At 44.5% G+C, this 60,948-nt stretch overlaps 2 protein-coding genes across 2 annotated transcripts; one reads left to right on the top strand and one right to left on the bottom strand.

Annotated features, from left to right (window-relative positions):
* Positions 1-27,830: 27,830 nt before the first annotated feature.
* Positions 27,831-38,176, top strand: RAB5IF (RAB5 interacting factor). The gene is made up of 4 exons (XM_044299831.1): positions 27,831-28,074; positions 29,132-29,235; positions 32,893-33,022; positions 37,475-38,176. Exons 1-4 carry the CDS (start codon positions 27,964-27,966, stop codon positions 37,514-37,516), a joined length of 387 nt encoding a protein of 128 aa, XP_044155766.1. The 5' UTR covers positions 27,831-27,963; the 3' UTR covers positions 37,517-38,176.
* Positions 38,177-43,167: 4,991 nt separating this feature from the next.
* On the bottom strand, positions 43,168-60,562 carry LOC122940943 (ubiquitin carboxyl-terminal hydrolase CYLD-like). Its single transcript, XM_044297880.1, has 12 exons — positions 60,555-60,562; positions 59,704-60,136; positions 54,732-54,858; positions 50,313-50,451; positions 50,126-50,233; positions 48,851-48,930; positions 48,702-48,768; positions 48,472-48,604; positions 48,140-48,248; positions 47,687-47,805; positions 46,537-46,729; positions 43,168-44,861 (listed from the first exon to the last, which is right to left on the bottom strand). Exons 2-12 carry the CDS (start codon positions 60,124-60,126, stop codon positions 44,674-44,676), a joined length of 1,686 nt encoding a protein of 561 aa, XP_044153815.1. The 5' UTR covers positions 60,127-60,136; positions 60,555-60,562; the 3' UTR covers positions 43,168-44,673.
* Positions 60,563-60,948: the final 386 nt, after the last annotated feature.

Here is a 60,948-nt window from a genome sequence, read left to right on the forward strand (position 1 = left end):
GCAACTCCCCCTCCTCCACAGTCTTCTCACCTTTTATTTAGTCACAGTAACAATAGAAAGGGGTTGGCCCATCACCTGACCACTTACTTCATGTAACAAGGATACAGGAAGTGATGACACAGGAAGAATGGAAAGTACAGGTACATGTCAAAGGACAGGGGAGGGCATCAACGTGGCTGGACAGTGCAATGCACACACCCCATCCCTGTATAAGGAAGGATGAGTCATGTCCATCGTCTGATCAGCCAGGTGGCCGCCCATCCCCCATTACTGTCAGCATAGATCCCATTCAATACTGCTCAAAGTGACCAGTATCTAGTGAAGATCATTCTACTGGTTCTTCTAGGTTTGAGATTATCTGCGAGACATTGCTACGGCTATTGTCAGTATACGGTACGAGTATACCGACAAGGCAGATATGCATGTCTTAAAAGCAGATATGTATCCAGAAAGGGATAGCGAAGCCGCAGCAGAGGTATAATATGTATCTTTCGTTATGCAGACTTCACTTCTCTAATGTGTATAGACATTTAAAGGGAAGAAGCCCAGTGCTTGCACTTAGTGCTCACAAACCGTCAATTGCCCCCCTACACACTGAGAACATGTCTCCAAGCCCATGAGGTTTTCATACTGACCCCGATTCAACCCAAGTACCCTCTGCTAGAGCGTTCTTTGGCCAAATCCGACACAGGGAGACAGATGACAATCTAGAAAAACACACACACATCCTAAGATAAAATGTCCCCATAATAAAATTTCCACAACAGAATGTAGCAGAACAAGTGAGGCTACGTTCATATCTCCATTAGGGCTCATGCACACAAATGTGTGCAAACCGCAAACTTGAATGGGTCAGCTCTCCGCAAGATACGGTGTGGAGCGGAAGCATTGCAAAGCATTTCTGTGAGATCTTGTCAGATGGATAGTGTGTTGTGTGTGTAGTGATCTGTGTATGTGACCAATCTGCTCAGTGCTTGAAATCACAATCCAAATAGCATATGTGAGCGAGCAGAGTGTACAATCAGTGCGCATGTAACAGCACACTTAGCAGTAGCATTATACTGTGAGTCTCCCACCCCCATAGCACAACGTGTCATACATTGCAAGTCTAAACAGGCTGCAAATGTCAATACATTAAAAGGCTACATGTGGGGTGCTGATATCACATAATAATAACAACACACTGGCTGCTACCTGAGCGGCAAACAATTATCTTCAGCAATTAGGCCTCATGCACACGACCGTTGTTTTATTCTGTGTCCGTTGTGCCGTTTTTCATGATTTTCTGCGGACCCATTGACTTTCAATGGGTCAGTTGAAAACTCGGCTAATGCACCGTTTGTCATCCGCGTCCGTGATCCGTGGTTCGAGTCCGTCCAAAAAATATAACCTGTCCTATAATTTTTTTGCGGAAAACGGTTTGCGGACCCATTCAAGTCAATGGGACCACAAAAAAACACGCTCACAAGATTGTCATCCGCGTCCGCGCGTCCGTGTCTGTTTTTTTCCTATCATTTGCATGGCAAACCTGTCTTATTTTTTCTTTTACTTTTCTTCCTGTCTGGTTATCCTCCAAAAAAAAAAAAGGAAGACACACGGAAACAAAAACGGATCACGGAACAACGGAACCCCATTTTGCGGAACGGAACACAACAACGGTCGTGTGCATGAGGCCTTAAGCAGATAGAATGCGGTCCACAGGTACACCTCTTACCTCAAAGTGCTATATGCACCATTTCACTAGGTGTGAACAACTTTTCTATCCTGGCTACCGACTGCGGCATAGGGAAGTCTTGCAATGGGGATCATGGCCTGCATATGAGGTTTTAATATACAAACAGGGACAACAGCACACATCATACTCAAATTGGTAGTCACCTCTATTTGGATTACTCCACCACATTTGTTAACTATGTTGATACTAAGGCCTCATGCACACGACCGTTGTGTGCATCCGTGGCCGTTGTGCCGTTTTCCGTTTTTTTTTGCGGGCCCATTGACTTTCAATGGGTCCGTGGAAAAATCGGAAACTGCACCGTTTGGCAGCCGCATCCGTGATCCGTTTTTCCTGGCCGTGAAAAAAATAAGACCTGTCCTATTTTTTTCACGGCCAACGGTTCACGGACCCATTCAAGTCAATGGGTCCGTGAAAATCACGGATGCACACAAGATTGTCATCCGTGTCCGTGATCCGTGTCCGTTTTTTCCTATCATTTCAATGGCAAACTTGACTTAGATTTTTTTTTCATTTTTCATGTCCGTGGATCCTCCAAAAAACAAGGAAGACCCATGGACGAAAAAACGGTCACGGATCACGGACCTACGGAACCCCGTTTTGCGGACAGTGAAAAAATACTGTCATGTGCATGAGGCCTAAGGCGTACTGTTTGCCTCTGGGGTTTTAAGTACAAATTATGAGTGGGGAAGTGTCCTCTTCCTTAATGTTTTTTTCCATCATATATGGATTCAGCTATCACCATTATGGCAGGTCAGAATACCCTGAGAATAGATGGGACGACTATCGGACAGTCAATATAGTCATGGTACTTGTACCATTCGGTCAACACCTGGGCAGATTGTGCTTTATACTCTACTTGCCTTATACTGTATAACTGAATGCTCTGTATCCTATATCATGCACTCAGCATTTTATTGGAATCATGTACTATATATTCAGTGTTTTTTCCATATATCATGTATTGCGCATCAAAATCTGTAATTGTGCCAGGTCATTTCCATGTGTGTCTTCCTTTTTTTTATCTGATGGATACTATATTAATTTGTGATATTGATTATTACCCACCAACGAATATGTGATCATTCTACAAGCTTGTTGATATGTGATTGTTGACGAGATTGATAATACCTACTCCGAAATAGATGGCCATATTTTTTAATATTGCATCAGTCTTGTATACGATGTATCAATTATTTCCTTTTCATTGTTCTATATTTTGATGAATTTTGTTCTATTATAATCGCAGTGTCTGACGAAGGCCTACACGAACTGCCACATGTCCATCTAAGGGCTCTTTCACACTTGCGTTATTTTCTTCCGGCATAGAGTTCCGTCGTCGGGGCTCTATGCCGGAAGAATCCTGATCAGGATTATCCTAATGCATTCTGAATGGAGTGAAATCCGTTCAGGATGCATCAGGATGTCTTCAGTTCCGGAACAGAAAGTTTTTTGGCCGGAGAAAATACCGCAGCATGCTGCGCTTTTTGCTCCGGCCAAAAATCCTGAACACTTGCCGCAAGGCCGGATCTGGAATTAATGCCCATTGAAAGGCATTGATCCGGATCCGGCCTTAAGCTAAACGTCGTTTCGGCGCATTGCCGGATCCGACATTTAGCTTTTTTAGAGTGGTTACCATGGCTGCCGGGACGCTAAAGTCCTGGCAGCCATGGTAAAGTGTAGCGGGGAGCGGGGGAGCAGTATACTTACCGTCCGTGCGGCTCCCGGGGCGCTTCAGAGTGACGTCAGGGCGCCCCAAGCGCATGGATGATGTGATCGCATGGCACATCATCCATGCGCATGGGGCGCTCTGACGTCATTCTGGAGCGCCCCGGGAGCCGCACGGACTGTAAGTATACTGCTCCCCCGCTCCCCACTACTACTATGGCAACCAGGACTTTAATAGCGTCCTGGCTGCCATAGTAACACTGAACGCATTTTGAAGACGGATCCGTCTTCAAATGCTTTCAGTACACTTGCGTTTTTCCAGATCCGGCGTGTAATTCCGGCAAGTGGAGTGCACGCCGGATCCGGACAACGCAAGTGTGAAAGAGGCCTTATGTACTCAAGCAAATAAAAGCATTCCAACTGAAGTTTTTAATTTTAATTTATTAACACACTGTTCGTCCCATGAAAACAGTGTTTATTAACAAAATAGTGCTATAAAATAAAGCACTGAACGGACTACTGTTATACTAACATAGCAGTGGATTATAAATGTGTAGGTGATAGTGCATCAAACAATCAATATCGCAGTTGAATTACACTGCTAATAACCACCCCCATAATAACCACCCCTAGAACATATTGTTGCTGTTACCAGCAGCACATTACACTATACACCACAATCCCATATAGGGTGCAAAAGTGAATATACAAAACGTTTATTTATGGAGGTGCTGATATTATAATAATTAAAAAAAACACACACCGCTCCATATTCAACAACAAGCAGCATTAATTATCAAACACAGTGTTACAACAAAAAGCACATATCATAGTACTGCCATATACCGGTGTTACAACTGATACCCTCTGCTTAGTCCTGATAGTTTTAAATCATACACATTTTTTATTTTCTATAATAGCAGGTTTAAGTGAATATAATAAAAGATGTAGTTTTAGATACATTTATAGTTAGGACCCCTAAAGGGATTTTTGGGTCAGAGGACCGTTTTGTTTGTTGTTGTCATAAATTAGGCGCACCTATGACAGTCTGTGCTCCAGCCCCTGACTGGAGTCGTTTTTGTTACCAACATTTCCACCTGTTTCCAGGAGTAAATATTAGTACATTTATTTGGGCCCCAGTCACGCCCCTATCACTCCAATGTGACCCAGATGGCATAAAAACGCCTGTGCCACAAAATATTATTGAATGGGTGTTTAAAAAGTCGCAAAAAAAAGCTTTTTCTACTTTTTTACTCCCAAAAAAAAAAAAGGGTTAGTAAATGACCCCCCCTATGGTGTTATTATTTAGATAAAAAAAAACCATAGGGATTCCAGCTTCCAAAAAAGTGTTGTACTTCCAAAAATATATTGAAATCCAACATGGCAACCTGGTCTACGCGTTTCGGATCTGCTAATATCGATCCTTCCTCATGACAGGCTGCAAACACAAAAGCTAGGGCTTATATAGCTGAAGTTACTAATCACAGACAATTGGGATCAGCAAACAGAACAGCCCCCCATTGACATCACATTAAAAAGTTGGAGATACCACGTTGGTGTAGAGACATACCTTTAAAAAGTATACATATATATAGTTCATCAAAACAAATACAGATATGATAAGAAAAATCCATAGTGCAGAATCCAATCATGTTTACGGTTGAGACCTTGCGGGACACATGAGCCCATGCAAAAGATCCAGTAAGTTTCCCTGTTCAGAAGCTTGCGCTTGTGGTCTCCACCCCTGACAGGTGGATTAACTCTTTCCAAACCCTGGACCTGAAAACCTGCAGTGTTAGAAAACACGGAGGCACACAAGATTGTCATCCGCGTCCGTGATCCGTGTCTGGTTTTTTCCTATTATTTTCAAGGCAAACTTGACTTAGATATTTTTTTCAGTTTTCTGGTCTGGTGATCCTCCAAAAATCAAGGAAGACACACGGAAGAAAAAACGGACACGGATCACAGAACCCCGTTTTGCGGACCGTGAAAAAATACTGTCGTGTGCATGAGGCCTTACCTTGATGGAGAACCGCATAGTGAAGACTGACGGCTGAAACATTCCTCGTCCCAGCATGCGGAATGTCCGACAGATGTGTTTTAAGTTCGGTGTCTAAAGTTCGGTCCATTATGGTCCGTGGTAGAGGAATCCATAACACGATTTTTCAATAACTCAAACTTTAGACGCCGGACTTAAAACACATCTGTCGGACATTCCGCAACACTAATCCTGACCTTTAAACTATTTGTAGTGCAACCCACATATTGAAGGCAGCGAATAGAGCAGGTGATGGAGTAGACAACAAAACTGGTGTTACAGTTGATGTATTGTTTTGATTCAAAGTTGCGATGTGTCGCTGTGGAATAAATAAGGCTACTTTCACACTTGCGGCAGAGAAATCTGGCAAGCAGTTCCGTCACTGGAACTGCCTGCCGGATCAGGCAAAACGTACGCCAACTGATGGCATTTGTAAGACTGATCAGGATCTGTCTTTGCCGGATCTGTCTTTCCGGTGTCATCCGGCAAAACGGATCCGGCATTTATTTTTTTCACCATTTTTTCAGTCTGCACATGCACAGACCGGAAGGACGGATCCGGCACTAATACATACGTATGGGAAAAAATACCGGATCCGGCATTCAGGCAAGTTCAGTTTTTTTCACCGGAGATAAAACCGTATCATGCTGCGGTTTTCTCTTTTGCCTGATCAGTCAAAACGACTGAACTGAAGACATCCTGATGCAAACTGAACGGATTACTCTTCATTTAGAATGCATGGGGATATGCCTGATCAGTTCTTTTCTGGTATAGAGCCCCTAGCACGGAACTCAGCGCCGGAAAGGAAAAATGCAAGTGTGAAAGTACCCTAAGGGAACCTGGTGTAACAAAATTACAAAAGGTGCAGATGCGATGTCCGCACCTGTAAATACCATGTTGTCCTAACCAAATGGCTTTTTTTGGGTCATTACGATCAGAAAACAGGCTGGGACGGCGAGCAATGCATCTGACGCCATCGCCTACAGCGTCTGACCACTGCTCATCGCATCTCAAAACTGGAAGATGTTTATTATTTAGTTAAATGTCATAAGTTTAACCCACTTTTAGGCCTCATTCACTTTTCCGTGTCATGGTCAAGTCCGTGAAAAAGTCCATGTTTAATCCATGAAGATGTCCGTGAAGGATCCGTGTTTGGCCCACGTTTTTATCTTCATTGTGTCATCCGTAATCCAGTGCATCTCCTATTAGTCTTCTGTAAAAAAAAAAAAAAAAAAGGACGCAACACGGATGTTATCTGCCCTGTGTCCGTGATTTTCATAGACCCATAGACTTCAATGGGTGTGTTTGGTCTGCATCACGGATAAAAGTACGTGTGCTGTCTGCAGAAAATGTGACATCACAACTGCTTCAGTCACAACTGTGTTTCCATCAGATAACTCTTATGACATCACAAATGTGTCCGGTAATCCGCTGTGACATCACAAGTGCGTTTCACTCAGGAAAGCTGTTGTGACATTACAAGTGGGTTCCCGTGAGATTTTGTGACATCACAGCTGTGTTACTGCAACTGCTGTGACATCATAAATGTGATTGTAAGCCTTTGCGAACAGGATGCTCATTCTGATTCATTGGGGCACATTTACTAATGGATTGGTGACACTTTTAGACGTAAAAAGTGTTGCAAGTACCTTTTTCTGTCCGACATAATTTTGGCGCACGGCTGGTTTTGGACCTTGTACGCCAATTGGGCTTGACAGTGGTGGGAAGGTGTCGGGGGCTGTTCTGATTTTCAGAGACAGTCCCGGTAAATTTGCGCTGTCCCGGACCAAAAAATGGAGCAGGGCTAATGCAACCCCTGCCCACAATTGTTTGTTTCTGGGCGGTTCTGGGGTGTGGGCTTATATGCCCCGATTTTATCAACTCAAATATTGGTAAGTATGCATATGGGCATGACAACTGTGTAAGGGGCACAGTGTAAGCATTACTACTGTGTGCTGGCACAAAGGGGGAATAATTACTATGTGAGAACTTTTAGGGGACTGTGTGTACAGTTTGGGCGGAGTTAGAGGCGTGGCCTAGTATGAAAAAAATAAAAAATTGTCCCTCTTTACAATTTTCTAAAGATTCCACCTGCAACTTAGACCTCATGCACACAAACGCAGGCCATCCGCGCCCATATTGTGGACTGCAAGCGGCCGGTCCACAATTTACAGGCACTGGCCACGTGCACTCCGTATCACAGATACGGACCCATTAACTGGAATGGGTCTGCCATCTGCAAGATACGGTTGGCAAGGCAAAAAAAATCGGACATGTTCTATGCACTACATCCACCATGAACCGCTTCTGTGGGATTTCGGTCTGTGCCTTCGCACCGCAAAAAAAGTCCTATTTTTTTGTGGTGAGGACCATATCTTGCAGATCATGGACCCATTTAAGTCAATGGGTCCGCATCCGCAAACAGCGTGCACACGGACGGTGCCTGTGCACTGCAAAATGCTATACGGGCAGAGACGGCCTGCGTTCGTGTGCATGAGGCCTAAGCCAGTTTTCCTTTACACCTATCAAATGAGCAGCTGGAAATCAAGCAGCCCATATAGTGTACTTACCTCTGCTGTGGGTGGCCTCCTGTTTCGGTACCTTATATGTTTAGTGTTTATTTGTACACGGCAACGGAAGAAACAGCAGAGGGCGCCATATAAAGGCAGTTTTCACCATTTGGAGAAGTGTTGTTATCGGCAAAACCAGGATAATAAAAACACATTGGGGGTCATTTACAAAGTATGTCTTTTTATTCCAGTCTTTGTTTCCCCTCTGCCCTGCCAGAGCATTCTTCTGATTTAGGCCGCATGCACTCGGCCATTGTGCGGCTGTTCCGTGCATTTGGGACCGCAATTGCAACATCCATGCAGCAGGCCGGACCCATTCAACTTGAATGTCATATTTATTTGCGCTGCGGAACAACGGAAAGAAACACCGTTTCGTATCTCTGGAATTGCGCACACTTTCAAGTGAATGGGTCTGCATCGGTGATGCGTGGATCACACGGCCCAACGGCCATGTGCGTGAGGCCTTATGACAAGCACCCTTACTATAGCGTCTGCGCCTGTTTTCATTAGTAAAAAGCCTGTTTACGACTGTCTTATTTTTTAAGTCTCATTTACCAACAGGTTTTTTTCGCCTATTTTGAAGACATTTGCGCCTGTGTGTTTATTTTGAGTCTTAAGACAAATTCTGAAGTTTTATAACTTTTGCGCCTAATTTCCATCCTATTTATGTAGGTGTGCCTTATGTCGTGCCAGATTTTGTCTTAAAAACAGTCTAATTTCTACGCCGCCCCAGAGCTGGTGTACTTTTCTGTCTCTGTTTTGAGTGGTGAGTTGCGGCACATTTTGCCTACGTTCATGGAGAGGTTCAGCTCACTGGCGCCACATTTTCATGTGCATACTAATTAGACCAGTTTTAGACCTCTTGCACATGGCCGTTGTGCTCCCGTGGCCGTATTGCGGGCCGCATACGGCGGTTCTGCAGTACACGGTGCACCAGCCGTGTGCATTCCGCATCACGGATGCGGACCCATTCACTTGAAAGGGTCCGCAAATCTGGAGATGTGGTGCGGAACAGAAGCACGGAACCCCATGGAATCACTACGGAGTGCTTCCATTCCGCAAAAAAATAGAACTTGTTCTATCTTTTTGCGGAACGAATAGATCACGGACCTATTCAAGTTGAATGAATCTGGATCCGTCCAGGCCGCCGCACGGACGTTGCCCGTTCCTTTGGGACCACAAATTGCGGTCCCCAATGCACGGAACGGAACCACAAAGGCCGTGTGCAAGAGGCCTTAGTGATTATGAACCTGTCTTACAAGAAAACGACCACAAGATGTCACACTTAAGTCAAAAAAGAAAAACCTGATTTAGGCCTCATGCACACGACCGTTTTTCAGGTCCGCATCCGAGCCTCAGTTTTCGCGGCTTGGGTGCAGACCCATTCACTTCAATGGGGCCGCAAAAGATGCAGGCAGCACTCCGTGTGCTGTCCGCATCCGTTGCTCCGTTCCGAGGCCCCGCAAAAAAAATATAGCATGTCCTATTCTTGTCCGTTTTGCAGACAAGAATAGGCATGTCTACAATGGGCCACCAGTTCCGCAAATTGCGGAAGGCACAAGGGCGGCTTCCGGTTTTTGTGGATCCGCAGTTTGCGGACCGCAAAAAACGGAACGGTCGTGTGCATGAGGCCTAATGCTACTTTCACACTTGCGGGAGAGTGATCTGGCAAGCAGGTCCGTCGCCGGAACTGCCTGCCAGATCCGGCAATCTGCATGCAAACGGACAGCATTTGTAGACGGATCCGGATCTGTCTTACAAATGCATTGCAAGAACGGATCCGTCTCTCCGGATGTCATCCGGAGAAACGGATCCTTTAAATATTTTTTCACATTTTTACCGGTGTGCGCATGCGCAGACCGGAAGGACGGATCCGGCATTGCGGTATTACATTTCACTAATACATGCACTAATAAATTTCAATGTAAATTAATGCCGGATCCGGCATTCTGGCAACTGATCCGGAATTTTGCATGCTGCAGTATTTCCTCCGTCCAAAACGCCGTTCAGTGACTGAACTGAAGACGTCCTGATGCATCCTGAACGGATTTCTCTCCATTCAGAATGCATGGGGATAAAACTGATCAGTTATTTTCCGGTATTGAGCCCATAGGATGGAACGCTATGCCGGAAAAGAAAAACGCTAGTGTGAAAGTACCCTTAGGGCTCATGCACACGACAGTATGTATTTTGTGGTCTTCAAAACACGGATCCATTCTGCTTTTTTGCAGATCTATTGTAACAATGCCGGTCCTTGTCTGCAAAACGGACAGGAATAGGACGTTCTATTTATTTTTGCCGAACGGACTTGTGGACATATGGATAGTCAATGCACACTCATTTCCATTTTTTTGCGGCCCCATTGAAACGAATGGTTCTGAATACGGCTGCAAAAAAACAGAAATGGACACGGACAAAAAATGCTTTCGTGTGCATGAGCCCTTATTAAAGGGGTTCTGCACTTTCATTTAACTGATGATCTATCCTCTGGATAGATCAACAGCTTCTGATCTGCAGGGGTTCGACACCCGGGACCCCCGCCGGTCAGCTGTTTGAGAAGGCAGCGGCGCTCCAGAGGATAGATCATCAGTTAAATGAAAGTGCAAAACCCCTTTAAGGGATAATAAATGAGTTACAAATTAAAGAAAAGTATTGCCAATACATATGTTTTTTTTACTCCCCAAAAAAAGGGGAGCTTGATAAATGAGTAAAAATTAGTAAATGTGTCTGACCCGATGTCCTAGCCCCTGCCGTTCCCCCATCACTCCCTTGCAACTCCCAAGTTGTGAGAACAGCGTAAAAACTCCCATGCTTTTAAAGTCGCAAAAGGGACCTTTTTTTTAACGCCCAAAACAGGCATAGCGCTCATCATAAATGACCCCGATTATATCCAAGTGATGTCTAAACAGACATTTGTGGAAACTGGATTAAGGGGCATTCACATGACCGTATGTATTTTATGTATGTATGTTGTGTGAATGCACCCTAAGGTCTCATGCACACAAACGTATTTTGGTCCATATCTGTTTTTTTTGCAGGTCTGATGCGAACCAATTCACTTCAATGGGGCCGCAAAAGATGCAGACAGTACACCGTGTGCTGTCCGCATCTGTATGTCCGTTCTGCGGCCCCGCAAAAAACAGAACATGTTCTATTCTAGTCTGTTTTACGGACAAGGATAGGACTGTCCTATTAGAGGCCTGCCATTCCGTCCCCCAAATTGCACAATGCACACTGTCGGTATCCATGTTTTGCGAATTCGCAATTTTCCGTATTCTAACAGTCAAAGGAAGTATATCCAATTTCAGTCAATTACATCACTACACCAACTGGATATATGTTTCTACTCATAACCCTATGAAGAACTTGATAGGGCACATTTACTAAGGCCATTTTGCACTGCCGATAGATACGTCTAATTTAGGCGAAGCATGCTCCTCGTCATAAATTAGGCGCATCTATGGCAGTCTGTGCGCCTGGAGTAAACACTACACCAGACCCTGGCTGACGTACTTTTTAGCATACATTTGGCATTTGACATGCCCCTGCCCCTTCCTTGTCATAATGGAAACCGGACGGATCCGTTTTGCGGGCCATAGACTTTTTTTATGACGGAATGAATAACGGAATGCTTCCAAAGGCATTCCGTTATGGTCCATGGTAACGGAATCCATAATGCCATTCAGCTTATATTACACCACAACACGAAGTTCAAAATATGAAATTCGCTAATCCCTACTTGTCACACCCAACTGGCGTACAAGGCCCAAAATTGTGTCACATAAGTCCATTGATAAATGTGCCCCAATATATTTTATACTTCGGGAGTGTGATATACAGTCGTGGCCAAAAGTTTTGAGAATGACACAAATATTAGTTTTCACAAAGTTTGCTGCTAAACTGCTTTTAGATCTTTGTTTCAGTTGTTTCTGTGATGTAGTGAAATATAATTACATGCACTTCATACGTTTCAAAGGCTTTTACCGACAATTACATGACATTTATGCAAAGAGTCAGTATTTGCAGTGTTGGCCCTTCTTTTTCAGGACCTCTGCAATTCGACTGGGCATGCTCTCAATCAACTTCTGGGCCAATTCCTGACTGATAGCAACCCATTCTTTCATAATCACTTCTTGGAGTTTGTCAGAATTAGTGGGTTTTTGTTTGTCCACCCGCCTCTTGATGATTGACCACAAGTTCTCAAGGGGATTAAGATCTGGGGAGTTTCCAGGCCATGGACCCAAAATGTCAACGTTTTGGTCCCCGAGCCACTTAGCTATCACTTTTGCCTTATGGCACGGTGCTCCATCGTGCTGGAAAATGCATTGCCCTTCTTGACACCAGGCCATCTTCCAAAAGTCTTCGCCTCACTGTGCATGCGGATGCGCTCACACCTGCCTGCTGCCATTCCTGAGCAAGCTCTGCACTGGTGGCACTGCGATCCCGCAGCTGAATCCTCTTTAGGAGACGATCCTGGCGCTTGCTGGACTTTCTTGGACGCCCTGAAGCCTTCCTAACAAGAATTGAACCTCTTTCCTTGAAGTTCTTGATGATCCTATAAATTGTTGATTGAGGTGCAATCTTTTTTTATTTTATTTTTTTTTTTACATCCATAAAAAACACATTGCACCAACAACAAGCAAAAATCAAATGTTAACAATTAGTAGTTTCTATTCATTTCTGTTTTCTTTCTCCCCTTTACCTTCCCTCCCCCCCATTCCCCCCTCCCTTTACCATACCCTCCCACCCCTAAAGGGAATGAAGGAGGGGGGGCGTGGAAAAAAAAAAAAAAAAAACACATGGCAGATGTCAACCCTGAAGTAACCAATTTTCCCTACGCTTGGTCGAGATTTAATGACCCTTTAGAATGATTATTCATTACACGTTCTTCTTTAATTAAATTATCTATTACTTTTCTCCACTGTCCCACCGTCGGTGGGTCCGCCTTTATCCATTTTCTGAGAATAAGGAGTCTGGCCTGAAATAGTACTTTATTCAAGACCAATCGTATTTTTTTGTTCAAATTCAAGTGTTCAGTTGCCCCTAGAATACAAATTACTGGATCATTGGGCAACCGAACCTTCAGGAGCAAATACACGGTTTCCATTATTTCTGTCCAGTATCTATAAAGCTTGGGACATCTCCAAAAACAATGTATCAAATCTGCTCTCTCCTCCCCGCATCTTGAACACTTATCTGTTTCTCTCACTCCCATTCTTTTCAATATCCATGGAGATCGATGAAGTCTATGCACTATGTAACATTGTGAGATCTTATGTGAACCCCTGTCCGAGATTGTCGCATAATTCCTAAGGGCATCTCTCCATTTTTCTTCCGTAAAGGAATCTAGATCTTTCTCCCATTTTTTCTCAGCAAGCATTGTAATCCTTTTTCTCTTTGCCTCCATCAAAAACCTATATCTCCTTGCAGTTATTCCTCCTCCTTCTGCTTCTGCTGTAAACTTATCCAACCTATCTGATTTTTCCCTTCTATACTTGTCTTCCTGTACCACTGTCCGCAGTGCATTCCTAAGCTGGAAATATTTATACATATGACTGTGGGGGATCCCAAATTCCAACACCATTTTGTTGAAGTCCTTCAGCTTATCCTCTTCAAAAATCTGATCTAAATATTTCACCCCTTTTTTCCCCCAATCTATATAATCCCTTATTGTTTCTAATTCCTTTAAATTAAGATTTTTCCATATCAGTGTATATTTCAAAAACCCTTTAATCTCCAATATCTTCTTAATTTCCCCCCATACGTATTCTATTAAATTTAATATCCTATTATCAGTATTTTTTTCCCCAAAAAACCTGATTCCAACACCTCTAAGTGATTACATTCCTTTTTCCATCCCCATTTATTTAATTCTTGTCTACCCACCTGACTATCTAAACTACCCTTTATATTCCCGTATTGTGTTATTAAAAAATAAAAAAACAGATTGGGAACCGCTAATCCTCCCTCCTGCACTGGAAGCTGAAGGACTTCCTTCTTTATCCGAGGGATCGCACCCTTCCAAATAAATTCCCCCATTAGTCTTTCAAATAGTTTGAAAGTGTTCTGCGGTATTCTCGCTGGGGCATTTTGTAATATATAGAGTATCTTCGGAAGGAGGACCATTTTTATTAAATTTACTCTACCTTGTATTGACATTGGTAGTCTTTTCCATATGTGTATTTTAGTTCTTAATTCTTTTATTAAGGGAAGGACATTTAGTTTTTCATATTCTTCTATATTTCCGGAGATTTGTATACCGAGGTATTTAAAATTTTAATTTTTTTTTAAGAACGTGTACCCGTGTATCTCCCTGTAATTGTCCATCTCCTAATAATAACATGTGTGATTTCCCCCAATTAATATTTAAACCAGAAAAAAAAACAAATTTATCTATTGTCTCCATCACTTTATTAAACTGATCCCCAGTGTTTTGCAAAAAAAGTAAAATATCATCCGCATACATTAACACCTTTTCTTCTCCACCCACATATTGAAAACTTTCAATCTCCCTATCATTTCTTATTATATTTGCCAAAGGTTCGATTGCAATAGCAAATAAAAGGGGGGAGAGAGGGCATCCCTGCCTTGTGCCACGAGATAGGGCAAACGGCAGGGACAAGCTCCCATCCACCACCACTCTAGCCCTAGGGTTACAATATATTAACTGTATCCACCCTATAAATCCCTCCCCTATGCCAAACCTCCTTAATACTGCCCATAGATACTCCCATTCAATACAATCAAATGCCTTTTGGGCATCCAATGAAAGTATCGCTTTCTCCCCTGCATCTGATCTATTAGCTTCAATGTTGAGAAATAACCTTCTTATATTGGAGTATATTGTTCTACCCGGTATAAATCCTGTTTGGTCTTTATTTATTATTACTTTGATAACCTTTGAGAGCCTATCAGCCAAGACTTTTGCCAAAATTTTAACATCCGTGTTCAACAGGGATATGGGCCTATATGAACCAGGATCTGTTTGTTCTTTTCCTTTTTTTGGAATTAATGTAATAATTGCTTCCTTCATGGAGTTCGGTAAATCGCCTAATTTTCGGGCCTCATCCAATGTTGTTTTTAGTTCTGATACCAAAACCTGAGAGAAGGTTTTGTATATTTCAAAAGGAAGTCCATCTCCTCCTGGTGCCTTCTCGAGTTTAACCTTCCCCAGAGCTAGATTTATTTCTGCCACCGTTATTTCTTTCTCCAGATATTCTCTTTGAACCTCAGATATCCTACTAAAAGCAATCTTATCTAAATATGAATCTAACTCTTGTTTTGAGTATTGCACCCTGGACTTATATAGCTCTAGGAAATACTCCCGGAACACATTTTTAATGCCTTCAGGTATGGTGGTTAATTTACCAGTTTTATCTCTAATTGCACCGATCCATGATTTCCCTTTTTGATTTTTCACTATATCTGCTAGTATTTTACCAACCTTTTCACCCTCCGAGGCTACCTGGATCCCTTGAAAAAGCAATTCTTTCCTACTTTTTTCTAATTGATATATCTTCAACTTTTTCTTGTTCTTCCTCCCATGCTCTCTTGTTGAATGCAGTAGGGTATCTCATACCATTCCTGCCTCTTGCAGTTTTTCCTCCAGTACCTTCCCGTTTTTCCTAGTACTTTTTTTCCAATAATCTACTTTTTTAAACAGTATTCCCCTCAAAAAGGCCTTAAAAGTGTCCCAAACCACCAATCTACTGGCAGAACCGTTATTTTCCATAAAAAAAAGTTTTAACTCCTCAATTATACTCTCCTTATCCGAGATCAATAATAACCAATGGGGATTGAACTTGAACAACGGGAAAAATATTTTTTTTATTCAAATCCAGCTCAATTACCATTGCATTATGATCTGACAGGGCCATAGGTATATACTTTATCGTGATCCTGTTTTGGGACATTAAATTTTTATTTCCAAAAGTCATATCTATTCTCGACCAAGTTTGGTGTGTTTTTGAGTAACAAGAGTACATAACTTCATCAGGGTTCTGGACCCGCCATACATCTACCCAATTGAATTCATGAACTAATTTACGTAAGTCTACATTTTGTGCTCCTCCCCCTCTGCCAGACATCCTATCCCTGAGTGGATCCATAACCGCATTGTAATCGCCTACCGCAATCAACATACATTCCTGTTTATTCAACATAAATCTATACAGTAGATACAAAACATCTGATTTATATGGTGGTGGAATATATATATTTGCGATTACAGTTTTAATCCCTTCTACATAACAGTGTAAGAAGAGGTATCTGCCATAGCTGTCCGCCTCACATGCCAGACCTTCAAACTTGATTTTGTTATGGATCAAAATTGAGACCCCTCTAGAATAAGTAGTATATACCGAATGATATCCCGCCACCATCCATCTCCTCTCTAGCCATCTTACTGATCCCTTATCCAAATGTGTCTCCTGGAGGCAAATGATGGCTGGCAGAAACCTCTTCATCCACTCAAGGATAGCGTATCTTTTAACTGTCTCGCGGAGCCCTCTCACATTCAATGAAAGGATCTTAACCATCTAACCGAGGGGGAGGAGCAAAAAATAAATAAAAAATTCCACGTCCCCCCTACCCACATCCCATATCCACCCTCCCATCTATATAGTCCCCCTTTCTGCTAACCAGCAGTCCGGGCGGCTCCTTAACTTAGCATATTGGCTCCTATCCCCTCCTCCCCCCCAGCCTCAAAGTCCCTCTCCATCCGTCCATTCACTAACTTCCTCCGGAGTCTGAAAAAATACAACTTTACCATTGTGTTCCACCCTTAATTTTGCTGGAAAAAGTAGGCTATATTTTATACCTGCCTCCCTTAATCTTTTCTTGACCGATATGAATGAATTCTCTTCTTTGTGCGTTGGTACTAAATGAATAATCTGGGAATAGTTTAACCTTTACCCCCTGTATATAATATTTTTCGGAGGTTCTAACATCTGATAATATTCCATCTCGATCTTTAGATAATAAACATTTCACCAATATCGGTCTAGGAAAATCCCCTGGCACCCTATTTTTTGTGGGGACCCTGTGTGCTCTTTCGATAGAGAATAAGGGGGAGAGAGTACCTTCTTTAGTATTTTCCTTTAACCATTTTTCCATAAATTCAGTACAATTTTCTCCCTCCACTCGCTCTGGGACCCCCACACATCTTATATTAGACCTTCTAGCTCTATCCTCCTGGTCTACCAATTTTTGTTCCATCTTAACATTTTTTTGTTTTAAGAGATCCACCTCTTTCTCTAATTTATACACAACTTTCTCTAGGGTGGGAATCCTTTTTTCCGTCAGACATATATACACGATGGCCAAATGAAAATCACAAAGGAAGACCTGCGCCCCACAGTCAATTTCTTCTATAGATCTCCATCCGAAGAACGTGGGGGGGCGACCCTTCTGGTACTGCAGTTCAATTCGGCCTCTCCACTGAGAGCCCGCAGGAGTCCACAGAGTTCAACAGAACAGAACAGGACCTCAGAAACAGACGACTACACCCTCAGGCGTCGTCTCCATGGAGTCCAGCCACCCACAGACAGCGTTCAGCCGGTACTCCCCTTAGCGATGAAAATTAGTATGCATGCCTTAATCCGACTCCACCGGGCTTCAGCACACCAGCACTTATTCTCAGTCCTCCCCCACGATGTGGGTACTGGGAGTAACTCACCACCCGGCACTTCCTAGTAGCGCAGGACGGGGTTCAGAGTCCAGGCATCCACGTTGGCATCTCAGACAGTTTAGGGCGGCCTCGGCATATCGACAGACTCGCGGAGGTCAGATGTCCCGAGCAGCAAACAGGCGGCAGGCGGCCAGCGTGCAGGGGAGGGCGAGGGGGGCGGAGCCCTAGCGTCCCACGTCAGACGCTCTCATGCATTTGCAATCTTAGTAGCCACAATATCCTTGCCTGTGAAGCCATTTTTATGCAACGCAATGATGGCTGCACGCGTTTCTTTGCAGGTCACCATGGTTAACAATGGAAGAACAATGATTTCAAGCCTCACCCTCCTTTTAACAGGTCAAGTCTGGCATTTTAACCCAATCAGCCTGAAATAATGATCTCCAGCCTTGTGCTCGTCAACATTCTCACCTGAGTTAACAAGACGATTACTAAAATGATCTCAGCAGGTCCTTTAATGACAGCAATGAAATGCAGTGGAAAGGTTTTTTGGGGATTAAATTAATTTTCATGGCAAAGAAGGACTATGCAATTCATCTGATCACTCTTCATAACATTCTGGAGTATGCAAATTGCTATTATAAAAAATTAAGCAGCAACTTTTCAAATTTCCAATATTTATGTAATTCTCAAAACTTTTGGCCACGACTGTGAATTATTAAATACCACGAGGGGTCTGCAATCCGAAATGTCCAGTGTGGAACGGAGGCAGGGAACCCCACAGAAGCACTACGGAGTGTTTCCGTGGGGTTTATCTCCGCACCGCAAAAAAGTAGTACAGTCGTGGCCAAAAGTTTTGAGAATTACACAAATATTAGTTTTCACAAAGTTTGCTGCTAAACTGCTTTTAGATCTTTGTTTCAGTTGTTTCTGTGATGTAGTGAAATATAATTACACGCACTTCATACGTTTCAAAGGCTTTTATCGACAATTACATGACATTTATGCAAAGAGTCAGTATTTGCAGTGTTGGCCCTTCTTTTTCAGGACCTCTGCAATTCGACTGGGCATGCTCTCAATCAACTTCTGGGCCAATTCCTGACTGATAGCAACCCATTCTTTCATAATCACTTCTTGGAGTTTGTCAGAATTAGGCCTCTTTCACACTTGCGTTGTCTGGATCCGGCGTGTACTCCACTTGCCGGAATTACACGCCGGATCCGGAAAAACGCAAGTGTACTGAAAGCATTTGAAGACGGTCCGTCTTCAAAATGCTTTCAGTGTTACTATGGCAGCCAGGACGCTATTAAAGTCCTGGTTGCCATAGTAGGAGCGGGGAGCGGTATACTTACAGTCCGCACGGCTCCCGGGGCGCTCCAGAATGACGTAAAAGCGCCCTATGCGCATGGATGACGTGCTATGTGATCACGTCATCCATGCGCGTGGGGTGCCCTGACGTCACTCTGGAGCGCCCCGGGAGCCGCACGGACGGTAAGTATACCGCTCCCCGCTACACTTTACCATGGCTGCCAGGACTTTAGCGTCCCAGCAGCCATGGTAACCACTCTAAAAAAGCTAAACGTCGGATCCGGCAATGCGCCGAAACGACGTTTAGCTTAAGGCCGGATCCGGATCAATGCCTTTCAATGGGCATTCATTCCGGATCCGGCCTTGCGGCAAGTCTTCAGGATTTTTGGCCGGAGCAAAAAGCGCAGCATGCTGCGGTATTTTCTCCGGCCAAAAAACGTTCTGTTCCGGAACTGAAGACATCCTGATGCATCCTGAACGGATTTCACTCCATTCAGAATGCATTAGGATAATCCTGATCAGGATTCTTCCGGCATAGAGCCCCGACGACGGAACTCTATGCCGGAAGACAAGAACGCAGGTGTGAAAGAGCCCTTAGTGGGTTTTTGTTTGTCCACCCGCCTCTTGAGGATTGACCACAAGTTCTCAATAAGATTAAAATCTGGGGAGTTTCCAGGCCATGGACCCAAAATGTCGACGTTTTGGTCCCCGAGACACTTAGTTATCACTTTTGCCTTATGGCACGGTGCTCCATCGTGCTGGAAAATGCATTGTTCTTCACCAAACTGTTGTTGGATTGTTGGAAGAAGTTGCTGTTGGAGGGTGTTTTGATACCATTCTTTATTCATGGCTGTGTTTTTGGGCAAAATTGTGAGTGAGCCCACTCCCTTGGATGAGAAGCAACCCCACACTAGAGATGTCGCGAACATAAAATTTTCCGTTCGCGAACGGCGAACTTCTACAAATGTTCGCAAACGGGCGAACCGCCATTGACTTCTATAGGCAGGTGAATTTTAGAACCCACAGGGACTCTTTCTGGCCACAATAGTGATGGAAAAGTTGTTTCAAGGGGACTAACACCTGGACTGTGGCATGCCGGAGGGGGATCCATGGCAAAACTCCCATGGAAAATTACATAGTTGACGCAGAGTTGGATTTTAATCCATAAAGGGGATAAATCACCTAACAATCCAATTTTTTTTTTTAACAACATGGTTTAAAACATCCAGTGTGTGTATACGATCAGGTATGATGTTGTATCGATCAGGTAGTGTAAGGGTTACGCCCGCTTCACAGACATTGACAGACCAAACTCCCCTTTTAATGCACCGCAAACAGTCCATTTGCCCAACCGCAAACTTCCCATTTGCACAAGGTTGGATACCAAGCTAGCCATGTCCCGTTGATGTCATTGAAGGTTTCTTCCTCCACCCAGCCACGTACAACACCAAGGGTCCCCGAAAGGTGAATTGAATTGATTTTTCGAATGGGGGTTAAAAAAACGCTGGCTCCCTCCCCTGTTTGAATCCACGGTCACTGCGTCTGTGCCGTGCAATTTACTGTCCCACCCGATATGAGTGCTATTTTCTATAGTTCTCTCTTCTCATCAGTTTAATCCCTGTTACGTCCCCAATCTGGGGTCCATTTATTAAATAGATTTTTTCGAACGGGGAGATGGTTAAAAAAATGCTGGCTCCCTCCCCTTTGTTTGAATCCACGCCACGGTCACTGCGTCTGCGCCGTGCAATTTACTGCCCCACCCGATATGAGTGGTATTTCCTGTAGTTCTCTCTTCTCATCAGTTTAATCCCTGTTACGTCCCAATCTGGGGACCATTTATTAAATAGATTTTTCGAATGGGGAGATGGTTAAAAAATTACTGGCTCCCTCCCCTTTGTTTGAATCCACGCAATGGTCACTGCGTCTGCGCCGTGCAATTTACTGTCAAATCCGATATGAGTGGTATTTTCTGTAGTACTATGCTCATCAGTTTAATCCTTGTTACGTGACATCCCCAATCTGGGGTCCATTTATTAAATTGATTTTTCGAACGGGGAGATGGTTAAAAAAACGCTGGCTCCCTCCCCTTTGTTTGAATCCACGCCACGGTCACTGCGTCTGCGCCGTGCAATTTACTGTCACACCCGATATGAGCGCTATTTTCTGTAGTACTATTCTCCTCAGTTTAATCCCTGTTATGTCCCATATCAGGGTGGCATTGCCTTTTGCGAAAAAAAATTTAGGCCGGGTACCTTCGACTGCCTTCACAGTGACAGACCAAACTCTGATACACCAAACTGAATTGATTTTAGGAGCCGGGAGATGGAAAAAGCAGCTTGGTCGGTCCTCTTACTCCCAAGTTGGGGCACTGCGCGTGCACGGAGCAATGTGCTGTGACACCCTATATGAGTGGTGTCTTAACTAGTCCTATTCCTATCAGTTTAATCCCTGTTACGTCCCTATCCGGGGACGTGTGTCGAATTAATTAACCATTGTCGAATTAACGAACCATTACGACATCCTGGAATATCTTAGTTCTGAGCATTGTACTTGATTTGTATTGGAATTCATGGGGATTTTTTTAATTGTCTGCATTATTTCTAATAAACTATTAAGATACTTTATTATGATTTTTTTATTTTATGTATTAAAAACCCACCCATACACCTTTAAAAAAGAAATACAATTTTTAGTTTTTTCTATGAAAAAACATCCAGCCGCCCCGATCGCTTTTGGTCTGATCATAATGAAGCAACGGCCTTATCATCTGGGGTGTAGCAACATTGCCAACACACTCATAGAGGTGATGATCGCTTCATTGTGATACGCAAGCCCCTTCACCACAACAAGGTAACTATCACGAAAGGGGAATTGACACTTGTATGTGCCTTTTTTTTGTTTTGTTTTTGCAGCCACAGTGCAGCACCAGAGGCCAGAAAAATTAGGCATGTACACATGCCTGAAAAACAATGTTATTGTTGCAGCCGCTGTTGTAGCAGCGGCCGGAAAAATTGATGTTTTCAAGGCAGAAAGGTGACTAAAACATTGCGGCTTGAACCCTAGTTGGTGGCGGAGAATTCACGAAAGTCATCCGGTATGCAGACATTAAATACAGCAGCGTGGGGACAATTTTGAGGCCAAGGCATGTCATCAGGCCTTTTGTTAGTTAAACGTATCCCCTACTGTCAGTCCGTTCGGGATCCATGCCTCATTCATCTTAAAGAGGACCTTTCACCAGAATACTTCTAAACTAACTATACAGACATGTAGAGCGGTTCATCTCCCTGCACTTACTGTTATCCCTGGGCGCCGCTCTGTTCTCCCGTTATTGCCTCCGGTATCTTCATAGTTACACTTTTTTGACCGAGGCGACTTCTTTTGTCAGTGACAATGCCTCCTGCTGCACTGAAGGTCCTTTCTGACAGGACACTTGAAGCGGGGCAGGCCAGAAGCTCTATCACAAACTGGGATAGTTCAGGCCACAGGTCAAGCCTGCACACACAGTAGTCAAGGGGTTCATCGCTCCTCAGAGTGTCGATATCTGCAGTTAAGGCGAGGTAGTCTGCTACCTGTCGGTCGAGTCGTTCTCTAAGGCTGGATCCCGAAGGGCTGTGGCGATGTGTAGGACTGAAAAAGCTCTGCATGTCCTCCATCAACAACACATCTGTAAAGCGTCCTGTCCTTGCCGCCGTGGTCGTGGTAGGAGGAGGATTACTTTCACCTCTTCCTCAGTTAGATTCCGTTGTGCTGTGACATCCCCCTTATAAGCTGTGTAAAGCATATTTTTTAGTTTGGTTTTGAACTGCTGCATCCTTTCTGACTTGCGGTAATTTGGTAACATTTCAGCCACTTTCTGCTTATACCGGGGGTCTAGTAGTGTGGCCACCCAGTACAGGTCGTTCTCCTTCATCCTTTTTATACGAGGGTCCCTCAACAGACATGACAGCATGAAAGACCCCATTTGCACGAGGTTGGATGCCGAGCTACTCATTTCGCGTTCCTCCTCCTCACTGATGTCATTGACGGTCTGTTCTTCCCCCCAGCCACGTACAACACCACGGGTCCCAGATAGGTGACAACAACGAGCACCCTGGGATGCCTGCTGTGGTTGGTCTTCCTCCTCATCAAAGCCACATTCCTCCTCTGACTCCTCATACTCCTCTTGCAGCGTTCCCGCAGGTCCGGCAAGCGATGATGACAAGGCTGTTTCTGGTGGTGATGGTGACCACAACTCTTCCTCTTCACGCTCATCTACAGCCTGATCCAGCACTCTTCGCAGGGCACGCTCCAGGAAGAAAACAAATGGGATGAGGTCGCTGATGGTGCCTTCGGTGCGACTGACTAGGTTTGTCACCTCCTCAAAAGGACGCATGAGCCTACAGGCATTGCGCATGAGCGTCCAGTAACGTGGCAAAAAAATTCCCTAAATTCTTAGCGGAAGCTGTTGAGGATTAGGTGTCCTGTGTAAGCCAGTCAACTATTTTCTCCGAATTTTTGGGGTTCAGGGTACGTGGCCTCTGAACACTGGGCATTATTCCAGGGCCAGTGGAAATCACAGCACCACGAACATGAGGGCCCCTGCAGCGTGGCCTGCCTCTGCCTGTCATTTTTTATTAGATAAGTGTTACTATGAATGCAAGGTACTGTGCCACCCTATATAAGTGGTGGGAAGTGGGCACAGTACAGTCTGTGTTGGCCTGATGCACACGGGATTGCAAATGTGATTAGATCACAGAAAAATTTTAAATCGATTTTTTTTTCTGCAAGGTATTTGGGTGAATGACACCCTGTAACGGTATGAGTGCAGGCCTAGACACTAGCTAATGGGCACAATACAGTATGTGTTGGCCTGACACACACGGGCTTGCAAATGTGATTAGATCACTGAAAAAATGTAAATCCCAATTTTTTTTTTCTGCAAGGTATTTGGGTGAATGACACGCTGTAATGGTATGAGTGCAGGCCTAGACACTAGCCAGTGGGCACAATACAGAATGTGTGAGCCTGACGCACACGGGCTTGCAAATGAGATTAGATCACAGAAAATGTTTAAATCAAATTCTTTTTTTCTGCAAGGTATTTGGGTGAATGACACCCTGTAACGAAATGAGTGCAGGCCTAGACACTAGCCAGTGGGCACAATACAGGATGTGTGGGCCTGACACACACAGGCTTGCAAATGTGATTAGATCACAGAAATTTTTTAAATCAATTTCTTTTTTTCTGCAAGGTATTTTGGTGAATGACACCCTGTAACGGTATGAGTGCAGGCCTAGCCACTAGCCAGTGGGCACAATACAGAATGTGTGGGCCTGACACACACAGGCTTGCAAATGTGATTACATGACAGAAAAATGTTAAATATATTTTTTTTTCTGCAAGGTATTTGGGTGAATGACACCCTGTAACGGTATGAGTGCAGGCCTAGACACTAGCCAGTAGGCATAATACAGAATGTGTGGGCCTGATGCACACGCGCTTGCAAATGTAATTAGATCACAGAAAAATTTTAAATCGATTTTTTTTTCCCTGCAAGGTATTTGGGTGAATGACACCCTGTAACGGTATGAGTGCAGGCCTAGACACTAGCCAGTGGGCACAATACAGAATGTGTGAGCCTGACGCACACGGGCTTACAAATGTGATTAGATCACAGAAAAATTTTAAATCACATTTTTTTGTCTGCAAGGTATTTGGGTGAATGACACCCTGTAACGGTATGAGTGCAGGCCTAGACACTAGCCAGTGGGCACAATACAGTATGTGTTGGCCTGACACACACGGGCTTGCAAATGTGATTAGATCACAGAAAAAAATGTAATAATTTTTTTTTTCCTGCAAGGTATTTGGGTGAATGACACCCTGTAACGGTATGAGTGCAGGCCTAGCCACTAGCAGTATGTGTGGGCGCCTGACACACATGGGCTTGCAAATGTGATTATGTCACAGAAAAATATTTTAAAATGTTTTATTTGCAAGGTATTTTCTGTCACACCCTGTATGAATGGTGTGCACTGTGCACACAGTGGCTGTCTATGACTGAGCCTGCAGCCTCTCACACACAGGCAGCCAGGCAACTGCAATATATATATATATATATATATATATATATAATAAAAAAAAAAGAACACTGATGTTCTTGGGGTGCTGTCGGGACGCTGTCCTTACAGCAGATGAGTCTGTTGACACAGAACAATGCCCTAGCTAACGCTTTCCCTATTGAATCAGCAGCAGCACTGTCCCTCCTCTCACTGTGAATGCAGCTTCCGAATGAATCTAAAATGGATGCTGTCCAGGAGGTGGGAGGGTCTGGGAGGGAGGGTCTGCTGCTGATTGGCTGGAATGTGTCTGCTGACTGTGAGGTACAGGGTCAAAGTTTACTCAATGATGATGTATAGGGGGCGGACCGAACATCGCACATGTTCGCCCGTAGCAGCGAACGAGAACAAGCTATGTTCACCGGGAACTATTCGCCGGAGAATAGTTCGGGACATCACTACCCCACACATGAATGGTCTCAGGATGCTTTACTGTTGGCATGACACAGGACTGATGGTAGCGCTCACCTTTTCTTCTCTGGACAAGCATTTTTCCTGATGCCCCAAACAATCGGAAAGAGGCTTCATCGGAGAATATGACTTTGCCCCCGTCCTCAGCAGTCCATTCACCATATTTTCTGCAGAAGATCAATCTGTCCCTGATTTTTTTGGAGAGAAGTAGCTTCTTTGCTGCCCTTCTTGATACCAGGCAATCTTCCAAAAGTCTTTGCCTTACTGTGCGTGCAGATGCGCTCACACCTGCCTGCTGCCATTCCTGAGCAAGCTCTGCACTGGTGCCACTCCGATCCCGCAGCTGAATCCTCTTTAGGAGATGATCCTGGTGCTTGCTGGACTTTCTTGGACGCCCTGAAGCCTTCTTAACAAGAATTGAACCTCTTTCCTTGAAGTTCTTGATGATCCTATAAATTGTTGATTGAGGTGCAATCTTAGTAGCCACAATATCCTTGCCTGTGAAGCCATTTTTATGCAACGCAATGATGGCTGCACGCGTTTCTTTGCAGGTCACCATGGTTAACAATAGAAGAACAATGATTTCAAGCATCACCCTCCTTTTAACAGGTCAAGTCTGCCATTTTAAACCAATCAGCCTGACATAATGATCTCCAGTCTTGTGCTCGTCAACATTCTCACCTGAGTTAACAAGACGATTACTGAAATGGTCCTTTAATGACAGCAATGAAATGCAGTGAAAAGTTTTTTTGGGATTAAGTTAATTTTCATGGCAAAGATAGGACTATGCAATTCATCTGATCACTCTTCATAACCTTCTGGAGTATGCAAATTGCTATTATAAAAACGTAAGCAGCAACTTTTCAAATTTCCAATATTTATGTAATTCTCAAAACTTTTGGCCACGACTGTACATGCACTCAAGTTGAATGGGTCTGAATCCGTCTGCGGAATCCGCACAGATTTTGACCGTGTATTGGGGACCGCAAATTGCAGTTCCCCATGCACGGAACGGCCGTGTGCATGAGCCCTTATGAACATTTGTTCCCGATCGTTTCCTGCTCTATCAGCCCCTGTAAAATGACCCTAAGACCAACTCTAATACAGTCAGGTCCATAAATATTGGGACATTGACACAATTCTAACATTTTTGGCTCTATACACCACCACAATGGATTTGAAATGAAATAAACAAGATGTGCTGTACCTGCAGACTGTCAGCTTTAATTTGAGGGTATTTACATCCAAATCAGGTGAACGGTGTAGGAATTACAACAGTTTGCATATGTGCCTCCCACAATACCATGTACACCACCGTGCTTGGTAAGCTGCGAGAAAGCCGCAGCGCCAGTGCCTTCTCAAACAGCTGGTCTGCAGGGGTCCCAGGTGTCAGACCCCTGCCAATCAGATACTGATGACTCTGAAAACCCCTTTAAAGGTTTTATCCAAGATCTATAATTTCCTCTCTAATGCCCGGGCCCATCACACAGGTTGTACTTACCACGCTCCCCGTCACCCGCGTCACTTCTGATGCCGGGACGGCTGCCGCTGCATCTCCCCGTTGCGTGGAAGAGAACATCCGACGGTGGGGTGGGTTGGGGCAGCCAATAGAAGGCCGCGACAGGGACGAGCCTCCCTAGCATTGTGAGTGACGCTAGGGAGGCTTGTTCCCGTCGCAGCCTGCTATTGGCTTCCCCCCCGACACCGGATGTTTTCATCCATGTGACAGGGAGATGCAGCAGCCGAGTCTACATCAGAGGCGACGCGGGTGTCGGTGAGCGAGGTAAGTACTATCGGTGTGAGGGGCCCCATGCATTAGAGGGGGCATTATAGATCTTGGGTAACCCCTTTAACGATGAGTGGTACGCCAAAGTGTAATTACAGTGCAGCGCCCACTATTCCATGGATGGCATTTCATTAAGCAGTACGGAGTACACCCCCTTAAAAAAGCTTGATGAATATGGAATTTATCAAAACTTTCTAAAACAAAAACCAATCAGAGCTCACCTTTCATTTCTTAAACAGCTCTGGTAAAATGAAAGCTTCACTGTGATTGGTTGCCATGGGCAAAACAGGCAGCGTTTCATTTACACAATTATGATAACTCCGCCCCATGTTTTTACATAGCAATCATACACTGTGACTATAGGCCGCAATCGGTGGCGCTCTACAACATGAGATTGTAAAACTACAACTCCAAGGCCTCGCGGCAGAGAATACTGGGAGTTGTAGTCCCATGGGCTCGATAGCCACAGGCTATACTGCACCCCCTGAGCTGGAGCTCGCACGTCGGTAGAAGCAGTCTCCAGGAAAATGGCTTCCACGTCTATACAGCACATGACGTTTACACCCTAGCCACTGGGTACACTTCCGGCCTGTCAGTGTCGTCACTTCCGGGTGAGGCTGAGGACGAGCTCGTCATCCTAAGTAGTGTGAGGTCCTAGGATCTCCCAGCACTGTGACCCGAGTAACAGGCCCCAGCACGGGGTGCACCCCACAGGGCCCGGAGAATGAGCAGCGCCAAGCGGAAAGACGAGCACCCTGTGTCCAATGGGGGTGTGAAGGTGAAACAGTCTCCCTGGAGCAAAGCATTTCGGGCAGACGCAGCCTGGGAGGACAAGGTACGGGCCAGGGAGCATTGCAGGGCCACCTAGCGATGCTGGGACTTGTAGTCCTATAGTGGATCCACCTGGAGGTGTCTATAGGGTATATGTAGGCGGATAGAATCGGTGTCCACTGCCGACCAATCAGATCCCTGGTCATGTGATCATATTCCAGGGTAATTTTTATGGCAGTTTTTATTTTTTACTGTAGGTTATTCCCGTCTCATAGTGTGATGCTATACTGCATTGGGTTCCCAGAGGCCGGACCACCACTGTGGTGGCTCCCAGTGGTCCAATTGATGTGACATCATTTTATGCAATGGGATTACTCCTCTAAAGGGATAGGCCACCTTTTTGTGTGTGGCCAGACCTGCAAAGGGAAGAATTCTTATTTTGCTCACTGGCCTCGGGTACCCTGCTGTCAACATCCGCTTTGATGCCCCTGCAGCCAATGACTGGCAGCAGCGATGACCCACTTCCCTTGGGTCATGCCGACTGGTCACGTGACCCAAGGGGGAGCAGGTCACTTCTGCAGCAGGAAGCAGGTAAGTATTCTTTCTTATGTAGGTCTGCCCGGGGGGGGGGGGGGGGGTCAAAGTTGCCAAAAAACCTTAAAAAGTCAACTCCTTAAAATCCTACTTATACTGATGTGCTCTGCTTGTCCCACCGGTCACCAGAGCCAAATGATGGAGGGTAGAAAACTGCAGAACCATTCGTCAGCTGCACAGTCAGCCATGGACTATGAGGGGCAGATCATATGCCATCCATGTGGACACCCCCTACTTTTTCTAATGGGGCATGTGACCCCCTGTAGTAAATGACGTCTGAATGAACCGTTGCCTGAGATGCAGTTCCTTAACTGTAGGGTCATGTCTTTTTTTTTTCTTCCCTTAGGAGGATTATTAGTAGAGGGGGATTTATTCTGGTTGGCGTTGCTGACTCAGCGGGTCTGACCTGCTGCTGGAGGAGAATGACTACACCACGTGGCGTCCTAAGCCTCTGGATGTGCAGGCAGAAAATAACTAACCCTGTGTAGAGATTAACCAGATGACCTTCCCTGCTCTGTCACCCACAGGATGAGTTCCTGGATGTCATCTACTGGATACGGCAGATCCTGGCCATCATACTGGGTGTGATTTGGGGTATCGTTCCTCTGAAGGGATTTGTGGGAATAGCTATGTAAGTATATTCTGAATTTGCATACATGGTGATCAAGACAAGAAGATGTTATCTAAGGTTACGCTCACATCTGCATTTAGCATCCCGGTAGTCTGTTCTGGCAGAGGGGCGGACTGCTGGAATTACCTACACTAAGGCCCACCTGATCCCCTTTAATATGATGGGATTCGTTGGGTGTCCAGCAAAAATGTCAATACCCCATTGCATGCAGCAGTATTTTTCCTGCAGAAAGTCGTCATTCATGCCAGAAACCCAACGGAGCCCATAATAGTGAATGGGGATCAAGTGGTGTCCTGCTATGCCGGCTACGGTAATTCTGGTGGTCTTCTCCTCTGCCAGAAAAGACTACATACAGACGTGGACAAAATTGTTGGTACCCTTTGGTCAATGAAAGAAAAAGTCACAATGGTCACAGAAATAACTTTAATCTGACAAAAGTAATAATAAATTAAAATTCTATAAATGTTAACCAATGAAAGTCAGACATTGTTTTTCAACCATGCTTCAACAGAATTATGTAAAAAAATAAACTCATGAAACAGGCATGGACAAAAATGATGGTACCCCTAGAAAACACAGAACATAATGTGACCAAAGGGACATGTTAATTCAAGGTGTGTCCACTAATTAGCATCACAGGTGTCTACAACCTTGTAATCAGCCATTGGGCCTATATATATGGCTCCAGGTAATCACTGTGTTGTTTGGTGATATGGTGTGTACCACACTCGACATGGACCAGAGGAAGCAAAGGAAAGAGCTGTCTCAAGAGATCAGAAAGAAAATTATAGACAAGCATGTTAAAGGTAAAGGCTATAAGACCATCTCCAAGCAACTAGATGTTCCTGTGAGTACAGTTGCACATATTATTCATAAGTTTAAGATCCATGGGACTGTAGCCAACCTCCCTGGACGTGGCCGCAGGAGGAAAATTGATGACAAATCTAAGAGACGGATAATCCGAATGGTAACAAAAGAGCCTAGAAAGACTTCTAAAGAGATTCAAGGTGAACTTCATGCTCAAGGAACATCAGTGTCAGATCGCACCATCCGTCGTTGTTTGAGCCAAAGTGGACTACATGGGAGACGACCAAGGAGGACACCATTGTTGAAAACGAATCATAAAAAAGCAAGACTGGAATATGCCAAACTACATGTTGACAAGCCACAAAGCTTCTGGGAGAATGTCCTGTGGACAGATGAGACAAAAATCGAAGTTTTTGCCAAGGCACATCAGCTGTATGTTCACAGACGAAAAAATGAAGCATATCAAGAAAAGAACACTGTCCCTACTGTGAAACATGGAGGAGGCTCTGTTATGTTCTGGGGCTGCTTTGCTGCGTCTGGCACAGGGTGTCTTGAATCTGTGCAGGGTACAATGAAATCTCAAGACTATCAAGGAATTCTAGAGAGAAATGTACTAGCCAGTGTCAGAAAGCTTGGTCTCAGTCGCAGGTCATGGGTCTTGCAACAGGACAATGACCCAAAACACACCGCTAAAAACACCCAAGAATGGCTAAGAGGAAAAAATTGGACTATTCTAAAGTGGCCTTCTATGAGCCCTGACCTCAATCCTATTGAGCATCTTTGGAAGGAGCTGAAACATGCAGTCTGGAAAAGGCACCCTTCAAACCGGACACAACTGGAGCAGTTTGCTCATGAGGAGTGGGCCAAAATACCTGCTGAGAGGTGCAGATGTCTCATTGACAGTTACAGGAAGCGTTTGATTGCAGTGATTGCCTCAAAAGGTTGCGCAACAAAATATTAAGTTAGGGGTACCATCATTTTTGTCCATGCCTGTTTCATGAGTTTATTTTTTTACATAATTCTGTTGAAGCATGGTTGAAAAACAATGTCTGACTTTCATTGGTTAACATTTATAGAATTTTAATTTATTATTACTTTTGTCAGATTAAAGTTATTTCTGTGACCATTGTGACTTTTTCTTTCATTGACCAAAGGGTACCAACAATTTTGTCCACGTCTGTACATGTGACCCTAGCCTAATTCATGGCTTTTTAGACAGGTGTCACCGGGCTATTGGAAAATGATCATGTGTGGTGAATTGACGGCAGATCCATTGCCCAGAGGGCTCATGCACATGGCTGTTTTTGCGGATCTGCAAAAAACGGATACTGGCCGTGTGCGTTTTGCATTTTGCGGAATGGTTCATCCTGTCCTATACTTGTACGCAAAATGGACAAGAATAGGACATGTTCTATTTATACATTATTATTTTTTCACGGAGTGCTGTCCGCATCTTTTGCGGTCCCATTGAAGTGAATAGGTCTGCATCCAATCCACAAACAATGCAGAATGGATGCAGATAAAAACCACCGTAGTGTGGATGAGCCCTAAGTGTAATGGGGGGGGGTCTCTGGTGGTCTGATAGAGACCATGAAGAAGCCCAGTTGACGGTATGCCAGCTGACCCTCCCACATGCTGAGAAAAGCAGCTTCCGGCCTGAGCAGACTCAAGAAAAGTGCTTAAAATGTGTCCAACTGATCGAAGTTTCTACTGGTAAAGACATAGGACCCTGATCACACTGAGGACCTTAAGCTAGTTTCACACTAGTGGTAAATTCTTCCAGAGGAACAGTCTGCTTAAAGACATCGTATCCAGCATAGCCGGATACTACCTGACCCCGCCAGAGTGCATTGATTATAATGGGACTCGGCAGGGATGCAGCTTGTTTCCGGCATTAGCGCCGGGATTCGGCCAGACATAAAACGCTACTTGCAGAGGTATTGGTCTGGCTGAATCCTGGCACGAATGCTGGAAACAGGCTGGATCCCCGCCATTAAAGTGAGTGGGGTCTGGCGGTGCTCCGGCTATGCCGGATATGATGTCTTCCGACAGGCTGTTCCTCTGCTGGAAGAATTTACCGCCAGTGTGAAACTATCCTTAGACTGCTTTACTAAGTAGGCCCGGAACACTTTATTAAAAGGGAACCTGTCACCGGGATTTTGTGTATAGAGCTGAGGACATGGGTTGCTAGATGGCCGCTAGCACATCCGCAATACCCAGTCCCCAAAGCTCTGTGTGCTTTTATTGTGCGGAAAAAAAAAAGATTTGATACATATGCAAATTAACCTGAGATGAGTCCTGTCCCTGAGATGAGTCCAGCGTGAAGGAGCCCAGCACCGCCCCGCATCCTCCGAATCTCCCCCTTTGCTCCCGACGTCACAAAGCTAGAGCGCTGTAATCTCGCGATGTGCGAGCTAGCACATGCGCAGTTCGTTCTCTGAGGCTGATGCCAGCACAAGGAAGGAACACTCTGACGACACTGCGCATGCGCTAGCTCGTGCATCGCGAGATTACAGAGCTCTAGCTTTGTGACGTTGGGGAGCAAGGAGGAGATTCTGCGCATGCGGGGCGGTGCTGGGCTCCTTCACGCTGGACTCGTCTCAGGGACAGGACTCGTATCAGGTTAATTTGCATATGTATCAAATCAGTTTTTTTACACAATAAAAGCACACAGAGCTATGGGGACTGGGTATTGCGGATGTGCTAGCGGCCATCTAGCAACCCATGTCCTCAGCTCTATACACAAAATCCCGGTGACAGGTTACCTTTTAATTTAGTATAAAAAATGTAGATGATGACATGATTTTGCTTTTGTATCTTAAAGTGTTTCCACTTTTTGTTTTTGGACAGATTTTGCCTAATCAATGCCGGCGTACTGTACCTGTATTTTAGCAGCTTCCAGCAAATAGATGAGGAAGAGTATGGCGGTACCTGGGAACTAACTAAGGAAGGGTTTATGACCTCGTTTGCTCTGTTTTTGGTAGGTATCAGTGCCTACCACTGTCTTCATTAGGCTGAACTCTATAAGCACGCAGAGCAGGTAACTAAACTTGCTGCTAGTTAGGACATCCAAACTGACCGCCCTTTCTTAGGCCTCTTTCACACGAGCGATATGGATTGTGTCAGAATCTGTTCAGGAACAAACTGATGGTTTTGCGCACAAGTTCAGTTGTTTTTTTCTAAGATTCCATGCAGTGTGTGCATTTTTGCCATCTGGGTGCAATGCGTTTTTCACTGACTGTTACTAGGAGATGTAGATCGTTATTTTTTAGTTTTTTGGGGGTGTTTTTCACTCGCATGAAAAACGCCTGCAATCCGGACGGGAAAAAAACACACACATTGAATGCAATCACATAAATAAAACTGTTTGAACTTGTGTGTAAAACCATCAGTTTTTCTCCTGACACAATCTGTGTCTCTCATGTGAAAGGGGCCTTAGGGTCTGTTCGGAGTCTGACGGCAGTTTTGTCCCATTTAGTGACAAGAATAGTGCAGCCTGCGGTTATCTTCTTTGAGGTAATCGCCTCTAGCGATCTCAGTATAATGGCTTAAAGGGGTTATCCGGGAAATAAAATTGATGACCTATCCAAAGGTTAGGTCATCAATAGGTGCTTCAGGATTCTGCTGCGCTCACCAAAATTTGTGTGGTGGCCTCCCGGGTGCTTACCAAGGCGTCGCATGGCCTAGGAAGAGGGCACAGTGCTCAGTGTTTGGCCTCTTCCAACAACCGGTCCTCGGGGATCTTGTCGGACCCCTGCCAATCTGATATTGGTGACCTATCCTGAGGATAGGTCATCGATGTAAATTCCCAGATAACCCCTTTAAGAAGCCTCTGATTGTTAACACCTCAGAAGCAAAGGATGATGCCTTGTGTATGTGGCATATGTTTACCACTAGGTGGTACTATCTTACTCACTTTGCACTTACATGCACATTGTTAAAGGGGTATTCCAACTTGGCAGAAAATGTGGAGACTTCACCTTTAAAAAATAATTACTTTTAAAGGGGTTGTACGGTCTGGAAAACCTCTGTTTGAAATGGTGATAAGGAGGGAAGCGCACATCTTTCCTGCAACGATTCCTGTAGGGGAAATAAATAGTGAATATGCAGTCATGTAAAACCTGGTCCAATGGAGTGAAGATACCACCTCCCCTGTGTCTGTATACCTGTAAGATAAAAAGAAGTCACCAGTAAATAACTTGCGATATCCCTGTCCGTTGACATACTATTCAAGGTTTTTGTTTTACATTTTTTATGATTAGGAATGAGCAAACTTGTATTTTCACATTCAGCGTACAAGGTTCAGGGTATCTAAGAATTTCGTTATGGATTCCGCTACCACGGACCATAACTTATGGTCCGTGGTAGTGGAATCCATAATGGAATTCTTAGATACGCTGAATGTGAAAATACAAGTTTGCTCATTCCTACTTCTTTTTTTTATTCTTTATTTCTACTTTGCAAAAGTATCAAAATTATTGCATGTTGTATCGCATACATTAGAAAATTATAGTCGGAGCCATGCTGACTGACAATCATGGAGCACAATCCAGCAATACACTAACAATTACAACACATAAGTCTGTGTATGATATTCAGCCTGCGGTGACATTAGTCATTCCTACTTCTTATAGCCACCACAAAGGTCTGTTCACACATGGCAAAAATGACGCAGATTTTCTGCCTGGCATTTCAGACTGGAAAGACTGCAGAGCAGAGGTCGCAATAACGGCTGTATAAGCAAATGCGTATGAATATGCATTAAAGGGGGCATCCCATCTTAGACAATGGGGGCATATCGTTCGGATACAAGGAGAACGGAGAGGAGAAAGTTGAGGAGGGTGCACTGCGCATGCGCAGCTGCCCTACATTCATTTCTATGGAGCCAATAAAAATAGCCAAGCACTGGCTCTATTTCCGTCGGCCCCATAGAAATGAATAGGAGAGGCGGGGAGCTGCCCCTGGTGGTGGATGGACCCTAGGAAACCCGGGGTCCTCCAGCCACAACCCTCCCTGGCTCCGTTCTCCTTGTAGGTGCGGGTCCCACCTGAGGCTCTCCAGCTGTTGCAAAACTACAACTCCCAGCATGCCCAGAGTACCTACAGCTATCAGCCTACAGCAGGGCATGGTGGGAGTTGTAGTTTTACAACAGCTGGAGAGCCGCAGGTTGGCCATGCCTGCCCTATTGTCTAAGATGGGATAACCCCTTTAAGGCTTTTCACGCTGTGAATCTCATGGGCAGCACAGCAATACTGCTGCTGCCATCCCTACACCTGCGAGTAAGGAGCTTTGCTATTGGATGTTTTGGGCAACAAGTAAGGAGCTTGTTATTAGGGAGGGAGGCTGCTCATTGGCCAGTTTCGGCGGGCAGCTTCTCCAGAGTCCCTGACTGTGTAGGCTAACTAGTGGCTGGCCGAGGAAAGATCCATGTAGACTGGAGAGCAGCCCCTGAGGAGGCCAACTGATGTCTGGGGACAAGCTGATAAGGAGCGGTGGACGGACAGCAGAGCACTGATCTTTGCTCTGCACCGGGGTAATGGGATCACTTAGAGTGCAGCGTGGCAGCATTCTTCTGACTGCGGAGCCAGCTGCCGACATCAGAGGTGAGGAGGTGACTCCCAGACAAGAGGTCATCATCATACCTCTGAGTCTTGACACCGGAATGTAAAGTGCGATGCTAAACTCTCCTCCTGTGTTCTCCCTGTGTTAGGTGCTCAGCCAGGGCCTGCTGGTGCAGTGATCAGTGAGTCCAGAGGCTGAGCATCCGAGTAAGAGGACTGACTGCATCAGCAGGCTCCAGCTCAGGTGCTCAGCAAGAGCCTGTGGATTAACTGATCACTGCACCAGAATGTTCTGGCTGAGTGCAAGGGCCTGCTAGTGCAAGCTCTGGCTCAGTTGCTCAACCAGGGCCTGCTGGTGCAAGTAATCAGTGAGTCAGTGTATTTGCCTCATATCAGTCTATATCATGTTAATGCAGTGCTCTGTGTATCCTGTATTTTTTTTTTTTGCCCCATCAGCGTCATCCCAGGATCGGTCATCTCATGTGTGGGCACTGGATCTGCACAGCAGAACATTGTGGGGATTATCATGGTGCTGATGGGCCAATGTAATACTAGAGACGCAGAGCACTGATAATTTAGAGTAGATTGGTAATGGTTTCCTGCATAAATAGCAGCCTCTTAATGTTATTTAGACCTATGTATTATATATATATATATATATATATTTATATATATGCATTACTGCAACTTTCATACTCCTCTTCGGCTGAAAATACTCCTCAAAAATTGTAAGAGGAGTATTTTTACTCTTTCAGAAAAAAATGTAGTGCGACCTCTGCTGCAGAGTATTACAGTAGCAGCAAAGTGGATGAGATTTTAACAAAAGCTGCAAATAAAAAACCTGGGTGGCGATTTTGCAATTCTTCCTGCGCATATTTACAGTGGATTTTACCCGTTGCAGTGCATATAGAATTTGTGAATTTTGATGTGGATCCGCGACAGAATCCGCTACCTTTAAAACATGGATGTCAAACTCATGGCCCTCCAGATGCTGCAAAACTACAACTCCCATCATTCCCTGATAGCTGTAGTATGCCCAGGCATGATGGAAGTTGTAGTTTTGCAACAGCTGGAGGGCCACGAGTTTGACATCCCTGCTTTAAAAGATCTCAGGGAGGAGTTTTCTGACATTTTAATACTGGTGACCTATCCTCAGGATAGGTCACCAGTATCTGATTGGTGGGGGTGTGCGACATCCGGCACCCCGGCGATCAGCTGTTTTGAGAAGGCAGCGGAGCTCCTGTCAGTACCGCGGACTTCTCTGTGCTTACCAAGCACAGCGCCGTACATTGTATAGTGGCCGTGCTTGGTATCACAGCTCAGCCCCATTCACTTGAATGGGGATGAGCTGCGCCTAGGCCAAGTGAAAGAGGAGCTTGATGTCACTGGCCTAGGAAAAACAGCGAAAAGGCTGCCTTCTCAAACAGCTGATTGTGGAGGCTCCAGGTGTCGGGGCCCCACCAATCAGATACTGATGACCTATCAAGAGGATAGGTCATCAGTATAAAAATGTCAGAAAAGCCCTTTAACAGTGCAAACAGACAATCCACGGGTATGTCCACGTGGGTCTGAACCGCTGCTGACTTTCCGCCTGAGTTTGTGGTGGGAAAACCTGCAGCTGGAATACAGTATAAGCAAAGTGGATGGAGTATGAACAGCAGAACAAGGAACATCTCAGCTTAGGGGTGACAGAGGAGTGTTGCTGTGGTGGGTGAGGCCCTCCAGCAGGTCCCCGGACACGCAGTGTAGGCTGCATCACTCGCAGGTTACTGGAATTTTACTGTAACTGTATTATCAGTTTAGCTCCTTGAGTTGCTCAAGTGTGTACGCACTCTTTAGATTTGAACCCCATCTTTGTCTTCCTCTTTTAGGTGGTTTGGGTCATTTTCTACACAGCGATTCATTTCGATTGATGATCATTTTTATCTCCCCTTTTTGCTGCCAAATCCCACATTTTTGGTCAAGAAGAACGGTAATTTTTTAAAAATCAGCCAATAAAAAGGACATTTCATGTGAATAGGAATGGAAGAAAGTTGTTTCTTTTTTTTTTTTTTTCTTCTTTTTTAACAGCGTTTCCACAGATTCTGACCTTGGGGCTGCAGGTACAGTTCACCGCCATAGCTCCTACTTTTTCTAAGTCCTTTGCTTAAAAACTCTTTATTCGGCTCTGGGAAAATGTCAGCGTCTTCACTTGGCACCATGGCTTACCAGGACGGCGGCATGGCGTGAGGGACATACCATAGAAACGGGCTCTGTTGTCACAGTGTAAGCTTCAGCATCCAGACGGGATCCCTATTTTACACATGGATGAGCGAGGCTTCCAGTATCGGCTCGCACGTGTTTTCCGTTCACGTGGGAGTGGAATTCTCTAGAAGAGCAGAACAATATCTTCAGCTTCCGCGTGACTGAAGGCCCTTATGCAGCTGTATTTAACACTGTCGAAAGCAGCTGCTGCACAGACGGGTTATAGGGAAATGATACAAATCCTCACATAAAGCTACACAGTATTGGAACAAAATTTGATATTTAACTTGACGTGAATGTGTTTTACAATTAAATCTGATTTATTGAAATGTGTCTTTTCCCTGATCTTTGCACATGCTGCACCTGTTAAAATCGGTTCTTTTTTAACAGGGGGAAGCTTTAGGGTTTCTCTGGTCCCCCCGGTGGAAGGGGGGGGTTGCTGGTAGTAGTCACCTATCCTACCCCACTTCACGCTCTTCACACCCCATTCTCGCGCTTATGAGACTCTTCAGTCAGGGTCTCTCCAGTGCCTCGATCAGGCTGTGTTCACACTGTGCTTAGCCCTAGCCTGAATACCTAAAAACGGTATACGTAACCAGTATCTGATCGGTGGCCTTCCCCTGATCAGCTGCTTGAAGAAGCCATGATGCAGTGCTGTGGCCGCCTCACAGCTTACCCTAGTCCAGTGATGTCACGTTTTCATCAGACACGTGGCCTAGGCGCAGCTCAGTTCCTTTCAAGTGAATAGGGCTGAGCTGCAATCCCAAGCACAGCAACTGTAATCAAATGTACGGCACTGTGCTTGGTGAGCTATGAGGAGTCTGTGGCGCTCACAGAAGCGCCGGTCCTGGGTGTCAGGCCCCCACCAATCGCATACTGATGACCTATCCTGAGGATAGACATAAAACAAGATCATAACCAGCGTCTTCCTTGTGCAAGTTTTTTATTCCCGATCAACACATGAGCATTTTTTATTTTTTCCCAAAGGTTTTTTGTGTCCGCATGTTGAAGCAATAGTTTTTTCAGATGTTTTTCATCCCCTCCTTTTAGGGAAGAAATGCATGAAAAAAGACTATTTAAATGTGTTAGCACCTAAATGGCACAAAAAAACGCATGTGGTAAAAGAAACCACACCACCAGAGCAGATTTGTGAATGAAGTCTTAGGGTGGTGTCAGAAATGTGCACTTTTTTGAGCCAAAGACAGAAGTAAATTCCCAAAAGAAGTAGAAGTATTTTTGTTATATTTCTCATTCCTTTTTAATCCACTTCTGATTTTGGTTCAAAGCACTGTATGAAAAACTGCAATCAACTTAAAAAATTAAAAATTATAGATCATGTTCTATTCTTTCTGCAAATTGCGAAAGGTACACAGTCGTCATCCGTGTTTTTCGTGTGCATTAGCCCTTATCCACATGCCTGCACATGCATTTCTTTAATCTTGTGGTTTTCAGTATTGTACAGTTCATACTGACAGCTTTGTCAGTATGATCCTGTATCCGTAAGATCAAGCAGAGGCACACAGCATTATAAGTCAGTATAACGCTGTGCGCTCCTGCAAGTCCAGAGCGGAGGATCGCGCTCACACACAGAGCATAAGTCCTGCAATGGACTCGCTAGTGTGAAACAGCCCTTAGGGTGTCCTCACATGCTGCCAAATTTTCTGCAACAAAATCTGCAGGGGCAGATTTTTACAAAGTTGTGGATTTTGTTGCCTATATTACCACCACAGAATAGTATGGGTGTTTCTTTGCGGGTTACACCTCCATTGAAATGAATGGAGATATTCTCAACTACAGGAAATCCGCAACAAAACAGCAAAATCAAACGTTCAGTGGCGAGGACCACTCCAAACAGCGCCATAGGTCTTGGCTTCATTGACCTCTGTGCGATTGTACTTAATAATGGGTAATAATGCTTGTTCTACTGGTGGCCAAGACCCAAAAAATCAAAAACGTTGATATATCCCTGTGACATATCAAACGTTTTTTGAACGCTCAGTGGCACGTTAAACTCCAGGGCCAGGTTGGCTACCTCCACAGCTCCTATAGTTACACCCCTGTGTGAAATCTAATAGGAATAGTTGATCCATCAGCAGCAGCTTGTTCAGAGACTCAGGAACAATTTGTTTTACTATTATGTACAGACTAAGGCTACTTTCACACTAGCGGCACGGACCTCCGGCAGTCTGTTCCATCGGGTGAACAGCCTGTCGGATCCGTCCTGCCGCTAGGCTTGTGAACGTGTGCCCCCGGACTGCCGCTCCGTCCCCATTGACTATAATGGGGGCGGAGTTCCCGGCGAGGCATGGCGAGAGGCTGCCGGAATAAATGTCGGACATGTCGTAGTTTTATTCCGGCAGCCTCTCGCTGGGAACTCCGCCCCCTTTTTAGTCAATGGGGACGGAGCGGCAGTCCGGGGGCACACGGTCACTAGCGGCAGGACGGATCCGACAGGCTGTTCATCCGACGGAACAGCCTGCCGGAGGTCTGTGCCGCTAGTGTAAAAGTAGCCTAATTCATTATCTCCCTCCACCATCCTCAAAAAAAGTCAATGGCTGGGCCTATAAGGCTGTTTTTGTGCTCCTCTACAAATGGAAGGTGGTGCGAGCAAGAGAGTTTCCTTTCCCTGGGAGATACCTCATTGCCTTGCATTGCCAATAAGTCTCTATACCACGGAGCACTGCTAAAAAGTCTCCATACACAGCTGGTCTATTTAAGGAGAGCCACCACCCTGCCTTGGCTCCAAATGGGTTAAATATTATAAGTCTGGATTGTGGTTCCTATATTTCCTCATTGGTGCCAAGGTCAACTGAGGAAGAAAACATGCAGTACAAAAATGCAGTCTTGGGTGAGCCCTCTAATTACGGGAGGGTGCGGTGAAAAGGTTGGGAAATTGTCCTGCTCAGATTTTCATTAGAGATCCGATTATCACCCTTCTTAACTAAATATAGGTAATCATTCCGGACTGCTAGCTGATTATCGGGTAATTAAAGGAGTGGTCATCATTAACCTTGAATTGACCCTATAGCAAAATATAGTCCTACTAATTATCAGTACCAAGGCAAATCATAAAAACAAAAAATTACGTCGGACCAGGTTTCACTGCAGTTTATTTGCTCTCCTGTCAGTCTATCAGCAGGATTATTAACAATGCAACATTCTTATGTAAAGGGGTTCGCTGAAGGTCCAGGGGTTCACAGAAAGACCCAAATGCAATGCGCTTGGCTGCTTCTCATATGGATTTGCATGAAACAGTGGGGACCATGTTCAGCTACAATAACCCATCTTGGTGAGGAGGGGCAGGAAGTCAGGGACCTCCGTTCAGGGTGATTAGTAGGGGTTCCAGAAGTCCCACAATCTTACATAGATCAATTATCTTGTGATAAGACGAGCACTTTTAGGCAGCATCACAGATGAATTTTTGTAAAATTAACAACAACAAAAAACACACACACCGCTCTACTGCTTAGAGGCTGTTTATATCGTGTTTTAGCTTTTCGCTGCCGGGGGGTATGTTTGAATACCTAAAAACTGTACTGAAATGTATCCCTCAGTGGATTGCTTCGATGAGGCAAACAGAGTCCAAAAGATGAAACTATCATAAGAACTTATCACCTATACACAGGATAGGAGATAAGTATGTAAATGGTGGGGGTCCAACTACTGGGACCTCCATCTATCATGAGAACGGGCTCCCCCTTTCCATTCATCTCTCGAGGACTGCCGACAAGAAGCCAAGTATGGTGGTTGGTTATCTCCGACAGCCCCATACAGATGATTAGAAAGGCTGTGTGCATGCGTGACCGTCACATCATTCACTCCAGGGATTGCAACTGGAGGTACAATTTAAAGGGTATGGACACCTTCGGGGGAATTTTTTTTTTATGATTGCACTTTACTTATTTGGAGCTACAGTTATTTTTTAAATTAGTCTTTATTAAACATTTTCAGACGTTTTTAAGACACGGAGGTTAAAAATCAGTCTGTCACTTCTCAGTCCATTCAGCCCACTGCTCCTGTAAAGCCTTATCTCTGATCTGACCTCATAAACACTCATAAACGGCTGACAATTTTTAATAAAGACCAATTAAAAAAAAAAATTTGCTCAAAATGAGCAAAATGCAGTTGTAAAATAATTGCCCGAAGGTGTCGATAGGCATATAGTTCTTGGAATTGCTGTATGGAACCATGGTTTTCCAATGCCATACCAATCCCAGCCACAGTATACCTCCTCCCACAGTGCTTTGAATAGAAATTGGCATAATACAGGTGCATCTCAATACATTAGAATATTATTGAAAAGTGAATTAAAGGGGTTGTCCATACTGTTATTTTCACCCCGGCAGCCCCCCTGAGCCTAGCATCGGAGCATCTCATGCTCCGATGCGCTCCCGTGCCCTGCGCTAGATCGCGCAGGGCACAGGTTCTTTTGTTTTTAATAACACACTGCCGGGCGGTAACTTCCGCCCAGGTGTGTGTTCGGTGACGTCACCGGCTCTGAGGGGCGGGCTTTAGCTCTGCCCTAGCCGTTTTACTGGCTAGGGCAGCGCTAAATCCCGCCCATCAGTGCCGGTGACGTCACCGGGGTTCCTGTCAGCCCCATGGAGTGCCCGGTACGTCACCGGAACTCTGAAAAATGCCTTTGCCCTGCGCGATTTAGCGCAGGGCAAAGGAGAGCATCGGAGCATGAACTGCTCCGATGCTCATGTCAGGGGGGCTGCTGGGGTGAAAATGGAGGGCTGTCCAGGGTCAGCTCTGAACCTGGACAACCCCTTTAAGTTCAGTAATTCAATTCAAAAAGTGAAGCTGATCTATTATATAGATTCATTACATACAGAGTGATCTATTTCAAGAGTTTATTTCTTTTCATGTTGATGATTATGGCTTACTGTTAATACAAACCCAAAATTCAGTATCTCATAAAATTAGAGTATTGTGAAAAAGTTCAATATTATAGTGTCATGGTGTCACACTCTGATCAGCTAATCAACAAAAAAAACACCTGCAAAGGTTTCCTATGCCTTAGACCTCATGCACACGGCCGTTGTGTGCCCGCGGCTTTATTGGGGCCCGCATAGGGCGGGTCCACGATACACGGGCATCGTCCCATGTGCACTCCGCATCACGGATGCGGACCCATTCGCTTGAATGGGTCCGCAATCACGGAGATGCTGAACAGAAGTACTACAGAGTGCTTCCGTGGTGTTTCTGGCCGTGCCTCCGCACCGCACAAAAATAGAACTTGTACTATTTTTTGCAGTGCAGACGGATCACGGACCTATTCAAGTTGAATGGGTCTCGATCCGTCCCGGCCGCCGCTCAGACGATGCCGGTGCATTGGGGACCGCAAATTGCGGTCCCCAATGCACGGAACGGACCCACAACGGCCGTGTACATGAGGCCTTAAAAGGTCCCTCCGTCTGGTTTAGTAGGCTACATAATCATGGGGAAAACTGCTGAATTGACAGTTGTCCAGAAGACAGTCCAGAAGCCGCCATAAAAGGTTATTGCTAAAGAAGCTAGCTGTTCAGAGTGCTGTATTCAAGCATATTAATGGAAAGTTGAGTGCAACAAAAAGGTGTGGTAGAAAAAGGTGCACAAGCAACAGGGATAACTGCAGCCTTGAAATTATTGTCATGAAAAGTCCATTCAAGAATTTGGGGAGGGATGGACTAAGGCTGGAGTCAGTGCTTCAAGAAGAGCCACCACACACAGATGTATCCAGGAGATGGGCTACAACTGTCACATCCCTTGTATCAAGCCCCTCATGACCCAGAGACAACATCAGAAGCGTCTTACCTGGGCTAAGGAGAAAAAGGACTGGACTGTTGCTCAGTGGTCCAAAGTCCTGTTTTCAGATTAAGCTAAATTATGCATTTTATTTGGAAATCAAGGTTCCAGAGTCTGGTGGATGAGTGGAGAGGCACACTATCCAAGTTGCTTGAGGTCCAGTGTGAAGTTTCCACAGTCAGTGATGGTTAGAGGAGCTACGTCATCTGCAAATGTTGGTCCACTGTGTTATATTAAGTCCACCTGCCCACTCTGCCAAAAGTACCAATTTCTGGTTTTATAACCACAGTATCACTGTGCTTGTTTGGCCAGCAAACTCTCCTGACCTAAACCCTATAGAGAATCTATGCCCGGCAGACTGGAGAGGTGAATGAGGACTTACTGAAATAAATTAACTTTTCGATGATATTCTAATTTATTGTGATGGCTGATGCACCAGTATAATGTTTGGCTGGCAGAAGGCAGAATGCTACATCCACTTGTGGTAGATTATGGATGAGAGGCCTCAGAATCCTTTCCCATAGAGTTAGTTCTAAAATACCTACATAAAATATGCTAATGGCTGCCATACAAGTAATTTTATTGCACATGATGCGTGGTATGCATGCACCTCAAGGACTCATATACCTGACCACCACACATTGTTCATAAATATAGACATATAAAAAAGGAAAAGAAAACTTCCAAATGTTTGGATTTCTATATGGATTTGGTGTCTTTTGTGTCTTTCACACTTTTGAAATTTTTTACACGTTATTATAGCAGAGATACCTTGCCCATCAAGAACGAATATCTGTTGATGAAGGAAAGGTGAAACACAGAAGACATCTTTTGAAAGTCTAGAGCAGTGTAGAAAGCCTGCAGTAATGACCTCTGAAAACATCAGAAGGATTGCAGACTAGGCCCGATACTGGATTCATCTCGTTCGGTGTTAGTTGTCAACTGTCAGAAATGCTCTTAGGTCTACCATCTTTAAACTTGTGTATGGGGAAGCACGAGTAACACAAGATTGTCATCGTTTACTAGGATCTGTAGGTCAGCCACTTTGCATGCTGCGATCTGGGCACTGGTAGATGCACATGTAGATGTCGGAGAAGAATCTTTTAGGTAGGGCGTCCATCTTTGTGAAGTCCACAGCACTGAATTCCTCCTCAGACATTGACAGGTAGTCTCCCAGCTGTGGGCAGGGTCGTACCACTGGGACATTTGTGCCAATTTCATTACCTAAGTTGAAACATAAGCAGGTTGCAATGAAAGAGTTTAAACATATTTTACCCTTCTAGGTTCCTACATCGTACATGAGAAAAGCAACTTGTATCTACACTTGGTAAAGACTTCCAGTGGACTGATTTCCTTAAAGAGATTGGTCACTTCTGATGAGGATATGAACGGGGTCACGAGCACAGCTGCAGCCAATGACTGTCCTGAAGAACGACATGTCCCCAAGTGGCATATGACCCAGCAGTGACCTGCTGCTTGGGGACACATCACCGCTGAGGCCATCATTGGCTTCAGCAGCACACATAACCTTGCTCTACCCCAGCTGTAAGAAAACAAGATCGCTGAGTGGAGCCAGTTTGCCGGACCGGAGCTGCTGGGAGCTGGTGAGTATGATTCTTGTATTACATACCACATGCTACAGGGCTAATTAGAAATGAAACTGCACTGGAAACCTGAGGTGCACAGAGAGGCTAGGCCCCGCCCCCCAATTAGCATAAATAATAAAATCCTTTTTTTCCCCTCAGGAATGCTACAGCCAATTTTCACAAGACATGTACCACTGTAATCCACAGGATCAACCCCACCAGGCCGTATATTTAATAGGGCGGATCCTGCTGACAGATGCTCTTTTAAATGTATGGCCATACAGGACAGATTTTCCCACAGCAGAATTTCCTCTGCAGATCTTGCCATGATTTGTTGCGGATTTCACCCTCTGTACTGGAAAAGGTGAAATTCACAGTGGACGTTCGCAACACTAATTGATCTCCGTGATCCATGGTGCAGTCTATCCTTTCTGTGTGGACACTCCCGGAAGAAAAACTGGAGAAAATGGAGTTTCGCATGATAAGGCCTCATGCACACAACTGTATTTTCGGTCCGTGTCCGATCTGCAGAAAAATGTGGATGCGGACCCCATTTCAATGGGGCTCCAACAGATGCGGACAGAACATTGTGTACTGTCCGCATCCGTATGTCCGTTCCGTGGCCTAGCAAAAAAAATAGAACATGTCCTATACAAGCATAGGCATTTGTAACATAGTGTAGGAACTGCGGAAGGGGAAAATGCAGAATGCACATAGCCGATATCCATGTTTTGTGGATCTGTGATTTGGGGACTACAAAAACGGATATGGTCGTGTGCATGAGGCCTAAATATTCACACATATTCAGGGGTTCTTTGACATTTTGGGCTCTAAAATGATATTAATGATAATATTTTGCCAGACTTCGATAGAGAGGGGCGGACCGGCCATAGACTTAACAGGGAAATTTCCTGGTGGGACAATGCTGATGGAGCCACCCGAGCCCTCCTCATGGCTGCCAGCCAAGTACATAATGATCTGATTCTCTCAGCATTAATTAATGCTCGGGGCTCCAGGTACATATGAACCTGGCCGCCAGCCGCAGGAGCCCTCCTGAATTCAACTGTACTGCTGCCCTTTGGAAGGTGATATCTTAGAATATTGCAGCAAGGATGGCAGTATTTTGTGCTGCCCTATGGTATTGCTGGCTCCCACCTCCTTCGGTTGTCCCTGCCTACTTGGGTTGGCCATGTCTTCTGTCACTTTCGATTTGCCTACAATATGGGGCCACTTTTAGTTTTCTTTGCCAGGGCCACTTTAAAAGTTTTCAGTTCGCTTCTGTCAATATTACTTATAAAAAGTAAATTACATACCTATTCTTCCCGCCATACTGTCAAAGAAGACCCAAGAATTTTTGCCTGGTCCATATTTAACAAATGAGACGAAGTGACTGGTCTTTATGCAGAGAACGGCCAACAATTCAAGTTTCTGTTTTTGGTTAGAAACATTAGTTTGCGTTTCAAGTCTTGTAGGTTTGTGATCCTTCATCTGATTGCTTGAATGAACCTATAGGTAGAGAGGACAATTATGAGGCACCACCGTAGATAGGTCTATAGCATATTATATACAGTGTGTAATAAATGCCTACCACTTTTTTTTTTGAGGACTGTGCAAAAAACACAACCTACTCCAAAGCTAGTGTAGAAGTCCAGGAAGCTCGGAAATGTTACGCAAGTCAGTACCTATAGCTTACACTTTCTTGTAGCTCTGCCCCTTCTGATTGGCTGCTGTGTGCAAACTCAAGCCCGTTACCAGGAAGTTAGTGCAGAATAACTATAAAGTGAGACAAGTGATCCTAAAGGTGCAAATACACCATACGCTCTTTCGGCCGACAGCTATCTCTCCCCACTTCTACATATACACTCAGTTTGACCAAGCATGTATGCGGTTTCAGGGTTGAGAGAGGAGAAAGCCCTGCCAGATACCTCTAGCGATGGCTTATCTCCCTGAAGAACAAAAGGATCGGGTGAAAAATTCAATATGCACCATGCTTCTCTCCTGAGTAGAGTCTTCTCTCCCTGGTATAGTTGAGGGCTCCCAAATACAATAGATTCTTGTCTGGTCTTGCGGATACTGATAAATTTGGACGACAATACGCTAATGTCCATGGGGGTCTTTAGACTAGGTTCACATTTTTGTTGAAGGCACAGCTGTAGGTTCCAATGTTTTTGACAGGAGAAATAGCAATGTATGTGGCACTATTTTTTTCCATACAAGCCTATGCACCCTGTTATAAACAATGAGGGTCTCTCATGTGCCACTGGTGTCAATGGTCTGATGGATCCGGCACAGCGTCGTGGCTTCTGGCTATAATGTGAATAGAGGAGATGGGAATGTCACCTTAAATTACTGGCGAGATTTACCTACTATCTGGTCTCCACATTCTATGCTTTGGAGTATACATACAGTATTTCAACTCAAGTAGAGTGTGTTCTAATATGTATATATACTTCAGATACTGACCTGCTCCTCACAAAGCTGGCAGAACTGGCGGACATTCCCATCCGTGGTTAAAGGATCGGCAAGGCACTGGGTACATTCATACTCGGCAGAACTCAGACATAGACAGCACACCATGCTTCCTGCAGACAAGTAGATCAACCATATATTGCAATTATAATAGGGCAATAAGCATATACTGAGATCTTCTATACCATATCCCAAACTGTCTGCCGAAGACCTTCTTGCACACCACTGAATTTTTGCTACCCACATTATTTTGCAGACAGCACACTGACCCATTGATATCTATGGGGACATGCAATATCTGTACTTTTTTGGATCCATGTGGCCGATGCATTTCGTGGATCTGTTTTCTGCAGACCGAGATATGGACACGGCCGTGTGCAAGAGCCTAACGCAGTGCTAGACTAGGATTGCTCGAGCCATACTGCTAGGGTAAAATATGTGACTTACTTTTGTGCAGCATGTGATTGATGTCCAGTTCCAGGGAAGGAAATATATATGGGAACATTTTAAACTTCTTGCCAAATCTTGGCATCTGAAGGATGAGGCAACTTGGAACCTGCAAATAGTACAGCATGCGTAAGCTTCAAGGAAATGTGTACCCAACATGTATCATTGATGTGTTGCGTGACCTTCGTGTTTTCCTATGGGAGTTGCAGGTGAAATTGTGGTGATTGCAAGAATCTCAACCAAGCTGAAATTGTTGCTATTGTTGTCCAACTTTTCCCCCCATAGGGAAACATCAAGATCGCATTAGGGTGAATTTGTAGGAGAGTGTTCACCTGGTCAAATGTTAGGTTCTCATAGAATCGGAATGACCTATCCATAAGGGTCTGGACACTGGGAACCTTTAGGGTTCCATCTCTTTCCACAATTATTTGATAGCTGTTGCATTCCTGGGTCTTGTTATTACATCTGTAATATCGAAAAAGATATCGCCATGTGATTCAGCTGAAAAGGCAACGCAGTTGTGTCGTACATGCCTGCCAGTGACAGAATCATGAACTAATACCTGATTTTAAGAAGTGGCTCCACTGCTAGAACCTCATGTAATAAGGCACTTAGAAACTCTTCAGGGTCTGGAAGAGATTGACCACATGAGATGAATAAAGCTGACAACATGTATCAAATAACTAAAAGTACCTAAAATTACAAACCAACCTTTCTCCTCCGTAACAAAGGTGTCACATCGAAGTAGTTTTCTGAGCTTCATGACATTCTCAGCATGTACAAATCCACTCCTGTAATACGATGTGAAATATGATGTGAAATACAGAAAATATCCCACATCTTGTATAACATTAGCAGGAGGAACAGTTATATGGAAAACCACTACTACTGTAGATTGTACTGTATATAATGTATACTGGCTCAGTTTAAAGCAGCTTTAAACTACAGTTGATGGTTGATACTTGGATTCAATCCAAGGGAAAAAACGCAGTTTCCAGGGGCGGCGTTCGGGCTGTAAGTGCCCAGGCCGCTCTGCCTTCTTCTCACATAACCCCTCCCCAGCCTGTTGCTTGGCCCGCCCTGTAAGCCTCTTGCGTGATCCAGTGTACTGTATGAGATCCCGCCGGCGCATGCGCATTGCATGGAGCGGTGCTGCTGCCCACAATGGTCACCACAGTGCGCAAGCGCAGGCGGGATCTCATACAGTACACTGGATCACGCAAGAGGCTTACAGGGCGGGCCAAGCAACAGGCTGGGAAGGGGTTATGTGAGAAGAAGGCAGAGCGGCCTGGGCACTTACAGCCCCAACGCCGTCCCTGGGCACTTACAACCCCAACGCCGTCCCTGGGCACTTACAGCCCCAACGCCGTCCCTGGGCACTTACAGCCCCAACGCCGTCCCTGGGCACTTGCAGCCCCAACGCCGTCCCTGGGCACTTGCGAGCCCTCATTTACATATGAATACAACAGCGTTTTTTTCCTTTGGTGAACATCAAAACAAAATAAGACAGGTGCCATTTGATTCATCTATAGTTATGCTACAGTACCATATAAGCAGTGTATGGTGGCAGACTCCCTTTAACCCCTTCTAACAGTTATTTCCATGCTTGTTGTCCATTCTGTCAAGCAGAACTCCTATTGAATTTGCTTGTCAGATCAATTCACTGACAGGACATCATAAGATCTAGGACTCTCTTTGAAGATGTACAAAAGATCAACTTGCAGCCATACTTAGAAATTGTTAATGAAAATGCTCGTATACAGGGGCGTAGCTAAAGGCTTATGGGCCCTGGTGCAAGAGTTAGGCTTGGGCTCCCCTTCCTTCAGTGCTTTGTGTGTCTTCTTTTGCAGCACAAGGGTCTTTGGGCCCCCTCAGGCTCCTGGGCCCGGTAGAGACTGCTACCTCTGCACCCCCTATAGCTACGCCCCTGCTCGTATAGCTATTTGTATGTGGATGGGCAGATCTAGTTCTCTAAAAGTGATGTACCTTCTCAGTGGATTTACAATATCTTGCCGCAAGATTCGCTGTACTTTGGCATCACAAACATCAGGAGAGCGTAAGATGTGATCCAAGGCAGAAGAAAACGCAAACAGACTGTCAAAGAAAAAATCAGAGTGTTTTATAGGATTTAGGTTTCTGTGTCCTGTTTTACTAGGAATTCATTAGTCCTCACCTGAAAAGGGTGGTATCTAGATAGCAAGAATTGTAGTGGCCTTGAATGCCTTTTCTCTGTCCAACCATCTTCTCCTGAACATCAGATTCATGCACAGGTGGATGGTCCTTTAAGCTGTCTTCCAAGACACTGTACATATCTGGGCAGATACAGGAAAAACACATTTAATAATGTGTTTTTAATCTTATATTTGCTGGATTAAAGGGTCAGGCTCAAACAACTTCATTTGGTACTTGGGGACATGGATACCCAAAAAGGGATCTATGTTCTTGTACAATCCATTTAGAAGAGACATATGTAGACAAACGTTCCCCTGTGTTCCCAGGATTAGGTTTTGAGGACAAAATTTAACAGGGTGTGTATATTATATATGTTGTTGGAACACAGCCAAATTACACAGCATTATATAGCTAGTGCAGGGCATGACGGGGTGGTGTATAACTCAAGAGTTGCAAAGAACACCTATGTTAGGAATGTTGTACTTCTGTTCCATCATAGGAGCAGAAAAACAAAATTCAAGCTGTGACGCATCTGCATGACTGGCACCAACAGAGGTCTGTCAGATTCCATCATCATGTCCGTCAGTTTGCCAGAAAACATAGTGCCATATGCCGTGCCTGCGGCAGGACTTAATAGGCATCCAGTAGAAATCCCATAGACTACCATAGTACACTATTGCAGTTTATGGTATAAGCCATTGAACGATTACAGGCTCAAGACCCCAAAGGAGACAAAAAATTGAAGTGAAAAAATATAAAAAACAAATCCACAAAAATATCAAAAATAAAATTCATTCCTTTTCCCTACTTTACATATAAAAAAATAAATTCATAAAAATTATGTTCAATCTATTAAAACACATACATACAGACGTGGACAAAATTGTTGGTACCCTTTGGTCAATGAAAGAAAAAGTCACAATGGTCACAGAAATAACTTTAATCTGACAAAAGTAATAATAAATTAAAATTCTATAAATGTTAACCAATGAAAGTCAGACATTGTTTTTCAACCATGCTTCAACAGAATTATGTAAAAAAATAAACTCATGAAACAGGCATGGACAAAAATGATGGTACCCCTAACTTAATATTTTGTTGCGCAACCTTTTGAGGCAATCACTGCAATCAAACGCTTCCTGTAACTGTCAATGAGACATCTGCACCTCTCAGCAGGTATTTTGGCCCACTCCTCATGAGCAAACTGCTCCAGTTGTGTCCGGTTTGAAGGGTGCCTTTTCCAGACTGCATGTTTCAGCTCCTTCCAAAGATGCTCAATAGGATTGAGGTCAGGGCTCATAGAAGGCCACTTTAGAATAGTCCAATTTTTTCCTCTTAGCCATTCTTGGGTGTTTTTAGCGGTGTGTTTTGGGTCATTGTCCTGTTGCAAGACCCATGACCTGCGACTGAGACCAAGCTTTCTGACACTGGCTAGTACATTTCTCTCTAGAATTCCTTGATAGTCTTGAGATTTCATTGTACCCTGCACAGATTCAAGACACCCTGTGCCAGACGCAGCAAAGCAGCCCCAGAACATAACAGAGCCTCCTCCATGTTTCACAGTAGGGACAGTGTTCTTTTCTTGATATGCTTCATTTTTTCGTCTGTGAACATACAGCTGATGTGCCTTGGCAAAAACTTCGATTTTTGTCTCATCTGTCCACAGGACATTCTCCCAGAAGCTTTGTGGCTTGTCAACATGTAGTTTGGCATATTCCAGTCTTGCTTTTTTATGATTCGTTTTCAACAATGGTGTCCTCCTTGGTCGTCTCCCATGTAGTCCACTTTGGCTCAAACAACGACGGATGGTGCGATCTGACACTGATGTTCCTTGAGCATGAAGTTCACCTTGAATCTCTTTAGAAGTCTTTCTAGGCTCTTTTGTTACCATTCGGATTATCCGTCTCTTAGATTTGTCATCAATTTTCCTCCTGCGGCCACGTCCAGGGAGGTTGGCTACAGTCCCATGGATCTTAAACTTATGAATAATATGTGCAACTGTACTCACAGGAACATCTAGTTGCTTGGAGATGGTCTTATAGCCTTTACCTTTAACATGCTTGTCTATAATTTTCTTTCTGATCTCTTGAGACAGCTCTTTCCTTTGCTTCCTCTGGTCCATGTCGAGTGTGGTACACACCATATCACCAAACAACACAGTGATTACCTGGAGCCATATATATAGGCCCAATGGCTGATTACAAGGTTGTAGACACCTGTGATGCTAATTAGTGGACACACCTTGAATTAACATGTCCCTTTGGTCACATTATGTTCTGTGTTTTCTAGGGGTACCATCATTTTTGTCCATGCCTGTTTCATGAGTTTATTTTTTTACATAATTCTGTTGAAGCATGGTTGAAAAACAATGTCTGACTTTCATTGGTTAACATTTATAGAATTTTAATTTATTATTACTTTTGTCAGATTAAAGTTATTTCTGTGACCATTGTGACTTTTTCTTTCATTGACCAAAGGGTACCAACAATTTTGTCCACGTCTGTATTTATCATGCATGATGAAAGCCATAACCGTAGTGGAAAAAAGTGATCATATGGCGATGCAAAGTTTTGTAGTAAAACACAATAAAATCTATATACACTTGGTATCATTGTTCTTGCACTGACCCGCAGAATAAGGTCGCCATGTCGCGAACAGTGAACTTTGTAAAGGCAAAATCCCCCTAAAATGGCCGAATTGCGTTTTTTTTCTTCCAATTTCACCCCCCAAAGAATGTTTTCCCTTTTTTTAAATACAAGACATGGTAAATTAAATTACAAGACACAATAGGCCTCATATGGCTATGTGAACGGAGCAGTTAATAAAGTCATGGCTCCAGGAAGGCAGGGAGGAAAAAAAACGCAAAAACATAAATTGTCCCGGTCTTGAAGGGGTTAAAGAGGTTTTATCCTCTGGATGGGTCATCAGTATCTGATTGGTGGGGGTCTGATACCCGGGACCCCCGCCGATCAGCTGTTTGTGAAGGTGCTCGCAGTAGTGGTGCCCCAGCCTTCTGACTGCTCACTAAGCACAGCGCCCTACATAGTATAGTGGCGGTGCTTGGCATTGCACTCAGCCCTATTCACTTCCATGGGGCTGAGTGACGCCTAGGCCAAGTGACCAATGAAAGTGACTTCACATGGCCTAAAGAGAGCTGTGAGAAGGCCATGGCGCTATGGTGAATGTCGGTGCCTTCTCAAACAGCTGATTGGCAGGAGTCTTGGGTGTCCAGAGGATAGATCATCAGTAGAGATTAGCGAAGCGACTTCAGATGCTTATAATGCTGTACGGAGATCCTTCTCCATACAGTATTAGATTGTACTGCCTGCGATGATTCAAAGTCCGTTATTCACGAAGTCACGCGGGACTTTGTTGAATAACTTCAGGTAATTGATTATTACAGTGAAAAACCTTGGAACCGAACTCGGCTTAGCGAAAGAGGCTTTAGATGTAGCATCTGAAACTCGCTTTGCTCATCTCTAATCATCAGATAAAAATATCTCAGAAACCCTTTCTAAGGCTACTTTCACATATGCGTTGAGATCCGGCAGAGGAGGAGGAGGAAAATGCTCCACTTTTGTAACCATTCATTGTCAATGGGGACAAAACTGAACAAACCGTAAAAGAATGGATCAGAATGCGTTCCATTCCGGTTTGTTGCGTTCTGTGACCAGACACAAAACCGCTTCAATCTGTGGTTTTGTGTCCGGTTTGCGAAACTGAATAAGCTGGATCCGGCACTAAAAACAATGTAAGGCAATGGTGCCGGATGCAGATTTTTTTCCCATTGCGCCCACTGACTAACAATGGTGTTAGTGCCGGATCTGGTTTGTCCATTTTTTTAATTTAATACAACCGCATCCGGTTGTATTAAATCGGACTATAGCGTTTTCCTCCGGTATTGAGATCCTCTGTCGGATCTCAAAACCTGAAAGGAAAATGCAGATGTTAAAGTAGCCTAAGAAACATACAAAAAATTTGGGAAAATTATATTAAAATGATCTTGGAGACTGTTTACGGCATCCATATGTGTAAGCGCTATAAAATCAGGCCAGGGACATCAAATGAGAGTTGTAAATGCCTTAAAGGTTAACATGTTGTAATTACAATTATTACATACTAATTATCCTTGCAACACGTGTCACTCCCACGGTAAAACAAATACAGGCTTAATGGCATGCCGTGACAAAGGCAGATGGGATTCTGGGATTGCTTTCATTGATGACGTACATTGTACCCGGGCAACATTAGGAAACTAAAAGGCATCAATAAGACGTCATAGAACTTGGATCAGTTTCCAAAATACCAGAATCATCTGCCCCATCATCTTTACGACAGCGGATAATGCCAAACTTTTCTTCGTTTCTTATATACGGTACCTAGCTGCACTCGACCACAGTATTATTTGATAGACATGTACCTTCTTCTTCCAACCTGGGTCCGTTTCCTCTGTACTGTGGATAGCGCTGTATGCTAGAACTTACAGCCAGAACATCGCCCGCATCAATCTTTATCAATGGCGTGGCATTATCGTTGAACTCTCCATCCTGCAAAATATTACCAAGTCTTGTAAAAGTCATATAAAAGTAAAATGTCTTCAGATTATATTTCATGTCTTAGAGGGCGCTCAAGTCTATTTTTGAGTTATGACTGCACCTGGATAACATGGTAAAGGAATACCAATGGAAATAGTATTTCGCAGGTCTCCATTTTTAATTACGTTTATTGCTATGAAGTTTACATTGTATATTATGTTTGTTGACTTAGCGCAATTATAGAAAATGCAGCTAGCGTGAGCATGCCATGGGGATGTTGAGATATAAAATAAACTTTTACACGAATAGGTGCACTACTGTGGTGGATGCAATCAACAAAATCTGACTAAACCCTCACACTGATGTTAAAATGAAACTTTAGCCAATATATCCTTATATGAAGGACATACCGGAGCCCGCGCACCACTTCAAGGTATCTCAGGTGGCACGGGACCTAACGCTAACCTACCTGTGCCGTATGAGCAGTACCAGGGGTCAGTGGGTGAATTACAGGAGCGTAAGGTCCGACTCACAGCAAACAGCTCCCCCGTTACCTCCAGTGTGAAACCACACATACAATGGGAGGAGGGAGGAGGCTGAGTCCCACCCAAGGCTGACTGAACTGATGAACGCCTCACAGGTGATATCTTGACGTGGTGCGCGGGCTCCTTCATATAAGGATATATTGGCTAAAGTCTCATTTTAACATCAGTGTGAGGGTTTAGTAAGATTTTGTTGATTGCATCCACCACAGTAGTGCACCTATTTGTGTAAAAGTTTTCATATAGTCAATTGCATCCACACATTTTGTTATCTGGTGTAGGATGTTTTTGTGGCACTTGTGGTCCGCTGCAGGCATCCTCCATTGCATGAATTTTTTGCTGGGGATCTCCATTAGCAACGGACCACATGTGCAGGATTTGCTCCCCCGGTATAGATGCATAACGGCATACGGAGTTGAGCATTTCCTGCTTTTTGAGACCACGTTATTTTGTCATGTAGTTTATAAATGTTGAGATATGGCATGAACATGGTATGGTCACACGGTTATATTAGCACGCCGTTTAGGCGCAAAATTTACTTCAAAATTCCATGCATTTTCTGTGCCGTTTTTGTTAAGGGTACGTTTACACTGTAGATTTTAATGCTGTCTAACTCTGCTGCGTACCCAGAGGCAGAAACAGACGCTGCTACTGATGCAGTTGTTCACTTTGAAAGCCGCGGACCCTCTTGCATCTTAGTTACATTGAATTGAGCTAAACCGTGAGCGGTCATCCACTGTGGCTTCTAACGGCATCCATCTGGACATCACGCCAGGAAGGGACATGTCCCTTCTTGTCAAGGTTGCAGCTTTAAAGGGGTTTTCCCATCTCAGACATTAGGGGCATATCGCTAAGATATGCCCCATTGTTGGATAGGGTCGGGTCCCACCGCTGGGACCCGCACCTACACTGAGAATGGATGCCAAAAGTTGTGGAGAGCGCACTGCGCATGCTCAGCCGCCCTCCATACATTTCTATGGCGCTGCTGAAAATAGCCAAGCGCTGACTCAGCTATTTCAGTTGGCCCTATAGAAATGAATGGGAGCGGTGGCTGCAAAACCGCAGTGCGCTCCCATTCAGTACTATGGGGAAAACTCTTGGCGGCCACCAACTTCGCTGCTCCGTTCTCTGTGTAGGTGGGACCCGTACCTATCAGACAATGGGGGCATATCCTAGTGACATGCCCCATTGTCTCTAATGGGAATACCCCTTTAAACCACTGGCCTGTGAACTGCAGCACAGCCTCCTATTAAAAGCAATATGAGGCAGACACCAATCGTCCGCCAATGGAATTTTGGCACAGTGTCGCGCCAAATTTATGCTGTCAAATTCCACTGTGTGAATGGGCCCTAAAGGTACCTGATTAGTACACAGAAAATCTGCATAAAATCCACATCAATACCGCTAAAATGCACATATATGTGCACAATTAATCACGTTTTTTGTGCGTTTTTATGCAGTTTTTGGTGTGGATTTTCGGTTTATGTTAACCCCATTGAAGTCTATGGGAAAAACCGCTATCTCTAAAGTGCAGAATTGCACAAACAATTGACATGATGCGGATTTTAAAGTATGCACAGCAGGTCAATTTCTGTACGTACAGAATGAGCAAAGTGGATATGAAATTTAGCAAATCCCATTCACTTTAATGGTACCATATTAGGGTCCATTCACCTGACCGTAAATCTGCAAATTGCTGATCTGCAAAAACACGGGTACCGGCCGTGTGCGTTCCGCATTTTGCAGAACACACACGGCCAGCCTTATGATAGAAATGCCTATTCTTGTCGGCGATTGCGGATAAGAATAGGGCATGCTCTATCTTTTTTGCGGGGCCGTGGAACGAAACTAAGGATGTGGACAGCAAACTGTGTTTTGCTGCCCCATTGAAATGAATTGGTCTGCACCTATTTAGCAAAATTGCGGAACGGTTCCGGATCCATTCATACGGTTGTGTGAAAGGACCCTTAGGCCGAATGCACACGGCCGTGTACGAGTGTATTACTGTAGTGCAGCGGCGGCATGAAGCGCACGGCATCATAGCAACCAATGATGCCGTGCGCTCCTGCTCTCAGCCGGAATCCAGGGCGTGTTACCACGGACCGTTCACGGCCGTGAAACACGACCGTGTGCATTTGGCCTAAGGCCTCATGCACACGACCGTTGTTGTGTTCCGTTCCACAAAATGGGGTTCCGTTGTTCCCTGATCCGTTTCTGTTTTTGTTTCCGTGTGTCTTCCTTTATTTTTGGAGGATCTCCAGACATGAAGGAAAGTAAAAAAAAAGTCTAAGTCAAGTTTGCCATGCAAATGATAGGAAAAAAACTGGCGCGGACGCGGATGACAATCTTGACTTGATTTTTCACGGACCCATTGACGGATCACGGACGCAGATGACAAATGGTGCATTAGCCGAGTTTTAAACGGACCCATTGAAAGTCAATGGGTCCGCAGAAAATCACGAAAAACGGAACAACGGACACTGAATGAAACAACGGTCGTGTGCATGAGGCCTTAGGCTGTGTTTTTTCCACATAAAAATCCACACAGAATAACGATGGGTAATCCACATCATGTGCAGTTAGTGTTATTCTGTTTTTGGTGTAGATTGTGATGCTGATTTTGATGTGGTTTTTAGGCCTTTACCATATATGAAAAAAAAAAAATCTTCAATCAACGCCTGGAAAAAAAAAACACTCAGTATGAACTACAGCGATTGCCAACTGAAAACCATAGGAGGTGGATTACGCATGGATTTTGGTGTGGAAAACATGTCAAAATCTGCATGAAAAATACGCCTTGTGAGCATGGCCTTAGTATGTGACCACAAAGGGCAGATCTGCCACAGAAGTTTCTACAGATTTTACCATCTGCCTTGCAAAAAGTGAGATCTGCATTGTAAAACTGCTAAATACATTGATTTGCTTTGGATTTAAAATCCAAAACACAAGTCAATTTTTTGCGCAGCATGTAAGAGATGAGATTTGTTGAAATTTCATCCACTTCACTGGTAGTGTAAAACACTGTGGATAATCCGCAAGCAATTTTTCAATGTTCCCGTATGGCCGTACCCTTAATATAGGCCATGACGAGGACTTGAAAATACATAGCATGCCATTAAATCAACACTTATTTTGTCCACCGCATGTGTTAGACCTGCATTGTACTGGACTTTATTGTGGATTTTCATTGCAGAATTACACAATGTATGTCTAGGAGAATATTAGGGTACGGCTACACTGGTGCACAACGATAGCGGCTGGATCGTTGGGTAAGTCTCCAAAAATCCACTTGCTCAGCGATCCCACTCATTTCTATGGGATAACCACTACTCCGCTATCCTGGCCACGACACGTCGTGCTACCTGTGTTGCCGTGTAGCTGTACCCTTACTTATGAAACTCTTCCTTTTTCCAATATTTCATGTTATATTACGATGGATGCAGACTATGGGACAGATTCATCATAGGTTTTACATCACTTTCATGTCGTATAAAAAGTCGGAAATTATGGCGCTGTATTTGCACTTCTCAGTGTTGAGAGAAGTGGGCAGAGCTTAGCGAGAGGGGACATGGGCTCCTAACGAGAGGGGACAGCTTCACTATAATTTACACCTTGGCATAAAGTATAGTTCAAACCTACAGCCGCCTTAATCTAGACAGATGCAATCAAAATGTGCTGCTCTTCAACCTTGTGGGAGAAAAGACCCGTGAACATCTTTCCTCTCACTTGTTTGCTAAAGTTGCCAGTGTGGATAGGGACTGTGCAGGTTAAGGCTAGTCCATAGATGACAATGGGTTTTAGCCCTGTCCTCATATACCTGTCATAATCTCATAATGATAGCAAGAGACTGCCCCAAAACCAAAGACTGGCACCCATACATCTAGTGTAGGTGCCTGCTAGAGAGTTCCTCCACATATGGTTTCTCAGCCAAACCGTGCTTTCATTAAAGGAGCGCCCATACAGACTTCTTCCATGCCCAGGCCAAAAAATAAATAAAAAAATCTTAAAACACTCACTTTATTCTAACTCAAGCCTTGCCAGAAAGTGATATGTGAACGGCAAACAAGCGGACACTCACTTGGCTACTTGCGCTTATCTCTCTCAGCAAAGTCTAGGCCGATGAAGTTACTCTTTCATCAGAGAAGCCGGACTTTGCAGGAGACCTGTAAATTTAGGGAATTGAGAGATCCCCATTTTCTGCGCCCCCTATTTTCCTTCTTACAATCTCCAGAACCGCTTCTTATGCTGTACAACCTTGTTTGATGGCCAGTAGGGTATGAGTACTATTGAATTATTATGTTATAGATTTACTCACCAGTAATTCAATTTCAACCAGTAACTTTGTAAGCTCACACAGTCCTGATTTTTCAGAAAGTTCCCAGATGCCAGTGGCTACACCCACTGCGGCATAGCCCCGGTAACGCACTCGGACAACATCGCTAATCTGCAATGCACACACTGCAAGAAATAGCTTCTCGTTGGCCAGAAGATGAAGCCGCCGTTGAGGTGATCCAATCCCATACAAAAAGGCTGACTCTCTCCGGCTGAGGAGCCGTACCACGTTTCTCCTCACCAATACTTCGGGACGTGAAGGCAGGTCCATGATACGACCATGTGTCTGGTCATTGTCTAGAAAAACACCTATGAATCCAGAGGCCACCTTGTGCCGGCCAGTCATAAACTCTCTGAGGACAATAAATGGCTTCGGAGACTTGGCTGTGGAACTCATACTGGACATTTTGTGGAACCTGAAATTAAGGGTCAATATCTTAGACATCATAATAAATAGGCAAGAAGGGAACAATGAGACAGATTTTAGATGAATAGGATTTAGGGCCAGGTTTTTTCCTGCATTCGAGTAAACCAAAGAATAAAACACAAAGTACAGCAACAACTACTACCACTGACTGCTCAGGACCTTCCCCTCTATGAGCCAAAATACATAACCACTTTGTTCTGAAGGTTTTCTGCCATCCATGTATTTCATGGCAGCCATTCATCTGAAATGTTTGACGGGTTCTGACATTGGAGTCAAGAACTGGACTCCAGGCTTCCATATGAAGGGTCTGTTTAAGCGATGGAAGGGCTCTACCCTCCCCATATATATTGCTAAATACTTTGCAAATGTTGATACAGCATCAGTAATACCCCAGGACTGTAACTTACCTGGTGAGGGTGTCACTCTCTGTGTAACCTGTGTTCTGCAAACGCACTATTTATACTGCAGGTATGACAGAGCAGCATGTGAGATACACCCATCTAAACTTGGCAGCATGGCTTGTATCTACATGCACTGACCACTTGTGTAGTAACCAATTAGATAGATAAATATACAGTAGATATGAGATAGATAGATCTGAGATAGAAAGCATTTGGGGTGAATAAAGCGTGTCCACTACCCTTTCACCTTATTTTGGAGTTCTGCCTCATTCTTCCATCGTACATCTATTGGCTTGCAACCCATGACCTGGAGGGACTGCTCCTACTACATTCTCCTGTTTTGGCTAGTGCTGCTGTTCTCTTTGGGAAAGATAGATACTATAGATAGATAAATAGATAG

The sequence above is a fragment of the Bufo gargarizans genome, chromosome 6, assembly GCF_014858855.1.
Source record: "Bufo gargarizans isolate SCDJY-AF-19 chromosome 6, ASM1485885v1, whole genome shotgun sequence".
In the NCBI taxonomy this organism is placed as follows: Eukaryota; Metazoa; Chordata; class Amphibia; order Anura; family Bufonidae; genus Bufo; species Bufo gargarizans.

What these genes read in the sequence shown, in the direction of transcription:
- RAB5IF (XM_044299831.1), top strand. Translation starts at nt 27,964, where the DNA reads ATGAGCAGCGCCAAGCGGAAAGACGAGCACCCTGTGTCCAATGGGGGT. An exon ending in GGATTTGTGGGAATAGCTAT is followed by an intron (nt 29,236 to 32,892) that starts GTAAGTATATTC and finishes GTTTTTGGACAG; the next exon opens with ATTTTGCCTAATCAATGCCG. An exon ending in CCTCGTTTGCTCTGTTTTTG is followed by an intron (nt 33,023 to 37,474) that starts GTAGGTATCAGT and finishes TTCCTCTTTTAG; the next exon opens with GTGGTTTGGGTCATTTTCTA.
- LOC122940943 (XM_044297880.1), bottom strand. Translation starts at nt 60,126, where the DNA reads ATGTCCAGTATGAGTTCCACAGCCAAGTCTCCGAAGCCATTTATTGTC. An exon ending in AGAACCTAACATTTGACCAG is followed by an intron (nt 48,249 to 48,471) that starts GTGAACACTCTC and finishes TACTATTTGCAG; the next exon opens with GTTCCAAGTTGCCTCATCCT. An exon ending in CAATCACATGCTGCACAAAA is followed by an intron (nt 47,806 to 48,139) that starts GTAAGTCACATA and finishes ACTTGTCTGCAG; the next exon opens with GAAGCATGGTGTGCTGTCTA.